Raw genomic sequence first — 72,089 nt, forward strand, 5'->3', positions numbered from 1 at the left:
CATTCTTCAACAGATGGTGCTGGGAAAGCTGGACAGTCACATGCAAAAGAAGGAAATTAGACACTATCTCATATCGTCTACAAATATTAACACAAATTTGATTAAGGAATGGATGTGAAATCTTAAATCATAAAATCAATTGAAACAAACTTAGGGAGAACATTCCATGATATTGGCTTCAAGGAATTTTTTAGTACCTTTACTCCAATAGCAAGAGAAACAAAATCACAAATAAACAAATAGGAATGCATGAAACTAAAAAGCTTCTGCACATTAACAGAAGCTATAATTAAAATTAAAATCACATTGCTAAATGGGAGAGAATATTTGTGCATCATGTATCTGACAGGAGGCTAATATCAAAGATCTACAAAGAACCCTACAACTCAACAACAAATAACCATAAAGCCCAACAAATAAAATGGGAAGCAGTTCAGAATAAATACTCTCCAAAGAAGGTACACATGGTCAAGATACACATGGAAAAAATGCTTATTATTTTTTATTATCAGGGAAATGCACATCAAAACCACAATTTGATACTTTCTCACGCCTCTAAATATGGTATACATTGAAAAAAAACAGAAACAAAGAGTGTCAGTGAGAGTGTGAAGAATAAGGATCCCTCATACACTGTTGCTGGAAATGTAGGCTTGCCAGACTCTATGAAAACAGCGTGGAGTTTTCTCAAAACATTAAAAATGTATTTACCGTATGATGCAGCAACTACTCTCCAAGGTATCTATTGAAGAATGCAGTGATATTCAAAGACATATGTGCACTCACATGTTCATGGTAGCACTATTACAATACCCAAGTTATGGAAACATCTTTAGAATTTAAAGATAGTTGAATGTATTAAGAAGATGTGGTATATATACACAACGGAATAATACTCAGATACAAAATAAATGAAACCTTGTTATTTGCTGGCTGGAACTGCAGGTCTTTATGCTAAGCAAAATTTTTCATTTGTATGTGGAATATAGACAAATCAAGGGATCACACAAAACAAAACCAAAAAGAAGCCTGAGAAATCTGACTGTAAAATTGAGGCTACTAGGGGGGAGAGGGAAAGTGGACAGCAAATGGGCAGAGAGCCCAATGGACTCTTGTAGAGACTCTTTTAGAGACTATGGTTGTGGTGTGGTATACTAATATACATCTGAAAAGTTGTCAATCTATACCCCGGAATCATGAATAGTGTTACAAATCAGTGTAATCTCAATAAAGGAGAAAAAAAGAAATAGAACAAATGAAGTCCCAAACAAGGAAATAATTTTAAAAGTAAAATATATTCATTAGATAAGAAAAATACATTCTTGGGCCTTCCGTGGTGGCGCAGCGGTTGGCGCTGGGCTGCGAAGCTGCCCGCAGGCTCTGCAGCGCCCGTTTGATCCCGCCTGCTGGCGAGGGTCCCACAGGGCATGACAGATCTCTCCTGCAGCGCCCACTGCCCCTGCTCTGGCTCTGGTGAATTCTCTCACCCTTCCGCGCTTCTGACTGTACCCAGTGCTTGTATAAATAAATAAATTAATCTTAAAAACATACATTCTTTAATTATTGAAACAAGAAGGTGTTTTGAAAAAATCAACAAAACTTTCCAAATTTTGTCCTTTCTCATTAAGAAAAAAGGGAAAAAATCAAAATCAGAAATGAAAGATATAAATGCTATTATAATGAAAACCACAGAAATACAAAGTATCGTAATTTGCTACTATGAATGCTTGTATGTCAACAAAGTGGATAAACTAGAGGAAACAGAAATTCCCTGGATTAAACCTCCCATGACATAGGCATGAAAATATAGATAATGTGAACATAACTTTCACAAGGTAAATTAATTGAAATAGTAATTAAAAACCTCCATGAAAACAAAAGTTCAGGACCAGATAACTTCTTAAATGAATTCTACAAAACATTCAAAGAAGATATAATACCAATTCTGAAACAATTCCCTAAAAATGTAAAGTAGGGAACATTTCATAACTCCTTTCATATGAGGCCAGCATAACACTGAATCTGAAAGGAAACAAAGATAACACCAGGAAACAAATCTTCATGTGAATACCTATGATGAATATATATTCAAATGCTTCCAACAAAATATGAGCAAACAATTCAACAATACATTAAAAAGTTCATAGACAATAACCATGTGATGTTTATTGCACAGATGGAAGTTTTTTCAACATATGCAAGTCCATCAGAGCGAGTCATCAAATTTAAAATTTAAAGGTAAAATTGTATGATCATTTCAATAGGTGCAGAAAATCATTTAAACTGCATTATCAATTTAAAAGGGCATATAGTTAATACACATAAAGGCAATTAAAGTAATATAACATATAGTTAATACACATAAAGGTAATTAAAGTAATATAAGAAAAACTCATAGCTAACATCACGCTTAATGGGGAAAAATATCTTTCTCTCTAAGATTAAGTACAATTCGAAGATACCAACTCTTAACACTATTTTTTCTCAGTTTATGTAATTGACATACAGCACTGTATAAGTTTGACATATACAGCAGTGTGACAAATGGACATACATGTCAAATTACCAAGTAATTTAAATGAATATTTTAATTTAATATTTTAATTATGTATTAATTTTAATGTATTATTATTGAAAAACCATTGTCCCACATCCTTGACAGAGTTTTGACAGTATAGGATTATTTCCTCAGTTATAGTCACCATAACACAGCCACCACTGAAGCACCCATAGTCCTATACCAAAGACCATTGTATTCTCCCATCCCCATTACCCTCATTCCCACACTTCTCCCTCCTCCTCAGAAAGCCACAATTTATGGTCAGCTTTCAAGGGTATGTTTTAAAGGTTGTCTTTGACCCCTTGTTTGTTTTTTCTATATTCCCCCTAAAAGTAACACAATCCAGTATTTCTCTTTCTCTTTCTGGCTTTTATCACTTAGCATAATCCCTTCCATTTCCATCTATGTTACTGTAAATGGAAATCATCTTATCTTTTTTGATTGCTGAGTAGTTATACCATTTGTATATACACATCTTCTTAATCTACTCATCTGCTTTTGGGCACATGGTTGTTTCACATGTTGGCTATTATAAATAGTGCTGCTATGAATATAGAAATGAAGCTTTCCTTTTGACTTAGTGATTTTGTATTTTTTGGGTAGATACCTAGGAATGTAATTGCTAGGTCAAGGAGAAAAGCATTTGTAGTCTTTTGGGAAAACTCTACACTGCATTCCATAGGGGCAGGACCAGTCCACATTCTCACCAACAGTATGAGAGGATTTCTTTATCTCCACACCGCCACCAGCACTTATTTCTGATTTTTCAATATAGGTCATTCTCACAAGTGTCAGGTGTTATCTCATTGTGGTTTTTATTTGCATTTCCCTAATGACAAATATTGATAAACAATTTCTCATGTGCCTGTGGGCCATCTGTATGTCTTACTCAGAAGAGTGCCTACTTAGTTCCTCTGCCCATTTTGTGCTTAGGTTGTCTGTTTTCTTTTTGTTAAGTTAAATAAGTTCTTTGTAATCAGTTCCTTTGTAATCTGTAGTCAGGTTGCAGTTCTAAGAGGAGATCAGTTCATCTGATGAATGGCATGAAGCTGGCTATTACCCTGTTTTATGTCCACCTCAGTGTCCTTACTTTTCAAGCCTTTTGGTCCATTTACAATTCCAGCTGTTTGGGGCCAGTTCAGATTGAATTTGATTGGTCTGTTTACAATTCCTGAATGTTCTCAAAAACATTGAATGGCACATGTAGGAGCTTGAACCTGTTCCTTTAACAATTCTGTTGTGATATTAAAAAGCAAAACGCCAGCTGGTGTGTCCAAACCCATGCTACACTGAAGTCAGAATTCACATTGCAGGGGGCCCTGCAGTGGAACTGAGAGTGCAGTGCACCCAGTTACTGAGGCAGGCTTCAATGGCTGCTCACCTGAGCAGCCAGAGTGTGAGTTTCCATGGCATAGTAGTTACTGCCACCATCAGAGCCCTGGGCTACAGAAAGCTTGAGGGCCCCAGCTTAACATGGGCCACACTCTTCCCGTGGCTTGTGCTGGAGTGGAGCAAGTTTCATTCCTGCTACAGATACAAGGCTGGCACTGCCGGCTGAGCACTGACTTGGAGTCAGATGTCTTCACACAGACTCATCTGGGATCTTTGACACATATCTCTGAGACCTTCCAGACCTTCAGGACTATTGCAGACCTCTGAGAACTCTAAGACATTTCAGAGCTTTGCAGAAATTCACAGAACCTCACAGACCTTTGCGTGTGATCTCGACTTCAAACAACCACCTGACTACTGTTCCTACCTCCAGCCCTGCCTCCAGTATTGCCTGCTAAAAGGTGCTGGTCAGCACTGGTATCTTCTCCCCTGGCACCACCTCTAAAATAGCTGTCAGCTACTGGCTTATGGCCCACATCTCTAAGACCAATAGCACTGGTGCCTTGTCACCTCTAAGAGCTGTCCACCACTTCTGATCCTTCAACACTGCTGACTAACTTCTGATTTCTGTTGCTGTCCCCTGATTGCCACTGCTGCTTTTGGCATGACCATCACCACCTCCTGGTGATCTTGCTTCTGGCACTGTCCAGCCCAGATTTCAGATTTCAAAAGTGCCACCTGTGACTACCTCCATCTGCCAACATGTGTTGAGTCCCGGTGTACCACTTATCAGTGTGCTATCAACTCCAAACTCTCATTGAGTGGAAAATGAAATCTTGCATAAGGATTCTTTCCTTCACACTACTGAACACTGTGGACACTATCTGGGGTAAGACTTCTGGCCTTTTTTGGCCTTAGAAACTCTTTCTTCCTTCCCAATGTCCTTATCTCCTTCACCCCTTTGTAAATAAACCTTATTTGTTGCACTCTGAGCCTCAGTGGTGTCTTGTAGCTGTGTGTGCATGGGTGAGGATCTATGAATTGTGACATTCCCCAGCCTTTTGCATTTTCACAAGCATATATGTATTTTCTCCAATGTCTGTTTCCAATTTGATAGTAATTGCCTAATATATGTTGGTGCTTCCTCATTTGGTGAGTAAATATTGATGAATATTATTTTTTTCATGTATTGTTCCCGTAATCATTATATAGTGTCCCTCCCTGTATCTTTGTACCTTTGTTTAGCTGGAAATCTATCTTATCTAAGTATAGCTTTCCCTGCATTCCTTTGGTTTCCATTCACTTGTAGAGTTATTTTCCATTCTATCTTTATCCTTGGACCTTAAGTGTGTTTCTAGGAGAAAGCAGATGGTTGGATTCTATTTCTTAATCCCATTAGATAATCTCTGTCTTTTCATTGGTGAGTTCAGTCCATTTACATTTAGAGGAATTATTGATATATAAGTCTACCATTTTGCCCATAATTTTGTGGTTCTATTTCTTTGTTAAGTTGTTTGTGTTTATGCTTCACTTTGGTTATAAAATATCCTTTTAACATTTCTTGGAATGACACCAGAACGGAGCCACCTCAGTGGCAGGGGCTACCTTCACTGGCAGTGATGATCTTTCACACTGCTGCTCCACCACAGGCCAGCTCTGACTGTACCTCCCTTTTATACATACTCTTGGGATCGTAGAATGTACCAATCAGGAATAAGGTATGACCTGATTGGTGCTAAATGGTACAATCAGTCATAGGATTGAAAAAATGGTGCAATCCGACTTGTAGGTGGGGCACCCTGAAAGAGGATATAAGCCATGGCCAGAGGAAGCTAAGGGAGATGTTGTTCCAGCCTCCAAAGAAAGAAGGGGAAGATTCTGTTCCTGGTTTCTGAAGAAAGAAGACCAGAAGTCGACCTCAAAAGAAGAAAGAAGAAAAGAAGAAGCATCCAGCAACTGACCTCTGAAGAGGGAAAAGAAGCTGAAGACCTTTGTCAGAGACTCGGCCTCCAGTCCTGTCTCTGACATCACCTGAAAAGAACATCAAAGGCCCCAGGCCTGGTGTCACAAAGAGCTGTTTTTACATGGTTAGTCCAAGAATTGACAAAGAACTATTAACACTTGGTGTCTCTGACACTTCCTCTGGGTGACCAGTAGTGACCATCACTACTGGCCACTGCTGTTCAGCTCTGTTGGCAGGTGACTAACACTCTGCTTGTAATTCTGGTGGACACCAGCTGGGGTGACATAGCTGGCCACTTGTGGCTACAGTATGCTATTTGTTTCCCCTTTGTAAAATAAACCCCATTGTTGTTGGAGTCTTAGGTCTCTTGCAACTGTGCACGTGGGTGAGAACCTGTAGGCAGTTACCTGTCATCAAAGTGCCTTCGATCAGCTATAGGCCCCTTTTGTATATAGGTATTGCTATTATAGCCCTCGGTTTTGTTTTTTGGCCCTTTTCATCTTTTGGGCTTTTGGCAGCTTTCTTCTCTAGCGCCCAGCAGCAGCCATCCCAGCCACCCTCCACTCCCTGAGCCCCTCTGTTTCAGGAGGAAATGTGGTTGCAAATTCCTTAGGTTTCTGTCAGTCTAGGAAGGTTTTTATTTCTCCCTCATATTTGAAGAAAAAGATTTACAGAGAGCACTCTAGTTGACAGTTTATATCTTGTAATATTTTGAATCTTTATAGTATTTGAATTTTGAAGAGTATTTACATTCTTTTCTTGCCCATAGTGTCTCTTCAGAGAAATCTGATGTTAACCTAATTGGGTTTCCTTTATAACTTATTTGTTTCTTAGCCCTCATGAGCTTCACTATTCTTTCTTTGCATTGGACTCTTGGAATTTTCAGTTCTATGTCTTGCTATAGGTTTCATTTTACTTAAGTAGTTTGGTGTTCTTTTAACTTAGTATATTTGTGTGTTTAGTTCTTTTTTTTTCAGTTTTGAGGAGTTCCTTTCCATTATTTCTCTAAACAATTTCTAATTTCCCTTCTTTCTCTCACACCATCCTGAGATTCCTATGATTCTTCTATTTTCTTTCTGCATAGAGTTAGATAGTTCATGAAGTTTTTCTTTCTTTCTGTCTTTTTTTTTTACTTCATTCCTCTCTTTATCTTTTTCCTTCAGTTCCTTTCCCATTTACATCTTCGACTTCATTAATTTGGTCTTCCATTGGTCTAGCCTACTTCCATGCCTCTTTCCTGAATTTTTCCATCTCCTCTATTGAACTGTTTACATTCTTCTACTCTATTATTTTCTCATTTAAAATTTCAATTTGGGGGCCTCCCTGGTGGTGCAGCAGTTGAGCGCTGGGTTGCAAAGCTGCATGCAGCCTCTGCAGCTCCGGTTTGATCCCCAGCTGCCAGGCGAGGGTCCCACATGGCGCGTAGACCTCTCCTGCCACCCACTGCTCCCCTCAGCAGTGTATTTCATCAGTCTGTTCTGCTCCCCGCTCTGACTCTGGTGAATTCTCTCACCCTCCCGTGCTTCTGACTGTACCCAGTGCTTGCATAAATAAATAAATAAATCTTAAAAAAATAATAAAATAAAATAAAATTTGATCTGCTTATTACTTTTCTGATACCATTTATTTGCTTTTCTGAGTTTTCTTGCATATCTCTGATCCATTTTTCTTTATTTTCTCTATATTGTTTGATTTCTTTGAATTTTCTATGGTAGAATGCTATATCTGTTAGGAAGAAAAGTTTTTGATATCTTTGTGGATGGGTTTGGGAGATTTGATTTCTTTCTGTGGTGTATCGTTGCCCTGAGAATTTACAAGGCCATTTATATTTTTCTTTAAACACATTATTTGCTTTTGGGTGTGCTCTAATTTACTGGGGCCTCTCCTGATTGTGGTTTCTCTCCCAACACTGGGCATTTGCCAGATGGTGATCTTGGCAGCTGGGGCCTCTTGGGGGTCTAGGATAGCATTGGGGTGCTATCAGGGTGAGCGGATGAGTTGCAAGGTGGTTGGTGGTGGTTGTAGTGTTATGGCAGAATTTCATTGGGGAACCAGGCGGCACACAGAAGAGGAGGGAAGCTCTTTATTTATGACTGTGGGCCCAGAGGAGATCTTTCTCCAAAGTCTGAACCCCAAGCAGTTAGGCAACAGAGTATTCATTGCCTTAGCATGGGTACATTTGCACTTTAAAGCAAGCAGGGAATGCAGAATCAGAAGATTCCTAAGCAGTTATCTGGGATGCATAAGTCAGGCATGTGGTCTTGAGAACATTTATCAGTTACTTCATGGAACTTTATTTTTTTTAACTATTTATTTATTTATTCATACAAGAGCTGGGGTACAGGCCAGAGATGCGGAGGTAGGGAGGGTGAGAGAATCCACCAGAGACAGAATGGGGAACAGAATAGGCAGACTGACTGAAATACATTGCTGAGGGGGCAGCAGGTGAGACAGGAGAGGTCTGCTTTGCCATGAGGGTTGCTCCCTGGCCGGCCGGGGATCGAACTCGTGCTGTAGAGGCTGCGGATTGCTTCATAATGTGGTGCTTAACCCCTTGAGCCATCAGGGAGGCCCTGCTTCATGGAACTTTAAGTCTACATTTAGGCTTTGTCTCAACATAACTTCAGTTAATTAACAAGTAAGCCTGACATTTCCCATTTCAGTAGGTGCTGTGACAACCCCCCTAAAGACTCCCTAAGACTCAAGTTCATTCACTGTAGCAGGCAGGTGTGTTATGCAGCACCTGATGGGTGTTGGTGGCACTGAGACCAACCCCTGAAGGCTCCCTGAGGATTTGGCTCACTTCCCAAGGTGGGCATATGGCTGTGCAGTAGCTGTTGGTGTTGGTGGAACTGGAACCACCCACCAAAGGCACACAGAGCCTTGGACTTTTCCCCTTCAGCAAGTGGCACATGGTACTACAGCTGCTGGTAGTAGGCAGCACTGGCACTACCCCCAAACCCTCCCTGAATCTCCAGCTCACTCCCCCACTGGGTCAGTTGGCAGCTGATGGGGGGTCAACTCACCTCTATTATTTAAGAAGATATTGCATGTTCTGGCCAGAACAATTAGTCCAAAGAAATAAAATGTAACTAGATCAGAAAGTATGATGTATAACTGTTACCATATGCAGATAATATGACATTTTGTATGAAAAACTCCAAAGACTCTACTAGAAACTGATAGAAACAAATACTATAAAGTCACAGACTACAAAATTAGTATACCAAAATATGTTACAATTCTACATACAATGAACAAGCAGCAAATAAACCGATGAAAACAATAGTATTTAAAATCACATAATATGAATTAAATATGTAAGGATAAATTTAACCAAGGAACTGAAAAACCTAGACACTGGAAAGTACAAGACACTAATGAAAGAAATTAAAGAAGAAACAAAGGAATTGAAAGATATTCCATTCTCATGGGTCAGAAGAATCAATATTGTAAAAATGGCCAATTTATCAAAAGCAGTATACAGATTCAGCAAAATTGCTATCAAGTTCCCATAGACTTTCTTCACAGAAATAGAAATATCATATTTTAAAATTTACAGAAACATAAATATTTCAAATAGCCAAAACAACCCTGAAACAAAAAAGTACAAAAATGGCAGTGTCAAGCTCAGTGAATTCAAAATGTATCACAAAGCTGCAGTAATAAAAATATTGTATATTATTAGGAAACAAAACAGGAAAACATGTCAATGCTATAGATCAGAGAGCTTAACAATAAAAACCACATGCATATGGAGAGCTAATTTATGACAAAGGAGCCAAATATATACAATGGAGAAAGGAAAACATTCCAACAAATGGTGCTGGGGAACCGGACAATCATATGCAAAATAATGAAACTATAACACTATCTTACACCATGTATTAAAATAAATCTAAAATGAATTAAAGTGATTCCAAAACTAATTAAAGACAACCTACAACTAATTACACAAACCATCAAATACATAGAAGAATACAAGGGAGATAAGATCTGTGACAATGGCCTTTGTGATATCCTTATAGATATGTCTTCAACAGCAAGAGAGACAAAATAAAATATGAACAAATGTGACTAATCAAATTAAAACACATCTTCATAGTGAAAGAAATCATTTTTCAAAAAAGATAACCTACCAATGGGAGAATATATTTGTAAACAATATGTCAGACAAGGGCCTCCCTGGTGGTGCAAGGGGTTAAGACGCAACCTATGAAGCTAACCACAGCCACTGCAGCATGAGTTTGATCCCCGGCCAGGGAGCAACCCACATGGTGCTGCAGACCTCTCCTAACTCGCCCACTGCTCCCCTTAGCTGTGTATTTCAGTAGATCTGTCTGTTCTGCTCCCCATTCTGTCTCTGGTGAATCCTCTCACCACCACCACCCCCGGCACCTCTGGCCTGTACCCCAGCTCTTGTATGCATAAAAATAAAATAAATATTTAAAAAACAAAAAAAAAATATGTCAGACAAAGGGTTATACCCAAAATATAGAATCTCCAACAGTTCAACAAGAAAGCACACAACCTGATTTAAAACTGGTGGTGGAAATTCTATGGTGATTACACCTGGGAAAAGAAAGTAAACATTGTAAAGAAATGAAAAATGATATACAATATATATAAATAAAAAATAAAATCTGAAAAATATTAAATAAAATTGGGGAGATCATCTAATTAGATTTTTCACCAAAGAAGAAATACAGAGGGCCAATAGACACATGTAAACATGTTCTACATTATTTATCACTATAAACATCCAACATTGCAATTTCACCTCACATGGGTTATCAAACAACTTATCAAAAAAGTTGAGAAATAGTAAGTGTTGGGCCTCCATGGTGGCACAAGGGGTTGGGCACCGCACTATGAGGTGATCCGCGGCCTCTGCAGCATGAGTTCGATCCCCCGGCCAGCCACGGAGTAACCCACATGCTGCAGCAGACCTCTCCTGACTTTCCCGCTCCTCCTTTCAGCAGTGTACTTCAGTCAATCTGCCTGTTCTGTTCCCCACTCTGTCTCTGGTGAATCCTCTCACCTCTCTGCTCTGTACCCCAGCTCTTGTATGCATAAATAAATAAATCTTTAAAAAAAGAGAAAGAAAGGATAAGTGTTGCTGAAGATGGGAAGATAAACAAACTCGTGTGCAATGTTGTTAGGGATATAAATTGGCTTAGCCACTTTGGGAAACAGTATGGAGGTTCCTCAAAACTTAAAATATAAATTCCCTATAAATCAATAATCCCTCATCTGGGTACTTATTCAAAGAACATGAAAACACTAATTCATGCCCTAAATCATATACGTTGTGTGAAACCAGTTACTGCAATAAAAATAATACAATTAAAAGTAAAGTAGATACAAAATACAAACTATACCAAAATCCAAAAAGATATATGTACTCTTATGTTCATTGCAGCTCTCTTTGCAGTAATAAATATATAGAAGCAATCAATGTATGCAACAACAGATAAATGGATTGAGAGGTTGTGGTGTGTGTATACAATGAAATATACTCAACCATAGAAAAGCTGGGATCTTGCCATTTTCAACAGCATGGATGGACCCAAGGGAGATAAGTCCAAAGGATAAGGACAAATACCATTTGATTTCAATATTTTGTAGAATATAGAACATGGCGGCAAGGAGACGCTGCGATTAAGATCTCCCATTAAAAAAAAAAGTTAATAGGGAGGAAAAGCGGCAGGTTCCAGTGAGAACTGGGACACGGAAGATAAACAGACTACTCCAGCAAACTACCCGAAGAAGAAAGTTGCCAAAAAAGAGGACTAGAAGGTAGGAAAGCTCAGAACCCTGCTACCCTCCCCCACCCACAGAGTCGGCACTCTCCGACCAGCAGAAAGGAGGAAAACAACAAACTAAAACGACCAGCAAGAACAAACTATGCATCAAGCGGGACTGGGAGTGGAAAGGAACTATTTCAGGCACCACACCCCGTGAACTGGAGCTGTGGGGAACCCTGCAGGATTCACCACCACAGTGAGCAAACAGCTCCGGGCGCCATTAGAGAACAGCAGAGACTCTGGAGACCTGCACACAGCCCTGGGCCGGCCGGTAAGCTTGCGTGGAAAAGCGGCGCGGCTCGCTTGAAAAGCAAATGCAGATCACGGCTACCCAGGTCCCCGCGGCTACCCAGGTCCCCGCGCCTACGACCTAGGCTTGCAGGGAGATGGGCAGGGGCCCTCACTGAGGTGAAAGTCCCTCACTGAGTAACCAGGAACCAGGCTCCAGGACACGGGAGCGGGTGCAAAAGGCGCCATTCCCGCGCCACTGAACTGGGCTACAGCCCGCGTCCTGGAACTGAGGGCTTTGGAACTGAGACCCGGGGCACGAAATTCGGGGCGTGGGTCCTCCACGTCGGTGGGGCACAAGGCAGACACAGCACCCCAAAGCTGTTGAGGTTTTCCCTACCATTCCCACTCTGTTCCCTGTCCCATGGGCTGAAAAAGGCAGCTCCCCAAGAACAATAGGAGAGATCTCTGGCGCCACCTAGTGACCAGAGAAAAAGTCACTAACACCTTCAGAAAAGTCCGCTTGAAAGCGGCCTGGCCAGCTGGGAAGATAGCCCACCCCAGGCCCCTTCAGACCAGCAGTCTGAGCCCACAGGGGGAGCGGACACCACGGCTGGGGCAGACCGGGCGCACAGAAGAGTGTGCCTGAGACCGGACGCGCAGGGAGTGCGTCTAGCATCGCCACTTTAGAACAGGGACATTTCTTCAGTAAAGACTGCCTGCAGAAGGCTCCCTCAGGAGCCAGAGGTGAGCAGGGTAGCTCGCAAACGCCAGGCCCCTTCTGGCCTACAGTCCAAACCCAGAGGGGTAGCGGGAACCCACCGCCGGGGCAGACCAAGTGCACAGGGGAGTGTGTCTCCAAATCGGCATTTTAGAACAGGGACCTTTCTTCAGTAAAGACTGCTTGAAACCGAAAGATGGCTCCAGGAGGAGCCAGAGGGGAGCAGAGAAGCTCACCCAAGATGCCGGCCAGACCCAGCAACACAGTGTCCCAATGCATACGACAAATTAGAAAACAGACAGTAGGGAGTAGAAGAACCACACACAACCTAACAACTCCTCAGGAAAAAAGCACACCACAAAAAGAAAACCACCCCCCAGAATGCAACGACAGTAACTTGGGAGAACTTCTGAACCTTCCAGAAAGAGAATTTAAAATTGCCGTGATTAAAAAAATGACAGAACTCATAAAGGAAAACAATGATAGGAAGAAGGAACTTGAGTCCCTAATGAGGGAAGCAAAAGAAACGCAGGAGATCAAAGAATTAATGGAGGAACTAAAGAACTCTGGGAAAAGCAATGAAAGCAGAATAGATGAAATGGAAGAACGAACAAGTACTCTTGAAGACACAGAAATAAAAAGAACCAAAACAGAAAAGGAAAGAGAAGTACGAAGGAAAAAGAACGAAGAAAGACTTCGGGAACTATCTGAATCCATGAGGAAAGGAAATATAAGAGTTATAGGAATAGCAGAAGGAGAGGAGAAAGATGTAGGAACAGAGAAAATATTCAAAGAGATAACGGAAGAGAACTTCCCAAATGTGAAGAAGGAGGTGAAAATTGATATACAAGAAGCAAGAAGAACACCAAACTTCCACGACGAAAGGAAAAATACAGCAAGACACATAATAGTAAAGCTCCTAAGAATCAAGGACAAAGAAAAAACAATGAAGCTGACAAGAGGGAAGAAACAGATAACATTCAAAGGAAAACCAATCAGGCTGACATCAGACTTCTCTGAAGAAACACTACGGGCAAGGAGAGAGTGGAGGGATATAGTCAACAGACTCCAAGAGAACAGATGACAACCAAGAATACTCTATCCTGCAAAGCTCTCCTTCCTCTATGAAGAAAGAATAAGGACCTTCCCAGACAAACAGAAACTCTGGAATTTCATTACCACTAAACTCCCACTCCAAAAAATACTACAAGGAGTCCTAAAGCCAGAACCTCAGAGGGACGAATAACAACGAAAGAAGGCCAAAAAAAAAGTTATTCAAAGAATAAATAAATAAAATCAAATGAAAGACAAACACAATGGCAAATACAGATGCTAACATATCAATAATAACTCTAAATGTAAATGGACTAAACTTGTCAATAAAAAGACACAGAGTTGCAGCCTGGATTAAGAAACAAAACCCAAACTTTTGCTGTCTCCAGGAAACACATTTAGCTACAAAAGATAAAAATAGGCTCAAAGTTAAAGGATGGAAAACAATCCTACAAGCAAATGGACCAAAAAAGAAAGCAGGAACAGCTATACTTATATCAGATAAAACAGATTTCAAACTCAAAAAAATAAAAAGAGATCCCAATGGTCACTACATTATGATCAAGGGGACAATACTTCAAGAAGAAATAACACTCATTAACATATACTCACCAAACGAAGGAGCACCAAAATATATCAGACTACTGTTGTCCTCTCTGAAAACAGACATCAGAGAAAACACATACGTAGTGGGAAACTTCAAGACACCACTATCAACAATGGATAGATCAACAAGACAAAAAATAAGTAAAGAAACTAAAGCTCTAAATAAGGACCTAGAGCATTTGGGCTTAACAGACATCTATAGACCACTAAACCCCCAAAAAAACGGAGTACACATTTTTCTCAAGCGCACACAGATCATTCTCCAGGATCGATCACATACTGGGGCACAAGACAAACATCAACAGATACACCAAGATTGAAATCATACCAACCATCTTTTCTGATCATCAAGGCATCAAACTAGAAATAAACCATAAAAAGAAGGCAAGGAACTTTCCTACCTCATGGAGATTAAAAACCACACTACTGGAAGACCACTGGACTAATGAGGATATCAAACAAGAAATTAAAAAATTCTTTGAATTGAATGACAAGGAGGACACCAATATCCTAAATGTATGGGATGCAGCAAAAGCAGTAATAAGAGGAAAATATATAGCAATAGAAGCTCACATCAAGAAACAAGAAAGAACTCAAAGAAACAACCTAATCTCGAAGCTCAAAGATCTAGAAAAAGAACAACAAAAAAAACCCAAAACCAGTAGAAGAAAAGAAATAATAAAAACCAAAGCAGAAATAAATGCAATCGAAACTAAAAAAACAACCCAAAAGATTAATGAAACCAAGAGCTGGTTCTTCGAAAAAATCAATAAAATAGACAAACCCTTAGCCAGGCTCACAAAGGAAAAAAGGGAGAAAGCACAAATAAACAGGATCATAAATGAAAGAGGAGAAATCACAACGGACACAGCAGAAATCAAAAGAATAATCAGTAACTACTATGAACAGCTATATGGAAACAAGTTCAACAATCTAGAGGAGATGGACAAATTCCTACAACTCTACAATCACCCAAAGCTAGATAAAGAAGAAATAGAACACCTAAACAGACCAATTACAAGCAGCGAAATTGAAATGGTAATCAAAAACCTCCACAAAAACAAAAGCCCAGGACCTGATGGATTTACAAATGAATTCTACCAAACATTCAGACACGAATTGGTGCCTATCCTTCACAAACTCTTCCAAAAAATTGAGTGTTGGCGCCTTGCCCTGTGACATCGGGACATTTCCTCCTTCCGGGATTAGCTGTGCTCCTTCTGGTCCGTGCGCATGATGTCCTCCAGCGCACCAATTAAGGTCATGTATGTAATCATTGGCTAGGCACTGTTGGCCTGCTTCTTCGGCTTTTCCCCAGCTACAAAGCCCCGCTGAAACCAAAAATAAATGAGACATGCTTTAGCTGAACCGAGTGTACGTGTCTCCCTCCGTGGTGTACCCCTGTTCTTTCAGGTTGCTGCTCTCCCCCCGAGAACCTCGTTGATCAGTCCGTGGGCTCGGACAGGTGGCGCCCAACGTGGCGCTCAAGGTACGAGAGATTTCCAGTAGACCCAGACGTATCGCGCGGTGCGAGTTACTCAGGCCCCGACCCACCCGGCGGGACAGTCATTAGGTAAGTTTCGGCATCTGAATTGCTTAAAAATGGGACAGGCACTTAGTGAGCACCAGCTTTATGTTTCCCAGCTCAAGGAAGCTCTTAGGACACGCGGAGTTAGGGTTAAGTCCAAGGACCTCTTTTTATTCTTTGATTTTGTACAAGAAACATGCCCGTGGTTCCCTAAAGAAGGAACTATTGATGAAAAATGCTGCAAGAGAGTGGGAGATGCTCTCAACGATTTTTACCGAGTTTTTGGGCCTGAAAAGTTTCCCGTAGCGGCCTTTTCATATTGGAATCTTATTAATGATCTGTTGGCTAAGCGAAAAACTGATCCTGGCTTACAGCATGCTATCTCCCATAATGAAAATATCCTTAAAAGTGCCCCCTCCAGTGTAGCTGAGGCTCCCCCTTCCGGGGCTTGCAGTGAGGACCTAATTTCATCCCATAGTGAGGATGAAGAAATTTCTCCCCCAAAACATGCGACAGGGGCCCACAACCCTTATGATGAGACTAATCCCCAAAATAATGTGCCCCCAGTGCCAAATGGTGCCCCCCAACCTGCCGGCACCCCCGTAAAGGAGCCCCGTCCAAATACACTTCCCCCATACAAAAGCCTCTACCCTTCTCTGCCGCGACCCCGCCGTGGGTCTCCTCCGGCTTCCGAGGTGGACTGGGACGAAATGGCAGAACAAGAGGGCCGCTATCGGCACCCCCCCTCTATTGCCAAAGACCCCATAAAAAAGCCTGTTTTAATGCAAACACTTGAGACCTTGGGAAACCAAATTAATACTCTTGTTAACCGTTTTGATAAATTGTGTGCGGCCTTCCCCGTGTCTGCTGACGGCCCTTCTGCTCCGCCCCCACAAGCTAATCTGCCACCATTTTGTCCTTCTCTGTTCCCGCCTTGCCGCCATTTTGCCCTCCTTCTTCCTCCCTTGTTGCCTTGACGCCTTTTTCTTTGACTCCACCCGCTCAGCCACCCTCTCCATCCCTCCCTCCTCCTTCGCGCCCTGCTCCATTACATCTCTTTCCGGTGGTTGAAACCACCAACGCCCAGGGCGTTGTTCAACGTCATCATGAGCCTCATAATTTCCGCAACGTTAAAGAACTAAAAGAGGCGGTGTCCCTTTATGGAGCCACGGCGCCCTTCACCCTCACTGTTTTGGACACCTTAGCCCAATCCTCTCTCACTCCGTCGGATTGGTACTCCCTGGCAAAGGCCACCCTTTCTGGGGGCGATCACCTCCTTTGGAAGGCTGAGTTTATTGATAATTGTAAGGTTTTTGAAAGACAAAACCGCGAGGCCCGCAATGGATGGACCCTTGAAATGCTAATTGGAGAAGGCAATTATTCTGACCAAAATAACCAAATCAATTTTCCACCCGGCCTTTATGCCCAAATTATTGTTGATGCCCTTAGTGCATGGCGCAAACTTCCCTCAAAAAACAACACTGGTGGGAGACGGCGGAGCAACATGGCGGCGAGGAGACGCTGCGAGTAAGATCTCCCATTAAAAAAAGTTAATAGGGAGGAAAAGCGGCAGGTCCCAGTGAGAACTGGGACACGGAAGATAAACGGGTGACTCCAGCAAACTGCCCGAAGAAGAAAGTTGCCATAAAAGAGGACCAGAAGGGAGGAAAGCGCAGAAGCCTGCTCCCCTCCCCCGCCCACAAAGTCCGCACTCTCCGACCCGGCAGAGAGGAGGGAAAAAAAAAAACAAAAAACAAACTAAAACGAAAAACAAGAACAAACTACGCAGCAAGCGGGACTGTGAGTGGAAAGGAACTATTTCAGCCACCACACCCCGTGAACGGGAGCTGTGGAGAATCCTGCAGGATTCGCTGCGGAGGTGAGCTCCAGGCGCCATTAAAGAGAGCACCCCCCCCCCCAAGAGGAGACCAGCACCAGCACACAGCCCTGGGCCGCCCGGTAAGCTTGCGCGGAAAAGCTGCGCACGCTGGAAAAGCAAACGCGGATCGAGATCGGGATTGCGCGGAAAAGCGGCGTGGATCGGAATCGGGATCACGCGGAAAAGCAGTGCGGTTGAAAAGCAAACGCGGATCCGGATCGCAGCTGCCCAGGTCCCCTCGCCTGCGACCTAGGCTTGCGGGGAGACGCGCAGAGGCCCTCACTGAGTGAGCAGGAACCAGGCGCCCAGGCACGGGAGCGGGATTCAAAAGGTGCCATTCCCGCGCCACTGAACTGGGCTACAGCCCGCGTCCTGGAACTGAGGGCTTTGGAACTGAGACCCGGGGCACGAAATTAGGGGCGTGGGTTCCCCACGACGTTGGGGCACAAGGCAGACACAGCACCCCAAAGCCGTTGAGGTTTACCCTACCATTCCCGCTCTGTTCCCTATCCCACAGGGTGGAAAATCAGCTCCCCAAGGGCTCTAGGAGAGATCTCTGGTGCCACCTAGCGACTTGAAACCAGCAGAGGCTCCTGAAGGAGCCAGTGGCCAGCTGGGGAGTTAGCCCACCCCAGGCCCCTTCCGACCAGTAGTCTGAGCCCACAGGGGGAGCGAGCACCCACAGCCGGGGCAGACAGGGCTCGCAGAAGAGTGTGCCTGAGACCAGACGCGCAGGGAGTGTGTCCCACATCACCATTTTAGAACAGGGACATTTCTTCAGTAAAGACTACCTGCAGAAGGCTTCCTCAGGAGCCACAGGTGAGCGGGGAAAGTTTGCCCACGCCAGACCCCCTCTGGCCTGCAGTCCAAGCCCAGAGGGGGAGCAGGAACCCACCGCCAGGGCAGACCAGGCGCACAGGGGAGTGTGTCCCCACATCGGCATTTTAGAACAGGGACCTTTCTCCAGTAAAGACTGCTTGAAACTGACATATGGCTCCTGGAGGAACCAGAGGGGAGCAGAGAAGCTCACCCAAGATTCCGGCCAGTCCCAACAACACAGTGTCCCAACGCATACGGCAAATTAGAAAACAGACAGTAGGGAGTAGAAGAATCACACGCAACCTAGCAACTCCCCAGGGAAAAAGCACACCACAAAAAGAAAACCAGCCTCCAGATTGCAACGACAGTAACTTGGAAGAACTTCTGAGCCTTCCAGAAAGAGAATGTAAAATTGCCGTGATTAAAAAACTGACAGAAGTCATAAAGGAAAACAATGATAAGGGAAAAATAATCAACCATCAAAAGAATGAAATTCAGTCCCTAAAGAGGGAAAACAATGGTCAGAAGAATGAAATTGAGTCCCTAAAGAGGGAAGTAAAAGAAATGCAGGAGATCAAAGAATTAATGGAAGAACTAAAGAATTCTGGGAAAAACAATGAAAGCAGAATAGATGAAATGGAAGAACGAATAAGTACTCTTGAAGACACAGAAATAAAAAGAACCAAAACAGAAAAGGAAAGAGAAGTACGAAAGAAAAAGAACGAAGAAAGACTTCGGGAACTATCTGACTCCATGAGGAAAGGAAGTATAAGAGTTATAGGAATACCAGAAGGAGAGGAGAGAGATGTAGGAACAGAGAAAATATTCAAATAGATAATTGAAGAGAACTTCCCAAATGAGAAGAAGGAGCTGAAAATTGATAAACAAGAAGCAAGAAGAACACCAAACTTCCACGACGAAAGGAAAAATACAGCAAGACACATAATAGTAAAGCTCCCAAGAATCCAGGACAAGGAAAAAACAATGAAGCTGGCAAGAGGGAAGAAACAGATAACATTCAAAGGAAAACCAATCAGGCTGACATCAGACTTCTCCGAAGAAACACTACGGGCAAGGAGAGAGTGGAGGGACATAGTCAACAGACTCCAAGAAAACAGATGCCAACCAAGAATACTCTATCCCGCAAAGCTCTCCTTCCTCTTTGAAGAAAGAATATGGACCTTCCCAGGCAGACAGAAACTCCGGAATTTCATTACAACTAAACCCCCACTCCAAAAAATACTACAAGGAGTCCTAAAGCCAGAACCTCAGAGGGACAAATAACAATGAAAGAAGGCCCAAAAAAAGTTATTAAAAGAATAAATGAATAAAATCAAAGGAAAGACAAACACAATGGCAAATACAGATGCTAACATATCAATATTAACTCTAAATGTAAATGGACTAAACTCTTCAATAAAAAGACACAGAGTTGCAGCCTGGATTAAGAAACAAAACCCAACCTTTTGCTGTCTCCAGAAAACACATTTAGCTACAAAAGATAAAAATAGGCTCAAAGTTAAAGGATAGAAAACAATCCTACAAGCAAATGGACCAAAAAAGAAAGCAGGAACAGCTATACTTATATCAGATAAAACAGATTTCAAACTCAAAAAGACAAAAAGAGACCCCAATGGTCACTGCATTATGATGAAGGGGACAATACTTCAAGAAGAAATAACACTGGCGCGCAGACATCTGCCGCCCACTGCTCCCCTCAGCAGTGTACTTCGGTCCTTCTGCCTGCTCTGCTCCCCGCTCTGGCTCTGGTGAATTCTCTCACCCTCCCGCACTTCTGACTGTACCCAGTGCATGTATAAACAAAACAAACAAACAAAGAAATAAATAAATAAGTAAAAGCATGCCTCTATAAAAAAAATAACAAAAAAAAGAAGAAATAACACTCATTAACATATACTCACCAAACGAAGGAGCACCAAAATATATCAGACAACTGTTGTCCTCTCTGAAAACAGACATCAGAGAAAACACATACGTAGTGGGAGACTTCAACACACAACTATCAACAATGGATAGATCAACAAGACAAAAAATAAGTAAAGAAACCAAAGCTCTAAATAAGGACCTAGAGCAATTGGGCTTAACAGACATCTATAGAACACTAAACCCCAAAAAAAACGGAGTACACATTTTTCTCAAGCGCACACGGATCATTCTCCAGGATCGATCACATACTGGGGCACAAGACAAGCATCAACAGATACACAAAGTTTGAAATCATATCAACAATCTTTTCTGACCATGAAGGTATCTAAGTAGAAATAAACCATAAAAAGAAGGCAAGGAACTTTCCTACCTCATGGAGATTAAAAGCCACACTACTGGAAGACCACTGGACTAATGAGGAGATCAAAGAAGAAATTAAAAAATTCTTTGAATTGAATGACAAGGAGGACACCAATATCCTAAATGTATGGGATGCAGCAAAAGCAGTAATAAGAGGAAAATATATAGCAATAGAAGCTCACATCAAGAAACAAGAAAGAACTCAAAGAAACAACCTAATCTCGAAGCTCAAAGATCTAGAAAAAGAACAAGAAAAAAACCCCAAAACCAGTAGAAGAAAAGAAATAATAAAAACCAAAGCAGAAATAAATGAAATTGAAACTAAAAAAACAATCCAAAAGATCAATGAAACCAAGAGCTGGTTCTTTGAAAAAAATCAATAAAATAGACAAACCCCTAGCCAGGCTCACAAAGGAAAAAAGGGAGAAAGCACAAATAAACAGGATCACAAATGAAACAGGAGAAATCACAACGGACACAGCAGAAATCAAAAGAATAATCAGTAACTACTATGAACAGTTATATGGAAACAAGTTCAACAATGTAGAGGAGATGGACAAATTCCTACAACTCTACAATCACCCAAAGCTAGATAAAGAAGAAATAGAACACCTAAACAGACCAATTACAAGCAGCGAAATTGAAATGGTAATCAAAAACCTCCCCAAAAACAAAAGCCCAGGACCTGATGGATTTATAAATGAATTCTACCAAACATTCAGAGACGAATTTGTGCCTATCCTTCACAAACTCTTCCAAAAAATTGAGAAGGAAGGGACAATACCAAACACGTTGTATGAAGCCAACATTACACTAATACCAAAACCGAACAAGGACAACACAAAAAAGGAAAACTACAGGCCAATCTCCCTAATGAACACTGATGCAAAAATCCTCAATAAAATTTTAGCTATCAGAATCCAACAATGCATCCATAAGATAATTCACCACGACCAAGTAGGATTCATTCCAGGGACACAAGGATGGTTTAACATCCGAATATCAATCAACGTTATCCAACACATCAACAAAAAGAAATATAAAAACCATATGATAATAACAATAGATGCTGAGAAAGCTTTCGACAAAGTGCAACACCCATTCATGATAAAGCCCTTGAAATTCTTGGGATACAAGGAACATACCTCAACATCATAAAGGCCATCTATGACAAGCCAACAGCCACTATCATTCTCAATGGTGAAAAGCTGAAAGCAATTCCATTAAGATCTGGAACAAGACAAGGATGTCCACTCTCACCACTGCTTTTCAATATAATACTGGAAGTCCTAGCCAGAGCAATAAGACAAGAGAAAGACATCCAAGGAATCCAAACAGGAAAAGAAGAAGTCAAACTATCACTATTCGCAGATGATATGATAATATACATAGAGAACCCCAAAAACTCCACAGAAAAACTAATTCAACTCATCAATCAGTTCAGTAAAGTGGCAGGATACAAAATCAACACGCAAAAGTCAGTAGCCTTCCTATACACAAACAATAAATCTGAAGAAGAAGAAATCAAAAAAAACATCCCTTTTTCTATTGAAACAAAAAAAATCAAATATTTGGGAATAAATCTAACAAAAGAGGTAAAGGAACTATACAAAGAAAACTATAAAACACTGTTAAAAGAAATAGAAGAAGACACAAAGAAATGGAAAGACATCCCCTGCTCATGGATTGGAAGAATAAACATTACTAAAATGGCCATCCTACCAAAAGCAATATACAGATTCAATGCTATTCCAATCAAAATTTCAATGTCATTCTTCAAAGAAATAGAACAATTATTGATGAAATTCATATGGAATCACAAAAAAAACCCGAATAGCCAAAGCTCTCCTGAAAAAAAAAAGAAGGGAATGGAGGCATCACACTCCCAGACTTCAAACTATACTACAAAGCCATAATCATCAAAACTGCATGGTATTGGAACAAGAACAGACATACAGACCAATGGAATCGAATAGAAAATCCAGAAATAAACCCACAGATTTATGGTCGACTAATCTTTGACAAAGGAGCAAAGACTATGCATTGGAGCAAAGAAAGTTTGTTCAATAAATGGTGCTGGGAAAACTGGGTCGCTACATGCAAAAGAATGAAGCTTGACCACTACCTCACACCATACACAAAAATCAACTCAAAATGGATTAAAGAACTAGACATAAGACCTGAAACCATAAAATACATAGAAGGAAATATAGGCGAAACACTACGGGATTTGCACATCAAAGACATCTTTACAGACACATCACCCAAAGCAGTGATAGTGAAGGCAAAGATAAACAGCTGGGACTACATCAAATTAAAGAGCTTCTGCACAGCAAAAGAGACAATAACAAAAACAAAGAGAAACCCCACTGTATGGGAGAACATTTTTGCACCCAACACTAATGATAAAGGACTGATGACAAAAATCTGCAAAGAGCTGATGAGACTCAACAACAACAAAGTTGTTGTCAAAAAATGGGCAGAAGAGCTAAAAAGAAACTTCTCTGAAGAGGAAATGCAAATGGCCAACAGGCATATGAAAAAATGTTCAACATCACTTGTCATCAGGGAAATGCAAATCAAAACTACCATGAGATACCATCTTACACCAGTGAGAATGGCACATATTAAAAAAACTAGCAACAACAAATGTTGGCGAGGGTGTGGAGAAAAAGGAACTCTTCTGCACTGTTGGTGGGAGTGCAAACTGGTCCAACCACTGTGGAGAGCTCTGTGGAGATTTCTGGAACTACTAAACATAGAGCTTCCATACGATCCAGCAATTCCACTCCTAGGTATTTACCCAAAGGTCACAGAAACATCAATTCCAAAGAACACCTGCACCCCTATGTTTATAGCAGCACTATTTACAATAGCAAAGCTTTGGAAACAGCCCAAATGCCCAAAAATAGATGACTGGATCCAGAAGATGTGGTACATATATGCCATGGAATATTACTCAGCATTCAAAAAAGATAAACACATGCAATTTGTAGCAACATGGATGGCGCTGGACGGGATCATGCTCAGCGAAATAAGCCAAAAAGAAAAAGAAAAATACCAGATGGTCTCACTCATAGCAGGAATCTAGAAAACTTAAACAAGGGACCAGGAAAATGAATAACTATAAGAAAGTGAAAATCAAAATCAACAAAAAACTATGAACCAGAGACACTTTTAGGGGGGCGGGGCGGGAGGGGAGGGATTGGGGTCAGAATGGGGGGGCTGCAATTGTATGGGGAATATAAAAATAAAATTTATTATTTAAAAAAAATAAAAAATAATAAAAACCAATGAACTATAAAAAAAAAAAATGTGGTACATATATACCATGGAATATTACTCAGCATTCAAAAGAGATAAACACATGCAATTTGCAGCAACATGGATGGCGCTGGAAGGGATCATGCTCAGCGAAATAAGCCAAAAAGAAAAAGAAAAATACAGGATGGTCTCACTCATAGCAGGAATCTAGAAAGCTTAAATAAGGGACCAGGAAAATGAATAACTATAAGAAAGTGAAAATCAAAATCAACAAAAAACTATGAAGCAGAGACACTTTTTGGGGAGTGGGGGGCGGGAGGGGAGGGACTGGGGTCAGAATGGGGGTGTTGGACCTACTCAGGTAGGTCTGCCTCACAGCGCTGCACTCAGAATTGAGTCCCTAAACAAGGAAGCAAAGGAAATGCAGGAGATCAAAGGATTAATGGAAGAGCTAAAGAACTCTGGGAAAAGCAGTGATAACAGAATAGATGAAATGGAAAAACAAATGAGCACTCTCGAAGACACATTATACCACATTATGCAGTCTAGGTTTGTTGCAGACACACAAAAGCAAAAGCAGTACTGTTTGTTGCAGACACACACAGCAAAAGCAGTACTGTAAGACAAATATGTAGCAATACAGACCAACATCAACAAAAAAGGGGACTATAATCAAGATGAAAATGCATACATTGTGCAAAAATGAAAAATGATGTAAATATATATATATATAAAGTTCTTATACACATTAAGAAAATAAGAATTAAAAACATGGAAAGTTTTTAAAAAAGATATAGCTAAAATAAACATTTTCTTTTTTTTAAAGATTTATTTATTTATTTTATACAAGAACAGGGGTACAGGCTAGATGTACGGGAGTGTGAGAGGATTCACCAAAGACAAAGCCTGGAACAGAACAGGCAGACCGACAAAATACACTGCTGAGGGGAGCAGTGGGCGAGACAGGAGAGGTTTGCCATGCCATGTGGGACCCTTGCTAGTTGGCCGGGATCGAACTGGCACTGCAGAGGCTGCGAACAGATTCACAGCGCGGCACTCAACCACCTGCTCCACCAGAGGAGGCCCACAACCTTCATTTTCAACTTGACAAATTAGAACACAGGAACAAACAAATCCAAAAACCAGTAGAAGAACAGAAATAATAAAAATCAAGGCAAAGGTAAATGAAATAGAAATAAGACAGTCCAAAAGATCAATGAAAACAAAAGTTTGTTTTTGAAGACATATGCAAAATAGACAAATTTGTAATGAAGCCCACAAGGAAAATAAGGGAGAAAGCACAAATAAATAGATTCAAAAACAAAAATGGAGACATCACAAAAGAAGTTGCAGAAATTGAGAGCGTTATTGGAGACTACTATAAACATCTATGTACCAACAAATTCAACATACTATAAGAGATGTATAAATTCTTAAAATTACACAATCATTCAAGAATGAATCAGGAAGAAACAGAAACCCTGAATAAATGGATCACAGGAAGGAAATTGAAACAGCAATCAAATCTCTCCCAAAAAATAAGAGTCCAGGAACAGGTGGCTGTATAAGAGAGTGCTACCAAACCTTCAAAGATGAGATAATGCTTATCCTACTCAGACTCTTCCAAAAAATTGGAAAAGAAAGAAATCTTCCAAATACATTTTATGAGAATGACATTTCTCTAATACCAAGAAACAAACAAGGTTAAAACAAAAATGAAAATTATAGTCACTCTCCTTAATGAATACAGAGAGAAAACTCCTGAATAAAATACTAGCAAACCAAATCCAACAATGAATTTAAAGATTCATACACCCTGACCAAGGGGGAATTCATACCAGGAACACAAAAGTGATTCAACATCTGAAAGTCAACATACTCACCACATCATCAACAACAAAAACAAAAACCATTTGATCATATCAATAGATGCTGAGGAAATATTTGATAAGCTCCAACACATATTTATATTGAAAATTCTTGAAATACTTGGGTAAATGGAACATACCTTAACATAATAAAAACCGTATATGAAAAACCCACAGTTAGCATCATTCTCAACTGTGAAAAACTGAAAGCTTCCCAATAAGTTATGGTATAAAACATGTATGTCCATTCTCACTATTACTATTTAACATAATATTGAATGCTCTAGCTATAGCAATAGGGCAAGAGAGAGATATAAAAGGAATGCAAAATGGGAAAGAAGACATAAAGCTCAATATTTGCAAAAAAAGCATGACAATATACATAGAGAAAAATCAATAAAACATGGAAACTTAGTTGAAATAACAACATACATCACTTGCCTTCCCATACACAATGAAACAGAAGAGGAAGAATGTAAGATGATCCCATCTACAATTACACAAACACAAAAAGAAATACCTATAAAGTACACCGAACAAAGAAGTTAAAAGATCTATGCAAAGAAAATTATAAGAAACTGTTGAAAGAAACAGAAGACATATAAATGGAAAAAAATCACTGCCCATGAGTACTGTCAAAATGGACATTGTAGCAAAAGGAATATACAGACTAAGTGCCATCAAAATAAAAAGAAAAAAATCAATGGCATATGCCAAAGAACTGGGACAAATGCTACTGAAATTCATACGGAATCACAGAACCCAAATAGCAAAAACATTCTTGACAAAGAAGATCAGAACGTAGGCCTCACACTTCCAGACCTCAAGCTATCTTAAAATGCCACAATTAAAAAAACCTGATACTGCAGAAAAAGCAACCATATATGTCATGGTAAAGAACTGAGATCCTGGGCCTCCCCTGGTGGTGCAGCGGTTGGGCGCTGGGCTGCGAAGCTGCCTGCAGCCTCTGCAGCACCGGTTCGATCCCTGGCCACCGGCGATGCTCCCACATGGCACGCAGACCTCTCGGGCCACACCTGCTGCTTCCCTCAGCAGTGTATTTCGTCAGTCTGCCTGTTCTGTTCCCCACTCTGGCTCTGGTGAATTCTCTCACTCTCCCATGCTTCCGACTATACCCAATGGTTGCATTAATAAATAAATAAATAAATCTTTTTAAAAAAGAATTAAGATCCTAGAAATAAACCCACATGTAAAAGGACATTTAATCTATGACAAAGGAGGGAATATATATATATATATATATATATATATATATATATACAAGAATACTAAAGTCTGTGAATAAATGGTATTAGGAAAACTAGACATCTGCACGAAAAGAATGAAACTAGAGTGGGATCTCACACCATACACCAAAAACAACCACAGGGATAAAAGACTTGGATATAAATCCTGACCATAGAAGAAAACATAGGCAAAACATTTCAATACATAATCTTTAGTGATGCCTTTAAGGATTCATCCCCAACAGCAAGGAATTCAAAAGCTGAAACCACAAACAGCTGAAACAGCTGAAACCACATAAACAGCTGAAACCACATCAAACTAAAAATTTTCTTTACAAAAGTGAAAATCAAAATCAACAAAAAACTATGAACCAGAGACACTCTATAGGGGGTAGGGGCAGGAGGGGAGGGATTGGGGTCAAAATAAGGGGGTTGCAATTGTATGGGGAATATAAAAATAAAATTTATTATAATAAATAAATAAATAAATCTTAAAAAAAATTCTTTACAGTGAAAGAAACAATAACTAAAACAAAAAGACACCCTACTGAATGAGAGAAAATATTTGCAAAACATACATCTGAAAAAAGGATTCATATCAAGGATACACAAAGAATTCATAAAACAGTGCAAAAAAAAAACCAATAGAAATGGGCAAAATAAATACAAAAGACAACTCTCCGAAAATACATTAAAATGGTTAACAGTCACATGAAAAAAATGTTCCTAATCACTCATTATTAGAAAAATGCAAATCAAAACGACAGTGACATACCATCACATACCTGTAAGAATGGCCCATATAGAAAATACCAGAAATAGCCAGTCAGCGCCTGGCCAGACCAAGGGTGTACGGAAGTGCCGTCCCAACTCACCACTTCAGATCTTTTGTGTGTCTGCAACAAACCTAGACTGCATGGAGCTGGGAAAGGGAGGCCCCCACAGCCAGAGTTGAACTGAAAAGCCCCCACAAGCCAGTCCCCATCTGGCTGCCTGAGACCAGAGGGGGATCCAGTCAGCACCGGGGCAGACCACGGGTGGATGGAAGTGCCCTCCCAACTCCCCATCTTCGATCTGGGACCTTTGGCGTGTTCGCAACACCCCTAGACTGTGTGGAGCTGGAAAAGGGCTGTACCCACAGACAGAGGTGAGCTGAAAAACCCCCACAAACCAGTGAGCTAAAAAGCTCCCACAAGCCTGGCCCTAACTGGCCACCAGTCTGAACCCAGAGGGGGATCCAGCAATTTGGAGCCCAGCAGGCAATCCTGCCAGCACAGGGTAGACTGTGGGACCATAAGACCCTCCTTGGAATTAAACAAACACAGAAGGAGGAGATTCACTGTGACAGCGACCACTAACATATTCATAGCACAACTTCCCTATCGGAATTCAGATAGGGAATAAGAGTTATTGAGTTGACTGGACCACTAGTTTCCGACATCCCAGAAATAGCATACCAAAAGATGCTGGCCAGTACCAACGACACAGTGTCCCAATGCATAGGACAAATTAGAAAATAAGCAGCAGGAAGAAGAAAAACTACATGCAACCAAGCAAATCCTCAGGAAAAACACACACCACAAAAAGAAAACCACCCACCAGCTTACAACAACAGTGACTTGGAAGAAATTCTGAGCCTTCCAGAAAAAGAATTTAAATTTGCCATGATGAAAAAACTCACGGAAGTCATTAAGGAAAACAATTTTCAGAAGAATGAAATTGAGTCCCTAAACAAGGAAGCAAAGGAAATGCAGGAGATCAAAGGATTAATGGAAGAGCTAAAGAACTCTGGGAAAAGCAGTGATAACAGAATAGATGAAATGGAAAAACAAATGAGCACTCTCGAAGACACATAAATAAAAAGAACCAGAACAGAAAAGGAAAGAGAAGTACAAATGAAAAAAGACTGAAGAAAGACTTCCGGAACTATCTAACTCCATGAGGAAAGGAAATATAAGAGTTATAGGAATCCCAGAAGGAGAGGAGAGAGACATAGGAACAGAGAAAATATTCAAGGATATAAGATCAGTGAAGTCAAGTTCTGGCTCTTTCAAAAATTAAACAAAATCAACAAGCATTTAGCTAGGCTTAAGAAGAAAATAACAGAGAAAACCCAAATTAATAGGGTCAGATTTAAAGAGGTGAAATTACAACAGATGCTGTAGAAACACAATGGATCATAAGAAACTACTTTGAACATGTCTATGGAAATAATTTGGAAAACCTAGCATGAATGTACATATTTTCATATTCATATTTTCTCATATTCAAACTTTTCCTGATAAACCAGGTTGAAATGAAAAACCTAAAACATCAAATCAATACTGCAGAAATTCCAAGAGTGATAAAATATCTCCCTAAGAACAAAAGTCCACAAACACACAGCTTCTTTACTGAATTCTACCACACCTTCAAAGAGAATCTAAAGCTTAACCTACTCAAATTCTTCAAGAGATCAAAGTGGGTAGAAATCTCCCCAACACATCCTATGAGGATAATAATAACCTGATTTCAAAACCAAACAAAGGCATCAGGAAAAAAAAAAGAAAACTATAGATTGTTATCCCTGATGAACATGGACTCAAATTCCCCAAGAAATTGCTAGCAAAATGTATTCAGCAACACATTAAGGGAATCATTCATCATGATGGAGTTATGTTTCATCCCAGGGATGCAAGATTGGTTCACTATATGCAAAACAATTAATGCCATTTACCAGATCAACAAAAAGGAAGACAAACTCTCAGATCATTTCTATAGATAATGAAAAAGGACAAGGCTGAACATCCATTTATAATAAAAGCACTCAATAAAACTGGCATAAATAGCTCTTAAATACACATTCAAGTCACACATGACAAACCCACAAGTCACATCATACTAAATGGTGAATATCTGAAAACATTTCCACTAATATCATGAACAAGTCAAGGATATCCCCTGTCATCACTATTGTTCAATATTGTGCTGGAATTCCTAGCCTGAGCATTTAGGCAACAAGAAACTATAAAAGGAATCAAAATTGGAAAAGAAGAAATGAAAGTGTCCCTATCTGCGGATGGCATGATAATATACATAGATAATCCAAAGGTCTTTGCCAAAAAATTATTAGAAATAATAAATGGCAGGATACAAAATCAAATCACAAAAATCAGTTACATTTCTGGGCCTCCCCGATGGTGCAGCGGGTTGAGTGCAGCGCTGTGAGGCAGTCTGCAGCCTCTGCAGCACAGGTTTGATTCCCAACCAGCCAGGGAGATTCCCACATGGCACGTCAGACCTCTCCTGTCGCGCCCGCTGCTCCCCTCAGCAGTGCTTTTGTTCTGTCTACCTGTTCTGTTCCCCGTTCTGTCTCTGGCGAATCCTCTCACCCTCCCACGCCTCTGGCCTGTACCCCAGCTACTGTATAAATAAAAAATAAATCTTTTAAAAAAAGAAAAAAATCAGTTGCATTTCTGTATATAAACAATGTATCAGAAATAAAGAAAACAATCCCATTCACAATAACACGAAAAAGAATGAAATACCAGGAATAAATTTAACAAAGGTGTTGAAGAATCTCTACATTGAAAACTATAAGATTTTGTAAAGGAAATAAGATACAAATAAATGGAAAGATAGTTTATACTTATGGACTGGAAGAATAAGTTTCATCAAAATAGACATATTATCGAAAGCAATTAGGGATTCAATGCAATATCTAAGAAAATTTGAATGACTTTTTAAAAAGGAAATTGAACAACCAATAATAAAATTTGTATGAAATGACAAAGTAACTCAAATAGCTAAAGCAATCCTGAGAAAAGAAGAAAAATGAAGGCATCACACTCTCTGACTTCAAACTATATGCCTTAGCAAAAATAGTAAACACAGCATTGCGTTGAAACAACAAAAAAGAAATAAACAAACAAAAACCAAAAACTCAGACCATTGGAATAGAACAGAAAACCCAGAGACAAACCTACATGAGTACAGACAGTTACTCTTTGGCAAAGAAGCCATAACCATACAATGGAGAAAGGAAATTCTCTTTAACAAACAGTGTTTTGAAATCGGATAGTTTTATGAATAAAAACAGGAAACTAGATCCATAATTTATTCCACACACAAAAAATTAATTAAAAATGGATTAAAGGTCTTTGGCTCTTATATAAGAATCAAAACCTTAAAAGAAAACATAACAGATACACTACAGTACATAACTTGGTCAAAAATGCCAAAAATGAGCAAAAGATCTAAATACACCTTTTTCTACAGTAGACATTCATACTTATGGACATATGAAAAAGTGTTCAACATCAGTTATTACAAGAGAAATGTAAATCACAACCACAATGAATTATCATCCTCCTCCCCCCACCCCCACACTGTGAGAGTGGTCAATATCAAAGGGAATGGAAACAAATGTTAAGAATGTGTTGAACACTAATGATAAAGGACTGATCACAAAAATCTTCAAAGAGCTGATGAGGCTCAACAACAACAAAGAAAAAAATCCCGGCAAAAAATGGTCAGAAGAGCTAAAAAGAAACTTCTCTGAAGAGGAAATGCAAATGGCCAACAGGCATATGAAAAAATGTTCAACATCACTTGTCATCAGGGAAATGCAAATCAAAACTACCATGAGATACCATCTCACACCAGTGAGAATGGCACATTTTAAAAAAAACTAGCAACAACAAATGTTGGCGAGGGTGTGGAGAAAAAGGAACTCTTCTGCACTGTTGGTGGCAGTGCAAACTGGTCCAACCACTATGGAGAGCTGTGTGGAGATTTCTGGACCTACTAAACATAGAGCTTCCATATGATCCAGCAATTCCACTCCTAGGTATTTACCCAAAGGACACAGAAACATCAATCCCAAAGAGCACCTGCACCCCTATGTTTATAGCAGCACTATTTACAATAGCTAAGCTTTGGAAACAACCCAAATGCCCAAAAATAGATGACTGGATCAAGAAGATGTGGTACATGTATACCATGGAATATTACTCAGCATTCAAAAAAGATAAACACATGCAATTTGCAGCAACATGGATGGCGCTGGAAGGGATCATGCTCAGCGAAATAAGCCAGAAAGAAAAAGAAAAATACCGGATGGTCTCACTCATAGCAGGAATCTAGAAAACTTAAATAAGGGACCAGGAAAATGAATAACTATAAGAAAGTGAAAATCAAAATCAACAAAAAACTATGAACCAGAGACACTCTATGGGGGGTAGGGGGCGGGAGGGGAGGGATTGGGGTCAAAATAAGGGGGTTGCAATTGTATGGGGAATATAAAAATAAAATTTATTAAAAAAATAAAGTGATTATTGGTATGCGCTAAAAAAAAAAAAAAAGAAGAATGTGTTGAAAAGCAACTCTCATCCATTTTAGGTTAGAATGAAAAGCTCCTACAGCCTCTGGGGAAAATGGTAAGATTTCTTAAGACAATAAAAATGGAAATCCCAAATGATCCAGCAATATTTCACATTTATCTTATGTAGTCCAATGTTCATAGCATCACTTGCATCAATTGCCAATTCATGAAATCAATCTAAATAACTATCAACAGACGAATCAATAAAGAAGCTGTGGAAAATATACTCAATGGAAAACTACACAGGTATTAACAAAGAGGAAACAGTTTCTTTTGGGACAAAACAGATGGACATCATGGTGATTATGCTAAATGAAATAAGTCTGAAAGTGAAGGACAGATATTGAGTAGTTTCATTTACCTTTACGATATAAACAAATGAAAAACATACAGTGTTAAAATACAGCAAAACCAAAATCAGTGAACTGATTACCAGAGGGAACAGGAGGGAAGGAGTAGTGATTACTGGAGGGAACTACATAAGGCATTGGTACTGTTGGTTTGGAGGAGGGTGAGTGGAACACGCAGATATGGAGGAGTAAAAATGTAAGCGCAATGTTATATATATATATATATATGTATGTATGTATGTATGTATATGTATATGTATATAACACTGCATTTACATTTTTACAATGTTATATATACACATACATTTTTACAATGTATACATGCAATATATACATTTTTACAATGTTATATATTACAATGTTTTATATATAATTATATATTTACAATGTCATATGTCAAAGTATATTAATTTTTTCTTTGTTACAAATTATCTTCTCTTCTATATTCAATATTTTTTGTTACTTTAAGTCAATACACTTTTTCAAGTTTTTAATATTATTTTTTATCTTTCCTTGGTGCTTACTCCCCTTATAGTTATCATCCATTCTTTCACATCATCTAATTTTTACACTCCCCTTCAAATCTTAAGTATCTCATATGGGTGGTTTACACCAACTAACTTCAATTTCACACCTCCTAATCACTCTTCAACCAACTGGCTTCTGCTCTAATGACTACGCTGAAACTATTCATGCTAACTAAATTCACTAACAGACTTAATTCACAAAGTAATAGATATTTTTCAGTACACAATTTGCCAAATACTCTACTATACATGATGCATTTGTTCACTAAATTTTCCCGAAGAGTAGACATCGGACACCTGGGTTCTTCATCCGGTAATTCCTTTATATTTTCATCTTTCTCTAGAAAATCCTTAAATTTTAGTGGTCTCCACAATTTCCTCATCAACTCAAGAATTTTCCCTATGTACACTCTCTTCTGGATTGTCTGAAATACCCCCTAGGTTCGGTTCAATTATTACCTTTATGCTGATGGTTTCCAAATATATTTACCTCTTTGAAACCTCAGAAATTTACACTTATCTTATTGAAAATTTTAAAACCTGCTCCTTCCTTTGGAACCAAACAAGACATCAGTGTAAAAAAAATAATAACAGTACAAAACACAACAAAGCAAAAACAGACAATTATAAATCAGAGACATGCTGCAGGGGAGGAGGAGGGAGAGGTATCAGAGGGAGGGAGGGAAGAGCACAGGGGACTGTGGTGATGGTGCACGGGTGCATTGGTGAGGGAAACTCTATGGGGACTACACCTGAGGGGGTGGGGGGAAGCAAATACTGTTCAAAAATGAACAATGATGTAAAAATAAAAAAAAAATAAATGAATGAATAAATACCATAAACAAAAAGAAATTTCACCTGTAAATACCAGTTCCAACTGGTACCAGAGAGCTCCAGCTTGCATTGCCTATTCTCTGGATTTTAGACTTGTCTAGCCAGTCCCCAAACTTGCATAAGACAATTCTAATTGCAGTATATGCACTAATATTTACCTCTTATTTTCTGTTTATCTTGTTGAACCCTGACAGATATCCCAGCTAGTAATATTTCACTAACCTGTCTCTAATTCATTCATCTGTGATTCATTCTAACTATGGATTACTGAACTCAGGTTTCATCATGTATTGTCAGGATTATCACAAAAGTATCTTAAATAGTCTTCTCTCCCTAATCTCTACACCATCCTGCACATGGCCACTAGTATGATTATATGAAATATATATGTGATCACAGCACTCTCAAAAACTTTCAGTGAGTTCTCATTTCTTACACATTTATCTCGAACTTACCTAGCATTGCACACAAGGTTCTCACGGTCATGCTCCAGCTTGCTGATGTAGCTTCATCTCTGTATTCCAGGAAAATAATTATAACTGGTGATTTATCTACTATCCACTTCCATCCACCAACAGAAACAGGCCATCTCCGCTTCTGTCACGGGTCATTCTATTCTCACTGCTTTAAGTTCTTCCTCTATTTGCCCTTTTATCATCACCCAGCCTAATTTAATACTTCTACTCCCATTTTAACAATTCAGCTTAGATAATGATTCACATGGGAGGCCATCCCTGACCTTCGTAATCTATGTTGTATAGACTCTTGTATTCCCTCTAAACGTTCTGTACCATTACCTATTATAGACTATTACTTGGAATGATTAGCGTATCTGAAATATTTTCAGATACAGATAAACACCTACAAATTGAACATCTTCTCTAGAACATCAAAGTAAAATTCAATAAATTATAAATAATCAGTATCATGAAAACCCAGTTATATGTACTAAGTGCAATTAAATAAAAAAATAACAAAATATTAAGCTATAAAATATTCATGTACCCGTGTATAGATTTCTTTTTTTTTTTTTAAGATTTATTTATTTATTTATACAAGCACTGGGTACAGTCAGAAGCGCGGGAGGGTGAGAGAATTCACCAGAGCCAGAACGAGGAACAGAAAAGGCAGACTGATGAAATACACTGCTGAGGGGAGCAGCGGGCGTGGCAGGACAGGTCTGTCACACCATGTGGGACCCTCGCCTGCCGCCAGGGAACGAACCGGCGCTGCAGAGGCTGTGGGCACCTTCCCAGCCCAGCGCTCAACCACTGCGCCACCAGGGGAGGCCCCCATGTATAGATTTCTAAATGCCATCATCCACTAAAGGACATAAGAACTCTACAGAGAAATGTTCAGTGAGGCAGGAAATAAAAGATAATCCTGAAAATAAGGAAGTAGGGTGCGGACTTCTAGTAAGTCCGAGACCTGGGACACGACGGTGAGGGAAATTTGACATGGGGGACTGTCATGTCTAGCATGCAGTAAATTTTTATTTTCTTAGTGCTCATTATATACTATTTTAATTGCAGCAGGTGTAACATCAAAGCATACCATATAATGATAACATGTATGAATGATTAGTTTGTTTTCTTACTATTATTTATTTACTTCAGACAGTAGGGTACCAGGTGGTTAGTTCTCACGCACATAATCTTATCGCCCCCTAGCCAGAGCCTGGGAAGTTCGCTCATTATTTTTGTTATTCTCAAACTGTGGAGATGTACGCAGGTCACTTCCAGGCTCTCAACACCAAGTCCTGCCACCTAGAGGTTTTCCTCCGAGACACATGTGTTTTCACATGCCTTAGGGACTCAGGTCAAGGCCCTTCTGCTCACTGCGCAGGGTCTCTCCATTTTGTTATTCTCAGACTGTGGAGATGTATGAAGCCTGACTCCACGCAGGTCACCTTCCAGGCTCTCAACACCAAGTCCTGTCACTCAGAGGTTTTCCTCCGAGACGCATGTGTTTTCACATGCCTTAGGGACTCGGGTCAAGGCCCTTCTGCTCACTATGCGGGGCGTCCTCCAACAGTAGGGGAATGTTGAAGTGAAAATTTCTACCAATGATTGATGGGAACATGTTAAATAGAAAGAGAAACCAGCTTGAATGGACTGCCACTGGCTAAATCTGGGTATGGTTACATTACCAGGAGGGCAATAAAGGAGGTAGCTTGACTTGCTCTCAAGATGAATACCTAACAGTTAATTAGAGAAACACTATACTGAAAGAGTCCTGGGGTTCTGGATGAAACTGAAACACCCCTTGGACAGCAGAGACCAGCACAGAGAGCACTCAGGAAACATGGAAGAGATTAATACTTGATTGAACAGGATGTAGGTGGAGAAAAATACCTGAAGGCTTTGGTACAGTCTTGGGAACACAAGCTACAGAGCCAATAACTCAGCCAGGGGATATGGGAAAGCAGAGTGGAAAAGGTGAGGAGGCACACACCCTTCAAAGAGAGGACACTCATACAGAGGAGCTGGGGTTCTATGTATAGGCTGGATCCCTGGTAAGGAAATGAATAGAGAGGGCACTCTAGACTACACTCTCCTCCCACACACCTCCATATTAATATTAAACTCTGACCAGCACTGATGGCACAGAGACTTCTCAGTCTCAGATCTGAAACCCCAGAGAGAAGGGAAATTTTGTATATCATAAAAACTAGGGCCTCCCGGGTGGCACAAGGAGTGAAGTCTCAGCGCTATGAAGCTATCTGCAGCCACTGTAGCACGAATTTGATCCTTGGCCAGGGAGCTGACCCACATGGCACAGCAGACCTCTCCTGTCTCGCCTGCTGCTCCCCTCAGCAGTGCATTTCAGTAGATCCGCCTGTTCTGCTCCACACTTTGTCTCTGGTGAATCTTCTCACCCTCCACACCTCTGGCTACACCCGCACTCTTGTAGGCATAAATAAATAAAATAAATCTTAAAGAAAAACAAACAAACTAGTGAGGCCCCTTGTCCCAGCACACCAGCCCAGTCATCACCTTGCTGACTCAGCAACTGCAAACACAAACCAAAAAAGGCCTCAGTGCCTAATAAGCCAGCAAGTAAAATAAAATAAAGACAAACCATAGCGCCAAAGGTTATAAAAGTAAAAATAATTTCAACTCTCTAAATTACTAAGTTATGTTTTTAAAAATAGGGAACTTAGAAGTAGCAAAATGGGCGAAAAAAATATAACACACAACTACTCAGGATCTTAAGGGAATATGATATTCAAGAAGAGAACAACTCTTCAGAATCCAACCAAAAATATGTTAAAGGTTACATCTCCCTATCACAGAGAGTTCAAAATTACTATAATTAAGAAAATAAAAGTGATAAAAGAAAACTCAGGCAAGTGAAAGTGATATGAGAGAACTCTGAAAAGCTAATCAGACAAACAATATTGAGAAAAATCAATGAACACTGATGCTAAAATCCTGATAAAACCTTGGAAAACTGAATCCAACAATGCTTTAAAAAGATAACATACCATGACCTAGTGGGATTCATACCAGGGACACAAGGATAGCTGACAATCCGAAAATCAATCAATTTAAATGGGAAAAACAACAATAGATGCTGAGAAAGCATTTGATAAGATTCAACAGCCATTCATGATGAAAACCCTCGAAAAATTGGGGGTAAAAGGAATGTACCTTAACCCAATAAAAGCCACATGTGACAAAACTACAACCAGTATTATTCTCAATGGTGAAAATGGAAAACCTTTCCACTGAGGTCTGGTACTAGGATGTTAGGCAAGAGACAGCAATAAAAGGAATCCATATTGGAAAAGAAAAAGGAAAGATATCATTATTTGCACATGATATGATAACATACATAGAGAAACCCAGACTCCATGGGAAGACTAATTGAAATAATAAACCAGTTCAGCAAAGTGGCAGGAAACAAAATCAACGCACATAAATCAATTGTCTTCTTATATACAAATAATGAAGTAGAAGAAAATTAAGACAGTCATCTCATTTACAATCGTACCAAAAATACGAAATATCTGGAATTAAATCTGACAAAGGAGGTGAAGGATCTATTCAAGAAAAACTATAAAAAATTGTTAAAAGAAATGCAAGAGGACACAAAAAAGGGAAAGTTATTTCTGCTCATGGATCGGGAGAATGAACATTATCAAAATGGCCATTCTACCAAAACTTTTTTCATACCAAAAATTAAAAATTATGAAAATATTTCCCTGCTCTCTTTTGGTACAATTGCGAAAGCTATATATTTTGCTTTTGGGGGTGTAATGCCTTGTATATATCTCAGATTTACAGATTCAATGTACTTCCAATAAAAATCTCCATGGTGTTTTTCAAAGAAATACAACAAAGATTACCAAGAATTATATGGGACCACGAAAAATCCCAAAAGGCCAAAACTCTCCTGAGTAAAAAATGGGAAAATGGAAATATTAAAAGTATACTATAAAGCCGTAATACTTATGATACTGGAAGAAAACAGATACACAAGCCAATGGAATAGACCTGAGACTCCGGAAATAAAATCACACATTTCTGGACAACAAATATATGACAAAATAGCAAAGTACATACATTGGAACAAGGAGGCCTCTTCAATAACTGGTGCTGGGAAAACTGGACTGCCACAACAACAAAATGAAACGATATCATCACCTCATACAGTATAAGAAAATCAACTCAAAAGGGATAAAATACTTGAATGTAACATCTAAAGCCATAAAATACATAGGAGAAAACATAAGCAAAACACTCCATGACATAAACCTCAAAAACATCTTTGCAGACTCATCTTCAGCAGTAAGGAAGACAAAGGAGAAAATAAACAAGTGGGACTATATAAAACTAAAAGGCTTATGTAGAGAAAACGAGATAGTGAACCAGGGCCTCCCTGGTGGTGGCAGGGGTTGAAGTCTCAGTGCTTTCAAGCTATCACCAGCCACTGTGGCATGAGTTCAATCCTCGGCCAAGAGGCTCACCCACATGGTGCAGCAGACCTCTCCTGTTCTCACACACTGCTCCCTTTAGCAGTGTATTTCATTTGATCTGCCTGTTCTGCTCCCACTCTGTCTCCGGTGAATCTTCCTATCCCCCACAACTCTGGCCTATACCCCCAGCTCTTGTATGCATAAAAAAATAACATAAATACAAATCTTAAAAAAAGAGAGAGTGGCCCCCAAAACAGACACCCTACTGAAAGGGAGATAATATCTGCACACCATACATCTGGTAAGGGATTGATATTAAAAATCTACAAAAAGATTATACAACTCAAAAAAAAAAAAAAAAAGAGGAAAAAAAAAAAAAGCAACCTAATCAAAAAATGGGCAGAAGAGCTACTAAATAGGTACTTCTCTAAAGAAGACTTCCAATGGCCAACAGACATATGAAAAAATGCTCTTCATCACTTACCACCAGGGAAATAGAAATCAAAACCACAATGAAATGTGGTTTGAATGGCACACATTAAAAAAATCTGGAAACGGGCCTTCCTGGTGGCGCAAGGGTTAAAGTCTCAGCACAATCAAGCTATCACCAGGCACTGCAGCATGAATTTGATCCCCAGCCAGGGAGCTAACCCACATGGTGAAGCATACCTCTCCTGCTTCACGTGCTGCTCCCCTAAGCAGTGCATTTCAGTAGATCCACCTGTTCTGCTCCCCACTTTGTCTCTGGTGAATTCTGTCACTCTCTGCACCTCTGGCCTATACCCCAGTTCTTGTATGCATAAACGAATAAAAATAAATCCTTAAATAAATAAATCTGGAAACAAAAATTGCTGGAGAGGATGTGGAAACAGAGGAACACTCTTACACTGCTGGTGGGAATGTCAACTGGTCCAGCCACTATAGAAAGCTGCATGGAGTTCCTCAGAACATTATAAATGTATCTACCATATGATCCAGTGATTCCACTCCTAGGAATCTACCCAAAGGACACAAAAACACTAATTCGAAAAGAAACCTACACTCCTGTGTTCATTACATCACACTTAAAATAGCTAAGATGTGGAAAAAACATAAATATCCTAAAATAGATGTGTGATTCAAAAAGACGTATGCGTGTGTGTGTGTGTGTGTGTGTGTGTGTGTGTGTGTACACACACACAGAGGAATATCACTCAGCAATCAAAACAGATAAACTCATGCCTCATGCCATTTAGGGCAACAGGAGTGAACTGGAAGGGATTATTTTAAGTGAATTGAGCCAGGAGAAGAAAGAAATACTTGATGGCTTCACTTATAAGTGTAATCTAGAGAAACCAAACAAAGGATCAAAGACAAACAAAGACTGACCCTGGAAATAATAAAATGCATCTGAGACATTCATGTGGGGAGGGGGAGGGAGAGAGTAGACAACAGGGGGAAAGGAGAACACAATGAAGTATGATGGAGGACTATGGGCACTTCAGTAGAGGGAAAAATACGGTGACCACACCTGAGGGGAATACTCCTATATTGTGAAAAAATAAACACAGCTGTTTAAGGAAATGACACTATATTTAAAAGTGAGATTAATGAAATATGAATGGGATTCAAAAAATGTAACCCCACCAGCCTCGACCAGGAAGAGTTGGACCCTGGACCCTTATTGGGGATGGTGCGAGAGGGGTCAAAGCACTTGCCACCTTCTGGGAGAATGCACCGGCCCCTATCCACATGAGCATAGGTCTGGCAAGCTTCTGTGACACCCCATCAGCATCCACACAGACCAGCAGAGGCTTCACAACCTCCCACAACAGACAGCACCTGCCCAGACGATCAAAAGTCATGTGACTATAGGTCAATGCCTGCCTGGACCTACAAAAGCCTTGTGACTTCCCATGAGATCCTATCAGCATGCACAAGGACTGGTGAGACCCCAGACCGATGTAAGAAGGTAAGCCAGAGTGGCCAGAGCCCTCATGATTAGCCCTGAGACCCCAAAAGTGGCTCACACAGATAGGTCAGAGTGCTGTCCAGGGAGGGGGGAGGAGCCAGACACAGAGAAAATCCTACATACAGCAGTTAGATTTCAAAGCTGATAATGGGAAGAAGGAAAAAACTAACAAACGGTAACATGAGTCCCTAAACAAACAGTACAAAACAGAGAGAAAGTATCCAGAACCCCAAAACATAGATATGGAAGCTATGCTTCCCCTACCAGACACAGAGTTTAGAATTGCAATTATAATGAAATTAAAAAAAAAAAGTAAGGAAACTCAGAAAAAACAGATGAATGTCCTTAGAAATAAAACCAGTGAACTGAAAACAGCAAATGAGGCTCTAAATAAGATAAAAGTGGAGTTTCAGGATTTCAAAGGAGAAATACAATAGATGAAAAACTCAGGAAAAGTTGTGGTAGTGGAACAGATGATAAGTCAGTGCGGCAATAAGTCAGTGTAACTGAAAATGCAAATATAAAAAGGACCAGGAAAGAGAAGTGAAGAGAGACACAAAATAAAAAAATAAAAAAAAAAAAAGATGAAAAAAAAATCCGAGAACTATCTGGCTCCATGAGAAAAGTCAACATTAGAATAATGGGAATACCAGAGTGCCACAAAGGAACCAAAAATATATTTGAAGAAATAATGGAGGGAAACTTCTTAAAACTAGAGAAGGGAATAAATGTATAAATAAAGGAAGCTAAAACCGGCATACCCACCAATAGATAAAATGAGACAGATAGCAAGACATAGATAGTGAAATTCCAAACATACAGGACAAAAAAAACATACTGAAGCTGACAAGGGGGAGAGAGCAGTTACTATAAAGTTACCCTGATCAGGCTAATATCAGATTTCAAGAAACACTACAAGCAAGGAGAGAATGGAATGGCGTGTTCTGAATACTTAAAGAGAAAAACTGCCTCCAAGAATTCTCTATCATTCAAGACTACTCTTCAGGTACGAGGGAGGAAAAAAGGCCTTTTCAGACAAAGAGAAGAACAAGTAGTTTGCAAACACTAAACCTCCCTTCCAAGAAACAGTGAAAGGAACTTTCACATTGAAAATGATAAGAGGTGGGCCTCCCCGGTGGCGCAGTGGGTTGAGCACAGCACTGTGAAGCTGTCCGCAGCCTCTGCCGGTTCTTTCTGGCTGGCCAAGGAGCAACCCACATGGCGTGAAGCAGACCTCTCCAGTCTCGCCCGCTGCTCCCCTCAGCAGTGTATTTCGGTGTGTCTGCCTGTTCTGCTCCCACTCTGTCTCTGGTGAGTCCTCTCACCCCCCGCATCTCTGGCCTGTACCCCAGCTCTTGTATAAAAATAAATAAATCTTAAAAAAAAAAAAGAAAATGATAAGAGGAACATACACAAAGAACTAAATAAGAAATTAGTAGACCCACAAAAATTAAGAGCAAAATGGCAGTAAAGGGCTATCACATATCAATAATCATTTTAAATGCAAATAGACTGAACTCACCAATTAAAAGACACAGATTATCTGGCTGGATCAGGAAACAATCCAACCTTCTGCTGTCTTCAGGACAAACCTAGATCCAAAGACAAACATAGGCCGAAAGTAAAGGGTTGGAAAGGATTCAAACATGCAAATGAGACACTAGAGAAGGCGGGGATAGTCATACTTATAATAGACTAAAATTTCCAGTTGAAAAAGGTAATAAGGGAAAACAGGGGACACTATATAATGATAAAGGGAATGATACATCATGACTACATAACACTCATTAATGCATATGTTCCAAATGATAGAGCACCAAAATACATGAAGCATGTACTATCAACTGTGAAAACACACCCTGGATAAAACACATTTGGGATAGGAGACTACAACAACACACTCTCACGAATGGACATGGCAACTAGGAAGAAAACAGACAGATACAAGAGTCTTAGAGAAGCAGACTTCTTGGACCTCACAGATATATACAGGGCATTATACCCCCAAAAGCAGAATATATAGCTTTTTCAATTGCAACTAAAGAGAGCAGGGAAATATTTTCATACATGGAAACAAAACAACTTGCTACTAAAGACAACAGGTTTAATGAGGAAATCAAAGAAGACATTATAAAATACCCCCAAACAATTGAAAATGAGCACACTACCATCCAATATTTATGGGACACAGCAAGAGCAGTATGAAAGGGAAATATATAGCAATACAGGCCCACATCAAGAAACAAGAAAGTGCTCAAATAAACAATATTTTCTCTCAATTTGAGGGATTCGAAAAACAAGAACAAGCAAATCCAAAAACCAGGAGAACAGAAATAATAAAAATCAAATCAGATGTAAATGAAATAGTACTTAAAAAGACAGCCCAAAATCTCAATGAAACCAAAAGTTGGTTTTTTTGGAAAAATGAGCAAAATAGGCAAATCTCTAGAACGTCACCCCCCCCAAACTTGGAGAAACCTCAAATAAATAGAATCAAATATGAAAGAGGAGAAATAACAACAGATGCTGCAGAAATTCAGAGGGTAATTAGCAACTACTATATACAACTATATGCTAACAAGTTCAATAACCTAGAAAAGATGAACAAATTCTTAGAATTATACAATTATCAGAGGCTGACTAGGGAAGAAATAGAAACCCTGAACAAACCAATCACAAGCAACATAAGTGAAACAGTAATCAATACTCTCCCAAAAAATTAAAGTCCAGGACCAGATGGCTTCACAAGTGAATTCTACCAAACTTCCAAAGATAGAATATCGCCTTTCTTACACAAACTCTTGCAATAAATTGAAAAAGAGGAATACCTCCAAATCCTTTTTATGAGGCCAACATTATTCTAATACCAATCCAAAACAAAGACAACAAAAAATAAAATTACAGAACAATTACCTAAAGAACAGACATTAAAATCCTAGCAAACTGGAGGACCCCTCCATCCAGGCCTTGAAGATGAGTCCCCTTAGCCTTTCCACAGTGCTTCACCTTCTTCTGACCACTGTTGACTGTCACCCCGTGCGAAGTAACCAGTGTCCCTGGTCTGGTCCTTCTGCGTGAAGCAATCCCTTCCAGGTTTCCTGCAAGGCTGCCATCATCAGGTTCTTCTTCAAAGCCAACTCTGCGTTCTGTGAGACCTTTGAGGATGGTGGCTGTGATGCAGGGAGAACCACTTCCTGGATGAGGTGCAGCACCTCCACATATATGGTGGAAAAGATCCAGAGATCCTCACACCTGTGCTGCCCTGAGATGCTGATGTCAGTAGGCCCCACAGGATACCTGTGGCGGCTGCCCTCTGAAACAGTTCAGCCTCCTCCTCTGCTCCCTCTTCAGCAAAACCTGCCTCTTTACTTACTTCTGCCCATGGGACCACTTGTTTTTTGCTATGTATTTCTTAGACATCTAGCATCCTGAGAGCAGGAACCATGTAATTTGTTTTGTTTTTGTTTCTGTCACTTTATCACTAGCACTGACCACAGATCCTGACATAAAGAAGAAACTGGAATGAATAAATGAATAAAGGCATGAGCACATCTCTCTCCACTGGACGGTGTCTAGAACTAGAGCCTTGAAGGCAGGACTCTCATCCTGACACACCTACTCACCCCACCATCCCTGGGTTCTTTGGGATGGCAGCAGTGGAGTTTGTGACATTGGGGCTGAACATCAATGGTGGAATAAGTGTTTTCACTAAAATAATTTTTTTCCCCACAATGACAATGCACATTATCCAGTCTGTGGTTTCAAACTCTCAGGCCTTATATTTGAAAACCAATTCTGTTCTGTTTTAATAAAGGTAACTGGAGTGTGGAGAAAAAATCCTAGCAAACTGAAGCCAGCAATGAATAAAAACGATCACAAACCATGAACAAGCGGGGTTCATAAAAGGTACATGAGGATGATTCAACACCCAAAAGTCAGTCAACAAAATTCACCACATCAACAAAAAGAAAGATAAAAACAATATGATCATATCAATAGATGCGGAGAAAGAATTTGATAAGATCCAACATCCATTTATGTCGAAAACCCTCAAAAAATTGTGGATAAATGGAATGCACCTTTACATAATGAAAGGCATTTGTTACAAACCCACGGCTAATATCATTCTCAAAGGTGAAAAAAAAAAAAAGGTATAAGATTTTCCACTAAGATTTCCCACAAGAGAGAAGTCCTCAACAGGGCGGCAAATGGACTCTAGGATCAAATTCCCGCACGAAAACATCTGATAGGGAGAAATAATGGCGAGATCCTGGCGGGACCTGGACGAGTAAGACAATCTTGGCAAAACCTATGATTTGCTCAGACTCTGAGGGAATTTGGAAAGACTGGGGACGGGGAGAGAAAAAAAAACAGAAACTTTCTCCCCACCCCTCACCCACTGGAAGACTACATCCAGAAATAAGGGAGTAAAAGCTTGAAGACAAGAAGCCAGGGAATCCTGAGAAATCTGAGAGGTCCAGACAATGAAAGTTGGGCAAATCAAGGCCTCCCTACAGATATAGAGTGCGGGGTACAAGCCCCTTTGTTATGGCGCCTCCCACCATTCACCCTCCTGGAAATCAGCAGGGCCATTTAACCTGTGGCACTTATTAGCTGGAAGGAAATTAGGGGGAGCCTAACAGGGAACAGCCCTAAAAGGAAACAGCCCTACCCATCCTTTTGGTACCACAAGCCCTCATGTGAAGGAGGCTACAGGAAAACAATCTGACAAGTAAATGGATCAAAAGAGAAGGCGGGGGGCCTCCCTGGTGGCACAAGTGGTTAAGACACAACCTATGAAGGTCGCCAAAGCCACTACAGCACTAGTTCAATCCCTAGCCAGGGAGCTACCCACACGGCACACCAGATCTCTCCTGAGTCGCCCGCTGCTCCCCTCAGCAGTGTATTTCAGTGCACCTGCCTGTTTTGTTCCCCACTCTGTCTATGGTGAATCCTCTCACCCCCCACAACTCTGGCCTATACCCCAGTTCTTGTATGTAGAAATAAATAAATATTTTTTAAAAAAAGAGAGAGAGAAGGCAGGAACAGCTACACTTATATCAGATAAAATATACTTCAAAATAAAAAAAAAAAAGTAAAAAGAGACATAGATGGCCACTACATTATGATTAAGGGGACAATACATCTGGAAGACAGAACACTCATCAACATATACTCTCCAAATGAAGGAGTACCAAAATACATCAGATGGTTATTATCTCTGAAAACAGACATTAGAGAAAATACATATGTAGTAGGAGACTTCAACACACCACTCTCACCAATGGACAGATGAACAAGACAAAAAAATAAGAACACCAGAGCTCTAAATAATGACCTAGACCTCATGGGCTTAACAGACATCTATAGGACACTGCACCTCAAAAAATATGAGTACCCATTTTTCTCAAGTGACATGGATCATTCTCCAGGATCGATCACATACTGGGACACAAGACAAACATCAACAGATACACTAAGATCAAAATCATACCCACTATCTTCTCTGACTATAAAGGCATGAAGCTAGAAATAAACCATTAAATGAAAGCAAGGAACCCTCCTACCTCATGGAGATTGAAACCCACACTACTGGAAGACCATTGGATCAATGAGGAGATTAAATACTTGGACATCAGACTTGAAACCATAAAATATATAGAAGAAAATATAGGCAAAACACTACATGTCATTTAACTCAGTAATATCTTTAAGGACACATCCCCCAAAGCAAAGGAAGTGAAGGCAAAGATGAACAGCTGGGATTACATCAAATTAAAAAGCTTCTGTACAGCAAAGAGACATTGACCAAATAAAGAGACGCTACTGATCGGGTAAAATTTTTTGCACACAATACTGCTGATAAAGAACTGAACACACTGGGGCCTCCCTGGTGGCGCAAGGGGTTAAGCACCGCACTATGAAGCAATCTGCAGCCTCTGCAGCATGAGTTTGATCCCCGGCCTGCCAGGGAGCAACCCACATGGTGAGGCAGACTTTGCCTGTCGCGCCCTCTGCTCCCCTCAGCAGTGTATTTCAGTCAGTCTGCCTGTTCTGTTCCCCAATCTGTCTCTGGTGAATCCTCTCACCCCCAGCATCTCTGGCTTGTACCCCAGCTCTTGTATGCATAAATAAATAAATCTTTATATAAAAAAAGGACTGAACACAAAGATCTATAAAGAGCTGAGGAGACTCAACAAAAGCAAAGCAAACAATCCAATCAACAAATGGGCAAAAGAACTAAAAACACACTTCTCCAAAGAGGAGATACAAATGGCCAACAGGAATACGAAAAAATGTTCAACATCACTTGTAATCAGGGAAATGCAAATGAAATCCACAATGAGATACCGCCTTACACCAGTGGGATACGGCACACATTAAAAAAAAAAAAAAACAAAACACAACAGGGTCTCCCCGGTGGTGCAGCGGGTTGAGCTCAGCGCTGTGAAGCTGTCTGCGGCCTCTACAGTGCCGGTTTGATTCCTGGACAGCCAGGGAGATACCCACATGGCACAGCAGACCTCTCCTTCCTCTCCTGATGCTCCCCTCAGCAGTGTCTTTGGTCCATCTGCCTGCTCTGCTCCCCACTCTGTCTCTAGTGAATCCTCTCATCCCCCCACACCTCTGGTTCTTGTATAAATAAAAATAAATTAAAAAAAAACAAACAGGAAACAACAAATATTGGTGAGGATATGGAGAAAAAGGAACTCTCCTACACTGCTGGGGGGAATGCAAACTGGTCCAACCACTATGGACAGCTGTGTGGAGGTTCCTGAAACTACTAAAAATGGCGGTGCCATATGACCCAGCAATTCCACTCCTGGGAATCTACTCAAAAGACACAAAAACATTAATTCAAAAAGATACTTGCGTGGCCTCCCTGGTGACGCAATGGGTTAAGATGCAACCTATGAAGCTAACCACAGCCACTGTAGCACGAGTTCGATCCCCGGCCAGGGAGCAACCCACATGGTGCAGTAGACCTCTCCTGACTCGCCTGTTGCTCCCCTCAGCAGTGTATTTCAGTCAATCTGCCTGTTCTGTTCCCCTCTGTCTCTGGTGAATTCTCTCACCCCCTGCTCCTCTGGCCTGTGGCCCAGTTCTTGTATGCACAAATAAATAAATCTCTAAAAAAAACAAAAAGATACATGCACCCCTATGTTTATTGAAGCTCTATTTACAATAGATAAGGTATGGAAACAACCAAAATTCCCAAAAATAGATGACTGGATCAAGGATCAAGAAGATCTGGTGTATATATACACAATGGAATAGTATTCAGCAATCAAAAAAGATAAACTCATGTCATTTGTAGCAATATGGATGGAGCTGGAGGGGATCATGCTCAGTTAAATAAGCCAGAAGGAAAAAGAACAACATAGGATGGTTTCACTTATAGGAGGAATGTAGGGGAACCAAATAAGGGATCAGGAAAAAATAATTATAATAAATTAAAAAACAAAATTAATAGGGCCTCCCCGGTGGCGCAGCGGTTGAGCGCTGGGTTGTGAAGCTGCCCGCAGCCTCTGCAGCGCCGGTTCGATCCCAAGCTGCTCCCCGGCCACCGGAGGAGGGTCCCACATGGCGCGCAGACCTCTCCTGCCGCCCGCTGCTCCCCTCAACAGTGTACTTCGGTCCTTCTGCCTGCTCTGCTCCCCGCTCTGGCTCTGGTGAATTCTCTCACCCTCCCATGCTTCTGACTGTACCAGTGCTTGTATAAATCAATCAATCAATCAATCAATCAACCAATCTTAAAAAAAAGAGAAAAAACAAAATTAATAGGCAACTATTAATCATAACACTCTGCAGGGAAAGGGGAGGTGAGAGGGATCAAAATAGGGGATGGAAGAACACAAGGGACTAGAGTGACAGTGCACAGGTGAACTGGTGGTGGAGACTACACCTGAGAGTGGAAAGCATGCATAGTACAAAAACAACGATATAAAATACATATTAAATAAATATATACAATAATAAAAAAGATTTCCCACAAGACAAGGATGTCCACCCTAACCAATACTATTCCATATAATATTGGAAGTTCTAGCTAGAGCAATTAGACAATAGAACATTATGACAGGAATTCAAATTGGGAAAGCAGTAAAGCTACATTTATTTGCAGATGACATGACAATATTGTTGGGGAGGCCCAACAATAAGACATTGTTGAAGGAAATATAAGACTGAATGTAACAAAAAAATATTCTCTGCTCATGCATTGGAAGTATTAACGTTGTAAAAATGGCCATCCTACCCAAAGCAATCTACAGATTCAATGCAAGCCCAATAAAAACAACAATGGCATTTTTCAAATAACTGAAGCAAATACTATTGAAATTCAAAGGGAGTCACAAACGTCCCGGAATAGCAAAAGCAAATAGACAGAAAAAAAAAAAAAAGTGAGGGGGAATGGAGGTATCACACTTCCAGACTTCAAGATATATTATAAAATCATAGTATTGGGCCTCTCTGGTGCCGCAGCCGGTTGAGAGTAGCCCTGTGAAGCTGTCTGCAGCCTTTGCAGGGCTGGTTCGATTCCCGGCCAGCCAGGGAGATTTCCACATGGCGCGGCAGACCTCTCCTGTTTCGCCCGCTACTCCCCTCAGCAGTGTATTTCGTCAGTTTGCCTGTTCTGTTCCCCGTTCTGTCTCCAGTGAATCCTCTCACCCTTCCACGTCTCTGGCCTGTACCCCAGCTCTTATATAAAAATAAATAAATCTTGAAGAAAAAAAAATCATAGTATTTAAAACAGCCTGGTACTGAAACAAAAACAGAAACACAGAGCAATGGAATCAAATTGAGATCCCAGAGATTAAACCCACGAATATGGACCGTTGATCTATGAGGAAGGAGCGGAAAATGTAAAAAGGAATAAAAATAACCTTTTCAAAATTGTGCTGGGGAAAGGAGAGCTGCAGCCCAAAGAATGAAACTAGATCATGATCTAATACCATACACCAAAATCAATTCAAATTGCATAAAAGACTTGGATATAAAACCTGAAACCATAAAATACATAAAAGAAAATTAAGCATAACATTTCATGACATAAACTTTAGTAATGACTTTAGGGCTTAAGCCTCAACATCAAGGAAAAAAAAAAAAAAAAAAAAGAATGTAAACGGCCTGGACTATATCAAACTGTAAAACTTCTGTACAGTGAAATAAACCATAAGTAAATTGAGAAGACACTTTGCTGAATATGAGACAAGATTTTCCCACAGTACATCTGACAAAGAACTGATATGAAAGATATACAAAGAACTCACAAAACTCTACACAAAGAGAATAACCCAATGAAAAAAGAATGGGCAAATGAGCTAAACAGACAATTCTTCAAAAACTTTCAAACAGCCTTCAGGCACATGAAAAATGTTCACAATTAGTTATTATTAGAGAAATGCAAATCAAGACCGCGGTGAGATACCATCTCACAGCTGTTAGAATAGCCCATATCAAAAAGACCAGAAACAAAAAGTGCTAGGGGGATATAGAGAAAAGGGAACCCTTCTACACAACTGGTGGAAATGCAAACTGGTTCAGCCCTAATGGAAAGCAGTATGGTGGTGGCTCAAAATATTAAACATGGATCTGCATTCGACCCAATAATTCCAATCCTAGCCATCTAAAAAAAAAAATCTCAAAAAAATCAAAAACACTAATTCAAAATGAAACATGCACTCCCATGCTTATTACAGAACTATTTATTATAGGGGCCTCTGGTGGTGCAAGGGGTTAAGCATCAGCACTATGAAGCAATCCACAGCTACTACAGCACGAGTTAGATCCCTGGCTAGGGAGGTGACCCACATGGCGCAACAGACCTTTCCTGACTCGCCCACTGCTCCCCTCAGCAGCGTATATCGGTCAGTCTTCCTGTTCTGCTCCCCACCCTGTCTCTGGTGAATCGTCTCACCGTGCCCCTCACACCTTTGGCCTGTATCCCAGTTCTTGCATTCATAAATAAATAAATCCTTTAAAAAAACTATTTACTATAGCTGAATTATGGAAGCATCCAAAGTGCCTAGAATAGTGATAGGATCAAGAAGATGTGTGTCTATACATATATATACACAATGGAGTACTACTTAGTGATCAATAAAGATAAACTCATGCCGTCTGTGGCAAGATAGATCGAGTTTGAAAGGATAATGTTAAGTGAAATAATTCAGAAAGAGGACAGAGATAAATACCCATTGGTGTCACGAATATGTGGAATATAAATAACTAAATGTATAGTCAGATAAACACAAGCGAAAAAGTAACCCTTAATAGTTGGTTACTGGCTTGGTTGGTGGAAGGGAAAGAACAAAATGGGAAGAAAGCACAATGGTCTGCATTAGTAGAATAGTACCACCAATAGTACCTCAGTTAAAAATAAATTAATAAAAAAAAAGGAAAGATAAAAACCATATGATCATATCAGCATATGCAGAGAAATTATTTGACATGATTCAAAATCTATTTGTGATGGAAATGTTCTTAGGTAGAAATAGATTATACATATGTCAATATATGAAGACCATATAATGCCAAGTCCACAGCTAACATCATACTCAATATCAGGAAACTGAAGGATTTTCCTCTAAATTCAGATACAAGACTATGTCTACTTTCACTCTAATATTCAATATAATATTAGATGTCCTTGCTAGAGAAATTAGGCAAGATAAATATATAAAAGGAATTCAAATTATAAAAGAACTAAAACTATCACTATGTATATAGCATGATAATATAATAGAAAACCCTAAATATTCCACAAACAGTTAAGAAACACTGTCTGCATTCCTATAGGCAAACAGCAAGCTAGAAGAGATAGAAATCAAGAAACAATTCTGTTTATAAGTGTATCAGAAAGAATCAAGTACCTGTACATCATAAACTACAAGACATAATGAAAACAGATATATGAAGTCACAAAGAATTGGAAAGATATGTCATGGATTGAATGAATTTACTGTTAAAACGGCCATCTTACCCAAATCAATATAGATTCAGTGCAATTTCTATCAAAGTTTCAATGGTATTCTCAAAGAAGTAGAGGAAACATTACTGAAATGCATATATAGTCCATCTGAAATTTATGTTCTCCCAAACTCATTCTTTTTCATTGAGTATGATTGGATAATCTTGAAAATAAAGGTTAATGTAGCAAAAAAAAAAAAAAAAAAAACTGGAACAATGTCAAATTTCTATTTTTGACATGTACTGAGGTTATGAAAGAGAATGCTATTCTTCTACGGAAATATATACACAAATATTCACAGGTAAAGGAGCATGATATGTGTAAATACTCTCCAATACTTCAGAGAGGTGAGCAAGAGAGAAAAAGGAGAGGGGGAAATAAAGGGGAAAGGGGTTAGAGAGATAAATGGAAAGGGCTGGAAGGTGGAGGTAGGGGAGTGGGAAAAACAGAGAAAGAAATTGAAAATGATAAAATAAAATGCAAAATGTTAATTGGTAAATTTATGTAAAGGGCATATGGAAGTTATTTTTGACATGCAAATTTTGAAGTGTAGAATTAGATTGAGTTAAAAAGTTTAAAAATACAGGGCCTCCCTAGTGGTGCAGTGGGTTGAGCACAGCCCTGTGAAGCTGTCCGCAGCCTCTGCAGTGTGGGGTCAATTCCCAGGCTGCCAGGGAGAAACCCACATGGTGGGACAGACCTCTCCTGTCTCGTCCGCTGCTCCCCTCAGCAGTGTATTTCGGTCATCTGCCTGTTCTGCTCCCTGCTCTGTCCCTGGTGAGTCCTCTCACCCTCCTGTGCATGTGGCCTATACCCCAGCTCTTGTATAAATAAAAAATAAATTAAAATAAAAAATAAAACTAAAAAAAGTTTAAAAATACAAATATAAATATCAACAATTCTCCAACATTGAATTATCATTCTTTCATTAAATAATAACAATATTTCATTTAATGAGTTTTATATTTCCAAAATCTACTGGGACAAAGAACACTGTATAATGTTGCTTTTTCTTACAAAAAAGGGTAAAAATCATTAAACATTTCAGAATAGAAAATAAGATTAAACTAATGATTTCACAATGCTTTTTTTTTTTTTTTATATAGAGGCATGTTTTCTTTCTTCTTTCTTTCTTTCTTTCTTTGTTTTTGTTTATACATGCACTGGGTACAGTCAGAAGCGCGGGAGGGTGAGAGAATTCACCAGAGCCAGAGCGGGGAGCAGAGCAGGCAGAAGGACCAAAGTACACTGCTGAGGGGAGCAGCGGGCGGCAGGAGAGGTCTGCGCGCCTTGTGGGACCCTCCTCCGGTGGCCGGGGAGCAGCTTGGGATCGAACCGGCGCTGCAGAGGCTGCGGGCAGCTTCACAACCCAGCGCTCAACCGCTGCGCCACCGGGGAGGCCCTTCACAATGCTTTTTAATAGATCCCACCAATGTCTGCAAACTTACTTATTCTTTTGTCTGTAAATTAAAAAAAAAACTTGCATCGGGCCTCCCCTGGTGGCACAGGCGGTAGAACGCCGCACTATGAAGCTGTCCACAGCCTCTGCAGCGCCGGTTTGATCCCGACCAGCCAGTGAGGGTCCCACATGGAGCAGTAGACCTCTCCTGTTGCATCCGCTGCTCCCCTCAGCAGTGTATTTCGTCAGTTTGCCTGTTCTGCTGCCCGCTCTGTCTCTGGTGAATCCTCTGACCCTCCCGCACATCTGGCCTGTACCCAGGTTCTTGTGTAAATGAATAAATAAATCTTTAAAAAAAATTACATCAAAAAAGACATCATAGTCAATGGAAAATTTAGTCATATTATTACTTTAGAAAAGAAAACTGAAAACACACTAAAATTACAAATCAATAAATTAGAAAATGAAAATAACATATAAAATAAAGGTAAAAGCAAAATTTATTAAAATAGAAAACAAAATATTCACTGGTGACACATTAAACTAAAAGTAGGAAATATATTAGAAAATTGATTATTATAATTTATCACAAGTCACATTATCATATTAATGGAAGAAAAATAACACTATTAGTTGATAGAACTTATATAAATTATTTGAATAAAAATATCCCATACTCATTCAGAATAAAAACTCTCAGCAAACTTTATCAACAGAAACACCCTTAGGAGGAAGGAGCGGGTAGGAGAAAAGGCTGAAAAGGATCCAGTGGTGTATGGTAAAGGGATATTGGTGCTTTGGTGGTAGGTGTGGTGTAGTAACATACATCTAGGGAGGTGAGGCCGTGTGAACCTATTCCTCTAAATCATACACAGATTTGTAAAATAATGTTACCTCAAAAAAATAAAAAAGAAACTGATAGTGTGAAAAAGAAAAATACATGAAAATTGGTAATACATTTGTAGAATTCCATTGTAAATTCAGCACCAACACAAGGAAATACTCTCACTGTTTCTCTTATTGTACTGAAGTTACTAGCTAGCACAATAAGCAAATCGAAAAAATAAATATTGGAAAGGAAGAAATTACCATTATTCATGATATAGTTAATGAACAGAGAGTCCAAAAGAATGTATAAAGCATTAGAACAAATATAATTCAGGAAGGCTGATGCATATAAAATCATTATGTAAAATATCAATCAGAATATCTAAAATCTAGCTAAATAGATACATTTCATTGTAACAACAAAAACTACGAGGTATTAGGCACTCCTAATCAAATATCTTACAGGTTACATTATTATTATTTGGTAAACATGGCTTCACATAATGCAGAAAATGGTTTCGATTTTATATTTGGTGCTAGATTTGTTTTTTGTTTGTTGGTTTAGCTAGTTATTTTAAATATGTCATAATCAATTCTCATTCCTCTCCCTCTCTTAATAAGGTATTGGTAAAGAGATTACCTTAAAAATCACAACTTCCAAGTGCCTGGCATCAGAAGCAGCAGGGTGGTATTGTCAACAGTTTTCATTGTCTTCTCTGGATGAACTATTTTATGAATGCACCAAGGAAATGGAGTCATACTGCTATCTTTCAAAAACTGAAAAATCGTAAAAATAAGGTGAAATTATTTCTTCTGCTGCTGCCTGTCTCTTTCCCCTGTTCTCTTCAAGTCCTTATGCTCCACTATACCCCCTTTTAAAGTATATATTCCTGTAAAAAGTTTATGTATAATATATTAGAAGGGGCCTATTGCATAGCAGTGAAGAGCATAGACTCTGCAATTACTTTAGAAGAGTATCCAGCACATTAAATATGTACAGTGAATAGTTGCCATTATGGAAATTTTCAAAGTTTTTAATCACTAGAGAAATTATGTACCTCTTGCCCTACACAACCTCCATTGATTTTTATCTCAATATTGCTGTCCTCTGACTCCTCCCAACACATCCACTACCACTACCCCTTTAGACAAAGAAGTAAAGTTGAAGTCAGACTAAGTGTGATGGTGAGAATGGGGTTAAGTGAAACAGCACACATTCTTTTTCAAAGCACAATCACCAAGTCCCAAATGCAGAATCCTCTTAGTCGCCAATGTTAACCTAGCATTCATTGATTTATTTATTTAAATGTTTATTTCGCTCTTGCTATGTACCACATACTATGCCTTTGTTGTCATCACTATGCAGCTCCCAGCACAATGCCTACTCCATAAAGGATTCCATTACGGTTTATTGCATGAATGAAGAAAGGCTGCCTAATCCCTTTAGATTATAAAGATCTGTGAGATTTGGTTTTAACTTTAGCATTTTATATATTCATCTAAATAGAAGATTATTTCTCTGAGAGTAAACAGTGGAGTCCCAAAATACATCACTTGCTCGAAAAGCAATGGTTGTTAACTACTTATGGATACTGCATTCTTCTTAGCACAACATCCAAGGTCCTGCAACACTATCTTCTCAGCACTCATAGGCTTCAAGTTATAGCCAAGCTTTTCCCATAACAACTGTCTTGACTGCTCTGAAAACACTATTGCTGAAAAGCAATACCACCCCCTCCACGCAGCAAGTAGCACCCTTTAAGGCCCATCCAAAGTTCCCCCTCTTTAATGGCTTGGCTCATGATTACTACCAGGCAAAATGAGTTGCTCAATCCTCAGTGCTTTCTGAATACCTTGAAGCAAACATTGTAGCACTTGGGTTTGAGTTACTATGTTGTAAGTTTTTTTACTAATTAAAATTTCCAACTATACACAAAGAAACATTTCTGAAGATTCACCTTACTATATACCCTGTTATTACAGTACTAGGCATAGGAATTAGGCCTTCAATACATTGTTATTGATCTTGAACCAAGTATTTCTTTAAATGTAAAAGTTTCAAACACAAGCAAAAGTAGAGAAAACAGTATAATAGTTCCCATGCATACAACACCCAGTTTTAACATATATCAACTCACAGATATTTTATTTGAACCCTTTCCCCCACCTCCACCCCATTGAATTACTCTCAAGCACATCAAAAGACTTAGGTTTATTTCCGTAAAGATATAGCTACAATTATCACAACTAATATACTAAATATAATGGCATTCATGTATATTTCATCAAAGAGCAATGTTCTTTCAATTTCGAAGCTGCGGAGAGAACAAGGAAAAGGAGAGATCTGGGAAAATGCATAATTAAGTTTCGGAGAGCCTGAATGTCCCAGATGTGAAAAGAAAGAATCTGACCTGATTTGGGTTGGAAGAAGTATATTCTACTACTTCTCCGGAGGAGGAAGATGCGATTTCAGACTGGGTGATGCAGGAGGAGGTGCTGAGGGGAGAGGGTTACTGCCTCTGTTGGGGGTTCCTTCAGGATAATCCCACCGCGGAGCTAAGAGGCAGCGCTTTTTGGGAGGCTTGACTTCTCGTGTGTTTCCAGGTGGGAGCGTGGATCTCCCAGAGGTACAAGGTTGGTCCCCCATAAGGATTATAGGAACCGGGCGTCAGCTCTCTCTGGTGGGCCTTGGCGAGGCCAAGAGACCTGAGATGGCGGCGGGTCCCCTTCAGGCACAGAGCTTCCTCCCCGTTTCGTTCTTACCGTATTTCCTGTATCCTGAGACGTATATCCCCTCACCGCCTCCGCCCGGGTTCCCTATCCCACTCCATTTTAACGTTTCTACAAGGATTGATCTTAACAAAACGATGAGTATACTTAATATAATGTGTTTCTGTCGTCCCTCCCTCAAAGGTAACTAAATCTAAGGAAAGAGTCATACAAAGTATGCAGTTTTAAGATTGGTTAAGAAATTCAGATTTACTCCTAAATGGTAAACTGCATAGATTATGGATAGACGCGGAGTAGTGGTGGGGGTGACGGCAAGAACAAAGAAATTTTTGAAGAACTAAGGGCTTTACAATCGATTTGCAGATGCACAGCACAGGGCCATGAGACTACCTACAACCGTTTAAAAAGCAATATAACGAGCATGTTAGTTGACTAAGTGCAGAATGGCACACTAGCACACACCATGGAAATAGACCGTGGAAAATAAACTCACCATAGAGCGTAGATTCTAAGATCACATTTTTGGGTTATATTTTAACAAATTAGAAATCTTTGATGGCTTACCTTTTTAATGTTTCACAATCGGGCAATCTCTGATAATTGATGACATGTCATATTTTAATTGATAATGTACTCTTTTTTTTTTCTTTCTTAGAGGTATGGAAAACAATGATTCATTATTGTGGGGTATTATATTCTATGATATATGGTAAGTAATCATTAGAGTGTGCAAAGTAGTTAAGAAAAGGCTACTGGAGTATCTGGAGACCTTCATCATTCTAACAGACTTCACTGACACACACACACACACACACACACACACACGCCTCCTGGGCTACTGACAAACTAGATCACACTTCTCCAGGTTCGTTTTCAGTGTTGTTTTGTTGTTGTTTTTTGTTTGTTTGTTTGTTTGTTTTTGTTTAATGAAGTGAGTTCAATCCTTAATGTCAAAATAGACCTGACTTTTTTTTTTTTTAAGGAACTGCTTTATGATATTTAAGTAGTTTTATATTTGGAAATTCAGTTTTCTGCCATAATTAGGAATAATGTGTTTACCGTACTTTAATAATTCATCTGTAGCATCATTACCTTCCTTTACATGAATTAGGTGCTTAGTAAACGTTTGGGAAATAAGTGACCCTATGGTTTAGGGTTTTCTACCAGGTGCTACTAATTAAGACAAGAAATGAACAGTAAGTTAATGAAAAAATGTGAAGGGGATACCAAGAGAAACTGGTTTAAGAGCTAGAAGAGCACTTGGGACTAAACATTTGGCAGTGAGCATCAGCAGCATAGATGTGGTAGTTGAAATTAGGGGCATGAATGATATCCCCAAGAAAAAAATGTAGAAGAAAGAGAAGTGGGCTAAAGACAGAATATTGAGTAGAGAAAGAGGTAAGAGAAGTCTTTTGAAAAGGTTAAGACAGTGGCCAAAGTCAAAGGAGAGAACTCTAGCCCAGAGTTTATTTTCTTGTCACTGTTGACATTAATATTAACCTGGGTTGGGATATTTCTAAACATCCTACAATGCACTGGCAGACCCCCACAACAATATGACCTCACTTTAAGTTTTAATAGTTGTACTAACCAAAAAAAAAAAATTCTGTGGGGCAAAATCATCCCTGCTGAGAACCATTATTTTAACCCCTAATCTTCAAACTTGTTCCCCACCTTGTCTTCTTCATCTCAGTAAATTCCATACCCCATAACCAAATCTTGCAATGCCAAATCTTGTAATCTTTTGTATTAAAATGCAGAATTTTTCATATTTCCCAAAGCAAGTAAAGTAACATTTTTACAATCTTTTTAACATGGGTATCTAAATCGGGGAAACTAAAGGCTTTAAGAGCAAAAGTTGAAATTAAGTTGTTCTACAGCTATAATTTTAGTAAATTAAGAGACATATATGCCTAGTTAGTAAAATGACAGAAATTAAAAATTGTATCAAATCCAGTCGAGTTTGATTTATGGTTATCATTTGACTTGAATGGAAAATAGTCCTCATTTATGGTTGCTGCCATAAATCAACTTGTAATATTTATACTTTAAGTGGAATTTTCTATTTTTTTTAAGATTTATTTATTTATTTATACAAGCACTGGGTACAGTCAGAAGTGCAGGAGGGTGAGAGAATTCACCAGAGACAGAGCGGGGAACAGAACAGGTAGAAGGACCGAGGTACACGGCTGAGGGGAGCAGGGGGCAGCAGGAGAGGTCTGCGCGCCAAGTGGGACCCTCACCCGGCTGCCGGGGATCGAACTGGCGCTGGAAAGGCTGCGGGCAGCTTCGCAGCCCAGTGCTCAACTGCTGCGCCACCAGGGGAGGCCCGAAATTTTCTATTTTTAATTGTGGAAAAATACACATAATACAGCATTTACCATATTAACTATTTTTAAGTATACAGTTCACTGGTGTAAAATATAATCACAGTGTTGTAGAACCAATCTCCAGACTGATTTTCATGCTTAGTAAACGAAATCTTCTCATTTCTCCCTCCCCAGCCCTTGGCAACCATTATATATACAATCGGATTTGTTTAATGCATATAAAAAATGGAATGGAAAACTAAAACTGTTTACTTATAGGTTTCAAATTATTTTTCCCTATCATCTTTTCCCAGTTAAGCTTCTCTTATTTCAACATTATTGACAAGATAACTCTGAATTATGAAGCCAGAAGAGGGCACTGTTTGGCTTAAGAATCTGGAAACAGATTTGAAAAGTGCTATAGATCAGAATTTCTTTCATAATTTAGAGTGATCAAAGGACCATCCACATTGCTGCAAATGGCATGAGTTTATCTTTTTTAATTGCTGAATAATATTCCATTGTGTATGTATGCCACATCTTCTTGATCCAGTCATCTATTTTTGGGCATTTGGATTGTTTCCAGGTTGGATGGAACTAGAAGGAATTATGCTCGGTGAAATAAGCCAGAAGGAAAAAGAAAAATATTGGATGGTTTCACTTATAGCAAGAATATAGGGGGACCAAATAAGACATCAGTGTAAAAAAATAATAACAGTACAAAACACAACAAAGCAAAAACAGACAATTATAAATTAGAGACATACTGAGGGCAAGGAGGAAGGAGAGGGAACAGAGGCGGGGAGGGAGGAGCACAGGGGACTATGAGGTGATGGTGCATGGATACACTGGTGAAGGAAACTCTATGGGGACTACACCTGAGGGGGTGGGGAAAGCAAATATTGTTTGAAAATGAACAATGATGTAAAAAATAAAAAATTAATATAAAAAATAGTGATCAAAGGATAACAACAAAAACCAAAACTGAACCCACATCTGGGTTATAGGAATCTGTTTTCATTTTGGGTGTTTTTTTTTAATTTGTTTATTTATTTTTAGATTTTTTTATTGAAATATTGCATTTTTATCATTATATAGGTTTCAGGTGTTTACTGTTGAGAATCAGCATGTTTATACACTATATTAAAGTCCAAACCCATTTTGACCATATCATTGTCCATTATTACCTTATTTACTCACCTACCTTCCCCCTTTCCTTCTGGAAGCCGCAACGTGGTTATAAGGTTATAAAAAGGTAGTTTTTATTTTAATTTATTCAACTCTTTGTTTATTCTGTATACTTCATGAGTGAAATTATGTGTTTTTTTTTCCTTAGTGTTGTTTATTTAAGCACAATTAACTCTAGGTCCAACTATGTTGTTGCAAATGGCAGGATTTTGTCATTTTATTTTTACAGTTGAACAGTAATTTAATTGTGTATACATGCCACATGATTCTTTTAATTTTTTTAGATTTAATTTTTTAATTATAAATATATTTTCTTACATAGTTGTTAATTTTTGTACACAATTTGATTTCTCCCCTCAGGTGTAGTCCAGTAGTTGTCCTACCACATTAACAAATGTGACCCATCACCATAGTTCCTTGTGTTCTTCCCTCCCCTATTTTGACACTTCCCCCTACCCATCCTCTGTTGAATGACTCAAATCTATGGTCAGTTTACAAGTTTTGTCTTTTTCCTGAACCTTTGTTCAGATTCCCAATATTCCACCTATAAGCGAAACCATGTGATATTTCTTTTTTCTTCTGACTTATTTCACTTAACATAATCCCTTCCAGTTCATGTGACATGAGTTTATCTTTTTTGATTGACAAGTAGTATTCCATTGTGTGTGTATACCACATCTTGATTCATTCAGCTATTTGGGGACATTTGGGTTGTTTCCATGTCTTAACAATTAAATAGTGCTGCCATAAACATAGGAGTGCATATTTCCTTTCGAATTAATGTTTTTGTCTCCTTTAGGTAGATTCATGGGAGTGAAAATGCTGAATCATATGGTACATACAATTGCAGTATTTTGAGGAACTTCCATATCACTTTCCATAGTGGTTGAACCAGTTTGTATTCCTATCATCAGTGTAAGAAGACTCCTTTTTCTCCACAACTTCATCAGCATTTGTTGTTTCTGGATATTTTTTTCTTTTAATGTGGGCCATTCTTACCAGTGTGAGGTGGTTTCTCATTATGGTTTTGATTTGCATTTCCCTGATAATTGGTGATGTTGAATATTTTTTCATAAGCCAGTTGACCACTTGCATTTCTTCTTTGGAGAAGTGACATTTTTATTTCTTATGTCCATTTTTTGACTGGGTTGTGTGCTTTGTTTTTGTTGAGTTGTGAAAGCTCTTTTTAGATCTTGAATATCCATCCCTTATCAGTTGTATTGTCTGTAGATATTTTTTTCCCAATCAGTAGGGTGTCTCTTCATTTTGGTTATTGTCTCTTTTGCTGTACAAAAGCTTCTAGTTTAATATAGTTCCAGCTGATTTTCTACGTAGTTTTCCTTGCTTGTAGAGATGAGTTCTCAAAGATGTTTCTGACGTGTATGTCACGGAGTATTTTGCTTGTGTTTTCTTCCATCTGTTTTAAGGATTCAAGTCTTATGTTTAAGTGTTTTACTCATTTTGAGTTGGCTCTGTGTATGGTGTGAGATCATATTCTAGTTCCAATATTATGCATGTGGAGGTCTAGTTTTTCTAGCACCATTTAGGAAGAGTCTATCCTTACCCCACTGTAGATTAATTGTTCTTTGTTGTAGATTAGTTGAGCATATATGTGTGGTTTTATTTCTGGACTTTCAATTTGATTCCATTGGTATGTGTGTCTGTTTATGTTTCAGTGCCATTGATCTAATATGATCATATGGTTTTTGTTTTACTTCTTGATGTGTTGAATTGTAACAATTAATTTTGGATGTTGAACCATACTTGTGTCCTGGAATATATCCCATTTGGTCATGGTGTATAATACTTTTGATGCATTGTTGGATTCTTTTTGCTAAGATTTTATTTGTATTTTTGCATCTGTGTTCATTATGGAGATTGATTTGTAGCTTGATATTATTATATTGTATTTGGTTTTGGCTTAAGTGTTATGTTGGCTACATAAAATGTATTTGTTAGTATTTCTTCTTTCTAAATTTATTGAAAGAGTTTTTGTAGGACAAGTGTTAGTTCATCTCTCAACATTTGGTAGAACTCACTTGTGAGAACATCTGGTCCTGCCTGAGATCTTATTTTTGGGGAGTGTTTTGATTACTGTTTCATTTTCCTTGGTTGTAATTGGTTTGATTTAGTTTTCTACTTCTTCTTTATTCAGCTTTGGGTGATTGTATAGTTCCAAGAATTGTCCATGTAATCTAGATTGTAGAACTTGTTTGCAGTTAAGTGTTAGTAATAATTTCTAATAATCCTCTATATTTCTGCTATGCCAGTTGTACTTTCTCCTCTTTCATTTATGATCCTATTCATTTGAGTTTTCTCCCCTTTTCTCTTTCGGAGCCTAGCTAAAAGTTTGTCTATTTTGTTTATTTTTATAAAAATCAGCTTTTGGTTTCACTGATCTTTTGGATGTTTTTAATTTCTATTTCACTTATTTCTGCTTGATTTTTTATTATTTCCTTTCTTCTATTAGCTTTTGGGTTTTTTGTTATTCATTTTGTATTTCCTCGAGATGGAAGTTAATTTGTTTCTTTGTGTTCTTTCTTGTTTCTTGATGTGGTCATGTTTTGCTTTATACTTTCCTCTTTACTACTGCTTTTGTTGTGACCCATATGTTCTGGAAAGTTCTGTCTTTATTGTCATTCCTCTGTAGGTATTTTTTAATTTCTTTTTCATTTCCTCATTGATCCAGTGGTTTTTCAGTGGTGTGTTGTTAATTTTCCATGTAATATAGGGGTTCCTTGCTTTCTTTTCCTTCTTGATTTCTTGTTTAATGCCCTTATGATCATAAAGATACTCGATATGATTCAAACATCATGTACTTGGTGATGTTTGTTTTGTGACCCAGTATGTAGCTAATCCTGGAGAATAATCTGTGTGCGCTGAAGAAAAAGGTATATTCAATTTTTTGGGGGGGTGTGGTGGCCTAAAGATGTCCATTGGGCCCATATGGACTAGATCTTAATTTAGGGCCATTGTGTCCTAGTTTATTTTTGTCTCATTGATATGTCTGTTGGTTAAAGTGGAGTGTTGAAATTTCCTACTACATGTGTATTTTCTCTAATGTTTTCAGAGATGATACTAAATGTCTAATGTATTTTGGTGCTGCTTCATTTGGTGAGTATATATTGATCATTATATAGTATTCATCTATGTCTCTTGTCACTTGTAGCTAGAAGTCTATTTTATCTGATATATCTTATCTGTATGGCTGCCCTGCCTGACTTCAGGGTCCATTTGCTTGTAGAATTGTTCTTCAACCCTTTACTCTCAATCTATATTTATCTTTTGCAATTAGGTGTGGTTGCTGGAGATAGCAGAAGGTTGGATTGTCTTTTCTGTCCAACGTGCTGCTGTTTGTCTTTTTATTTGTGAGTTTAGTCCATTTATATTTAGGGTGATTGTTGATACATGAAAATCTGTTATTGCCATTTTGTCCTTTGTTTAATAGTTCTATTCAATACCTTGTTCTATTTTTCCTTTTCATTCCTCTGTTGGTTTTGATTTTAAGATTATTTGTAATATTTCTTGAATGGGGATTTAGTAGCAGCAAATTTCTGAAGCTTTTATTTGTCTGGGGAGTTCCTTATTTTTCCTTCCTAGAGGAAAGAGAGCTTTTTTTGATAAAATATTCTTGGGTGGCAGTTTGTGTCTTGGAGTATTTTTGAATATATTGCTCCAATCTCTTCTTGCCTTTAATGTTTCTTCAGAAAAGTGTGATGTCAGCCTAACCTTTACAGGTTACCGGTTTCTTCCCCCTTGTCAGTTTCATTATTTTTTCTTGGTCTTGGACTCTGGGAAGTTTTACTACTAAGTATCTTGCTGTAGTTTTCCTTTCATCATGATATGTTGACATCCTTCTAGCTTTTATGTATGTTTATTTCCATGGCCTTCAAGTTTGGGAAGTTCTCTGTAATTATTTCCTTGAATAGGATTTTGTTTTCCTTGTATCTCTTTTCTCCTTTTGGGATGTCTAGGACTCATGTTTATTTTCCTCCTGGTGTCAGATAATTCTCAAAGTGTTTCTTCATTCTTTTTCTTTGGTATCTTTCTTCCCTTTTATCTTTTCATTCTTTGTGTATATGTATTTTCAAGAGTACAGATTCACCCTCCCATATGATTGATTCTATTTTCAAGGCTTCTCCCAGAATTTTTTAGCTCCTCCATTGATTTTTTAAATATCCTGCATTTCCTGTATTATCTTATTTAAAGTTTCAGTCTTGTTCTTCTGTTAATTGATTATGTTTCTCATAGCAATCTTTTTATTTTCTGATTTTTTTTATATTTGTGAATTTTTATTTATGGCAATTTTTAATTATGTGTTTGTCAAGCATAAAAATTCTTTCCTGTCAGTGGTGTTGGGTTCTGGAGATTGATTTTCTTTCTGTGGTGTATTGTTCCCAGGAGGGCTTGCTGGACTATTTGTATTTTTCTTTCTCTCCATTGTTTGCTTTCAGATTTGATCTAGGCATGGGTCTTTTGGGCTGCTGTTCTTGCAGGCAGGGTTTCCATGCAGTGTTATCAGGGAATAAGTGGTCCAGTTTGGCCATTCGGGCAGCTGGCACTGGTGGGTGGGAGCTCCTATGGCTCCCACCTAGGCTCAGGTCGCTGGAGAGACCATGCCACATCTTTTTAAATCCATTTGTCAATTGATGGTCACCTAAGTTGTTCCCAGTTCTTAGCTATTGTAAATAGTGCTTCAATAAAAGTTGAGATGCATATAAATCTTCAAATTAATGTTTTTGGACTTGTCTACCAACCCACTGTATCCCTCTAGAAGCATCAATTCTGCAGTCCTAGTTCTAGGTTGAGATTTATCTATTCCTCTGTTTTGTTTTTTTATATTCCATGCATGAGTAAAATCATATGCTATTTGTCTTTTTCTGTATGACTTATATCCTCTAGGTCCAAACATGTTGTTACAAATGGCAGGATTTCATATATATATTTTTTTTTTACAACTGAGTAGTATTCCTTTGTGTAAATATACTACATCTTTTTTTCCCAGTAATCCATTGATGGGCACTTAGGTTGTTTCTAGCTCTAGGCTATTATAAATAATGCTGGAATAAAATGGTGATTCGTATATCTCTTTGAATTACTGTTCTTATATCTCATATGTAAATACCCAGAAGTAGGATAATGGATGTGTGGACTGTATATTTTTAACTTCTTGAGGAACCTCCACATTGCTTTCATGGCAGTGTGTGTTATACCAGTTTACATCTCCACCAGCAGTATGTAAGTGTTCCTTTCTCTCCACATGCTGTTCAACACCATCAAATATTTCTTCATGTGCCTATTGGTTTTCTGCATTTTTTTAATGGAAAAAAGTTTATTTAGATCATTTGCCCATTAAAAAAATGGTTGGTTGGTTGTTTTTTAAATTGTTGTGCTTTATGAGATTTTGGCATATTTTGGTTCTTAATTCCTTGTGGGATGTATGATGTGCAGATATTTTCTCCCTTTCAGTTGGTTGTCTTTTCACTTTCATGCAAGATATTTCTACTGTGCAGAAGCACAGTAGTATTTTAGTTTGATGTAAACCCATTTGTTCTTTTGTTTTCCTCGCCATGGGAGTAAAGTCCCAAACGCAGCTCTAAGGTTTATATTAGGAGCCTATGTTTTCTTTTATGTATTTTATTTTTAGAGGTCTTACATTCAAGTCCTTAATCCATTTTGAATTAATTTTTGTTTATTGTGTGAGATAGCTGTCTAGTTTAATTCTTTTGCATGTGACTGCTCAGTATTCCCAATACCATTTATTGAAGAGACTTTCCTAACTCCATTTTATGCTTTTGGCTGGTTTATCATGAATAGGTTGTTCATATATGTATAGTTTCATTTCTGGACTCTCAATTTCATTCAATTGATCTATGTATCTGTTTTTATTGCAAAGCCATGTGGGTTAAATTATTATAGCTTGTAGTATAATTTGAAATGAGGGTATGTGATAGTCCCATTTTTTTGTTTTTGATTTTTTTCAGGTGTGTTTTGCTATTTGGGGGAGTCTTCTGTTGTTCCAAATGTATCTCATGTTTTTTGTTGTTGTTGTTTGCTTTGTTTCCTTTCTGTGAAAAATATTTTGGGATTTTAATCATAATTGCGTTGAATCTGACTATTGCTTTAGACAAAGTAGCCATTTTAGTGATGTCAATTCTTCTAATTCATAAACACTGAGTACCTTTTCATCCTTTTGTGTCTTCTATTTCTTTCAACAAAGGCTTGTAGTTTTTGGTACACAGGTCTTTCAATTCATTGATTATAGTTATTACAAGGTAATTTAGTAATATTTGATGTGATAATAAGTGGAATCATTTTTCTGATTTCTCCTTCTCTTTGCTCATTATTTGCAGTTTTGTACATTAATTTTTTAACTTGCCACTTTACTGTAATCATTTATTATTTTTAATAGCTTCTTACTGGAGTCTCCGTCGTTTTCTATGTACATTATCATGTCATCTGCAAATCCTGATAATTTCTCGTCTTCCTTTCCGATTTCCAATTTTTCTTCTTCCTTTCTAATTTCCAGTTTTATACCACTTCTTGTCTAATTGATATCACTAGGACTTCCAACTATATATTGAATAGTAGTGGTAAGAGTGGAAATCCATGTCTTATTCCTGATCTTAGAGGAATCTTTTTTGTTGTTGTTGTTGATCATCATTGAGTTGTGTGTTTGTCATATATGGTCTTTATTATGTTGTAGTACATTCATTATAAAACAGTGCCAAGGAGGGTACATGTCACTATTTGCAGGTTCTCACCCATGTGCTCACAATTGCAAAACACCACCTAGGTACAGGGTGCAAAGGCAGGGTTTATTTTTTTTTTAATTTTATTTTTATATTCCCCATAAAATTGCAAACCCCCATTCTGACCCCAATCCCTCCCCTCCTGCCCCCCACCCCAAAAATGTGTCTCTGGTTCATAGTTTTTGTTGATTTTGATTTTTACTTTCTTATAGTTATTCATTTTCCTGGTCCCTTATTTAAGTTTTCTAGATTTCTGCTATGAGTGAGACCATCCTGTATTTTTCTTTTTCTTTTTGGCTTATTTCACTGAGCATGATCCCTTCCAGTGCCATCCATGTTGCTGCAAATTGTATGTGTTTATCTTTTTTGAATGCTGAGTAATATTCCATGGTATATATGTACACATCTTCTTGATCCAGTCATCTATTTTGGGCATTTGGGCTGTTTCCAAAGCTTAGCTATTGTAAATAGTGCTGCTATAAACATAGGGGTGCAGGTGTTCTTTGGAATTGATGTTTCTGTGTCCTTTGGGTAAATACCTAGGAGTGGAATTGTTGGATACTGTGGAAGCTCTATGATTAGTAGGTCCAGAAATCTCCACACAGCTCTCCATAGTGGTTGGACCAGTCTGCACTCCACCAACAGTGCAGAATAGTTCCTTTTTCTCCACAACCTTGCCAACATTTGTTGTTGCTAGTTTTTTTTAATATGTGCCATTCTCACTGGTGTAAGATGGTATCTCATGGTAGTTTTGATTTGCATTTCCCTGATTACAAGTGATGTTGAACATTTTTTCATATGCCTGTTGGCCATTTGCATTTCCTCTTCAGAGAAGTTTCTTTTTAGCTCTTCTGCCCATTTTTTTTTGTTTGTTTGTTTTTTCATGTTTTTTTTAATAATAATTTTATTTTTATATTCCCCATACAGTTGCAACCCCCCTTTCTGATCCCAATCCCTCCCCTCCCACCCCTCACCCCCAAAAGTGTCTGTGTTTCATAGTTTTTTGTTGATTCTGATTTTCACTTTCTTATAGTTATTCATTTTCCTGGTCCCTTATTTAAGTTTTCTAGATTCCTGCTATGAGTGAGACCATCCTGTATTTTTCTTTTTCTTTTTGGCTTATTTCGCTGAGCATGATCCCTTCCAGCGCCATCCATGTTGCTGCAAATTGCATGTGTTTATCTTTTTTGAATGCTGAGTAATATTCCATGGTGTATATGGGCCACATCTTCTTGATTCAGTCATCTATTTTTGGGCATTTGAGTTGTTTCCAAAACTTAGCTATTGTAAACAGTGCTGCTATAAACATAGGGGTGCAGGTGTTCTTTGGAATTGATGTTTCTCTGTCCTTTGGGTAGATACCTAGGAGTGGAATTGCTGGATCATATGGAAGCTCTATGTTTAGTAGATCCAGAAATCTCCACACAGCTCTCCATAGTGGTTGGACCAGTTTGCACTCCCACCAACAGTGCACAAGAGTTCCTTTTTCTCCACACCCTTGCCAACATTTGTTGTTGCTAGTTTTTTTAATATGTGCCATTCTCACTGGTGTAAGATGGTATCTCATGGTAGTTTTGATTTGCATTTCCCTGATTACAAGTGATGTTGAACATTTTTTCATATGCCTGTTGGCCATTTGCATTTCCTCTTCAGAGAAGTTTCTTTTTAGCTCTTCTGCCCATTTTTTGACAACAACTTTGTTGTTGTTGAGTCTCATCAGCTCTTTGCAGATTTTTGTGATCAGTGTTTTATCATTAGTGTTGGGTGCAAAAATGTTCTCCCATACAGTGGGGTTTCTCTTTGTTTTTGTTATTGTCTCTTTTGCTGTGCAGAAGCTCTTTAATTTGATGTAGTCCCAGCTGTTTATCTTTGCCTTCACTATCACTGCTTTGAGTGATGTGTCTGTAAAGATGTCTTTGATGTGCAAATCACGTAGTGTTTCACCTATATTTCCTTCTATATATTTTATGGTTTCAGGTCTTATGTCTAGTTCTTTAATCCATTTTGAGTTGATTTTCGTGTATGGTGTGAGGTAGTGGTCAAGCTTCATTCTTTTGCATGTAGCGACCCAGTTTTCCCAGCACCATTTATTGAACAAACTTTCTTTGCTCCAATGCATAGTCTTTGCTCCTTTGTCAAAGATTAGTTGACCATAAATCTGTGGGTTTATTTCTGGATTTTCTATTCGATTCCATTGGTCTGTATGTCTGTTCTTGTTCCAATACCATGCAGTTTTGATGATTATGGCTTTGTAGTATAGTTTGAAGTCTGGGCGTGTGATGCCTCCATTCCCTTCTTTTTTTTCAGGAGAGCTTTGGCTATTCGGGGTTTTTTGTGATTCCATATGAATTTCATCAATAATTGTTCTATTTCTTTGAAGAATGACATTGAAATTTTGATTGGAATAGCATTGAATCTGTATATTGCTTTTGGTAGGATGGCCATTTTAATAATGTTTATTCTCCCAATCCATGAGCAGGGGATATCTTTCCATTTCTTTGTGTCTTATCTATTTCTTTTAACAGTGTTTTATAGTTTTCTTTGAATAGGTCATTTACCTCTTTTGTTAGATTTATTCCCAAATATTTGATTTTTTTTTTGTTTCGATAATAAAAGGGATGGTTTTTTTGATTTCTTCTTCTTCAGATTTATTGTTTGTGTATAGGAAGGCTACTGACTTTTGCGTGTTGATTTTGTATCCTGCCACTTTACTGAACTGATTGATGAGTCGAATTAGTTTTTCTGTGGAGTTTTTGGGGTTCTCTGTATATTATCATATCATCTGCAAATAGTGATAGTTTGACTTCTTCTTTTCCTATTTGGATTCCTTGGATGTCTTTCTCTTGTCTTATTGCTCTGGCTAGGACTTCCAGTATTATATTGAAAAGCAGTGGTGAAAGTGGACATCCTTGTCTTGTTCCAGATCTTAATGGAATTGCTTTCAGCTTTTCACCATTGAGAATGATACTGGCTGTTGGCTTGTCATAGATGGCCTTTATGATGTTGAGGTATGTTCCTTGTATCCCAAGAATTTCAAGGGTTTTTATCATGAATGGGTGTTGCACTTTGTCGAAAGCTTTCTCAGCATCTATTGATATTATCATATGGTTTTTATATTTCTTTTTGTTGATGTGTTGGATAATGTTGATTGATTTTCGGATGTTAAACCACCCTTGTGTCCCTGGAATGAATCCTACTTGGTCGTGGTGAATTATCTTATGGATACATTGTTGGATTCTGATAGCTAAAATTTTATGGAGGATTTTTGCATCAGTGTTTATTAGGGAGATTGGCAAAGGCAGGGTTTAATAACAAAGGGGAGATTGGGGAAAAGAAAATAGTTTTTAAGACTATAAATATCTGGCTGACTCACCCCAGATAGTGTCCAATGTCTGCTAGTCCACAACAAAGTCTGCTTGTGCAAGATGGCTCTGTCACTTCTGTGACAACCTGGAGCAGTGGCACAACATTAAGCAGTGGAATGGGATACAACTCATGTTGGCAGCTGGAGGTGATCAAAGGTGGGGCTCCTGAGACTGTAGCAGCCCACAGCAACAGTCTGAAAACTGATCTAGATAGCACTAGATGCTGAACTGGACAGTGTCAGACTCAACATCACCAGCAGATGGTACTGGAGGATGAGAAGCAGTGGACAGTTCTCAGAAGTGACTGGACCTGGGTCAGTAGTGCCAGCCACTGGTCAACAGTGCTGGTCAGTACCAGTCACCAGGAGGTAGTGCCAATGACATCAGTGTTATAGTTCTTTCTGAGCTGTTGGCATATGCCCACAGTAAAAAGCTTTTTTAGAGACACTAGATTCAGGCTGACAGTGCTCTTTGCAGGCAATGTCATAGGTAGGGCTGGAGTCAAGTATAATGACTGAGGTCTCTGTGAAGGTCTATGGAGCTCTAGAAGTCTGCAGAGAGCTGGAAGTCTGCAGAAGAATTGAAGAACTGTGGAGGACTCAAAGTGTACAAAGGTCTTGAGGTCCTGAAGTTCACATGAATCTATCTGCAAGAGACTGACATATTCTCTATGGAGTTCGTCTGGTGAATAAATCAAGCTGGCTTGATTCTGACTTACAGCCTCTTCAGGGTCTGCACCTTTCAAACCTGATTTGATAGTTTTTAAACCTTGTTGTTTGATTGGTGCTTAAGGGGACCAATCAGATTGCTCCATTTACAAATCTTAACAGTCTCAAAAAACCTTGAATGGAACTGGTGAGAGCTCAAACATGATTGGTCCATTGGAACTCTAACCTGATTAGTCCATTTCAAATCCCCAAGTCACATTCAAAGGTGAAACCTGGCCACCTGTGCTAAGTTTGGGACAGGCTTGTGGGCAGTATGCTCAGGGGAGTTGCCAACTGGAGCCAGCCTTAGTGGGACCAGGTGTAGCAATACAGGGAACCCACACAGCAGGGTTGGAACATAGGTACAAGTGGCTGCAGGGTGGGCTGTCACTGGGAGCCCACCATGCTGGGCTAGCACTCCTTGGGTCTTCCTCCTGAAGCTTATGCCAACCCTAGCCAATCCTCATTACCACAGCTCCAAGGCTACCTAGCTCTGTAGTGGGACAACAAAATCACCTCTATCCCCAGCTGTTAGTGATGGGTGCTGGCCTGCAGGCTGCATGTGATGGGACTAGCTGCCAAGCCTCTCTGCTAGAGTACCAGTGGGGCTACTTATTTGCATTCAGCCCCCTGAGGCAGGAGGGCCTCAGCCAAGCTGCTATGCCCCACAGCTCTTACTTTTGCCATGATAAAGTCAGTCATGCCCCCATCA

At 39.1% G+C, this 72,089-nt stretch overlaps 1 protein-coding gene across 2 annotated transcripts; it reads right to left on the bottom strand.

Annotated features, from left to right (window-relative positions):
* Positions 1 to 34,063: 34,063 nt before the first annotated feature.
* Positions 34,064 to 57,065, bottom strand: NBDY (negative regulator of P-body association). 2 transcript variants are annotated; one of them, XM_054695703.1, is made up of 4 exons: positions 56,738 to 57,065; positions 54,967 to 55,103; positions 42,650 to 42,719; positions 34,064 to 34,769 (listed from the first exon to the last, which is right to left on the bottom strand). In XM_054695703.1, exon 1 carries the CDS (start codon positions 56,971 to 56,973, stop codon positions 56,767 to 56,769), a length of 207 nt encoding a protein of 68 aa, XP_054551678.1. In that variant the 5' UTR covers positions 56,974 to 57,065; the 3' UTR covers positions 34,064 to 34,769; positions 42,650 to 42,719; positions 54,967 to 55,103; positions 56,738 to 56,766. The 2 variants fall into 2 exon arrangements, with proteins under 2 accessions (XP_054551678.1, XP_037368235.1); XM_037512338.2 differs by lacking the exon at positions 42,650 to 42,719.
* Between the last annotated feature and the right edge of the window lie 15,024 nt (positions 57,066 to 72,089).

This window comes from Talpa occidentalis, unplaced genomic scaffold (genome assembly GCF_014898055.3).
Source record: "Talpa occidentalis isolate TD23 unplaced genomic scaffold, MPIMG_talOcc4v2.1 talOcc4.15, whole genome shotgun sequence".
Classification (NCBI taxonomy): Eukaryota; Metazoa; Chordata; class Mammalia; order Eulipotyphla; family Talpidae; genus Talpa; species Talpa occidentalis.

Coding starts and splice junctions, on each gene's coding strand:
- NBDY (XM_037512338.2), bottom strand. CDS start 56,973: ATGGGGGACCAACCTTGTACCTCTGGGAGATCCACGCTCCCACCTGGA.